Raw genomic sequence first — 70,620 nt, 5'->3', positions numbered from 1 at the left:
GGATGCATCCCTGCGGCAGCTGTGTTGCCCCCTCTTCAGGCTCAATCCCGTCCCGTGGAAGGGGGCAGGTGGGCAAGTGCCCCGGGCAGAGTTGGAAGCCCCCTGCTGCCAGCCATCGGGCAGGGTGTCAGCAGCCCTGTCCCTGCCCCCTCTGGCTTAAGCAGAGCACAATCAAAATCCTGGTTGCTGGACACACCCAGGGGGCCAGATCCTTTGTTTCTGATCCTCCAGAGAAAACAAGACAAAATAAAAACCGGCACGTGTGTGTGGTCACCACGGGCCCAGCACCCAGAGGTAGGCTCCGGCCTGCTGTGTAGACTGTGGACACTGGTGCCGGCACCCGTCCAACCTGAACCAAGGCCCTGGCTGCGTTTCCATCCTCAGAAGCAGGAAGGCCTCACGTCAGCAGGAGCTGTGGTCATGGGAAGGGGGTGGCAGCGGTAGTGGCTGTGGGTTTGGTGGAAACGATGAAGTGCTTTGTGGGCCACAAGGGGCAGGGCAGTGCGTGGCCTTCCAGGGAAAGAAGGACGCCAGTCCAGTGGCCCCTTCTGCGGCTGCTTTAAGTGAATTCACAGCCCTACTCAGCCTGTGCAGCCCATTTTACAGATGGGGAAAACGAGGTGCAGAGACAGTAAGTAACTTGGGAATGGCAGAGCTGGGATTTGAGCCCAAAGCGCTGGAAGTGGCTGTAAGAGGCAGGAAGACCCCCAACCTGAGTATCCTGGGGGCCGCCGTGCTCCCTGACCAAGAGGGAGGAAGGCTGGCAAGACCCAGGAGAGCAGGGCGCTCAGGGCCACCAGCCAGCCCTCTATATCCCTGGCCCTGCCTCCCACCCCACATGCTCCTCCTGGCTGGGCTCTGTGCCCCCTCCTCCAGGAATCCGGGCGGGCCACCCTCGACTAGGCGGCAGCTCATCCTGAGCTCTGACAAACCCCTTCGATCTGGCCTCTCTCTCATGCTAATGACTGTCAACATGAAACAGAGGCTGTGAAGGGGAAGAAAATTACTCCCTGAAAAGGAATTGACTGATCCCCATCATTTCTCAAGGAATCACTGACCTGTGAATATTTCATTACCCAAAATGCTGCACCATCCATACAAAGCAGCCGCCCACAGCCAGGAGCTCGGCGGGGTCTGGGTGGACATGGACACCGGGGGCCGGCCTGGGCGTGAGTCTGGGGCCCGGGAGGCGCCGGGCTCAGCGCTCTGCCCGGCTCTTGCACCTCCAGGCTGTGACCTAGATCCACTTCCTCACCCGAGACCCCAGGGCTCATCCTAAGCACCGAAAAAGATGGGGGCCCAAGGACGGGACTTGAAGTCATCGAAGCTGCTCTGGGTCTGGGGAGTGGTGACAGCCGACACTCCTTGCCCTGTGTGCCTGGAGTAGCCACCCGGCATCTCCCGAACGTCCCAGCTCCAGATCTGGAGTCCAGTTTCCCGCCAGCGTCCCTCCCAAGCCTCACAGCTGCCTCACTCGGGCCTCACTCAGAAGTTCTTTCCCAGGCTTGGACGAGTCTGGGTCTAGATGTTTCTAGAAGTTCATGCTGCCCTGCTCTCCAGGGCTATGGCCCGGGAGATGGTGGGAGAAGGGGGGCAGTGCTAACGCTACAGACCCAATGTCAAGATGGCGTCGAGCCGGGGGAGGGGAAAGGAGCGTGTACCCCGCAGCAGGGCTGTGGTTCAAATCCTGCCTCTGCCCTTTGGCTGCTGGACACCTTCCTCAGGCTTTTAACCTCTCTGGACTATCGCTTCCTAGTCCCAAAACAAGGCTAACAACCAGGGCTACCTGGTAGATGGCTGAGGGTGAAATAAGACACAAAATCTAAACACAGTGCCCGACGTGAACAAGGAGTCAGCCACCTGGAAGCAATTATTCATGGGAGACTCTGTTCTGGATGCTCAGACTCAGGTCCCCACGGGTGATCCTGGCACCCTCCGAGGGCCTACCAAGGCTGGGCCAGGGCAGCTAAGGTTGAACTCCAGAGAATAGGAAAGGCTGGGACCACCCTTCTTGGCATTAAATCGGCTCCTGAGTTTGTAAGATCATGGTGGGTGGAGGAGGACAATCTGGGGCTTTTCCCAGGAATGTCAAGGGGCTGGAAAAGGATTCACCCAAGAAACAGTAACAATAAACCCCATGCTGCCCTGAGCTTTGGGTGGGTGGGGCCCAAACACCCAGCCTGAAGCCACCAACCGATGACAGGTCATCCTGAAGCTTAAGATGCCAAAAGAGACCCTCTAGGGGCTCACGGCTCCCGCAGCCCCCGGAGAGAGACCCCAGCCGGCTGCTGGGGCATGTGATGGCTCTGTTATTATTGCTGGGGTTACACTGGGGATAGTGTTTCCAAATTAGCAAATGCCAGGGAGGAGGTGTAGACATCCATCTGGGGATTAGTAGAGCACGGGGGGCAGCATCCCCTGGCACTGTCCAGCTGTAGGGAGCCAGGATGCTTGGTTGGTAGGGGATATGGGAGGGGAGGAGGAAGCAGACCCCAGCCCAGGCCCCGACACCCTCCTGGTGGCTACACGGAGGCTACATGGAGGGCTAGTTCAGTCTGAAGATGGGAGGAGTTGTCCTGGGGGAGGTAGGGGATTGGACAAGAGGACAAGGGCTTGGACGGCAGTAAGAGGGACTTAGGCTGGCTGCACGGAGAAGCTCGAGGCAGCCAGGCGTGTGAGACACTGGGAAGTGTGCCTTGGGGGAGTCTATGGAAAATTCCTCCTGCAGGACCACACACTAGCCTCCTTCCCTGCTGGCCACCTGCCTGGAAGCTGGACACCCCAATGCACTCCAGCGGGCTGGGCGTGGCCTGTGTGCTCACTTGAGCCTTCTCCCACTTTGCTGGATCCCCAACTCCAGCTCCCTCCTGGGATGCTGACAAAGGGCCCTGCAGCCCTCCGGGACAGGCCAGTCCCACAGGGTAATAGGGCAGGCTGGCTGCCGTCTGGCACTGCACTGAGCTTCCATTACGCATCTTCGTAGGCCAGGGCTAGTGGACAGAGATGGGCAGCCAGCCCCCTCCTTACCGGGATGGACGGGCATTGCACGCAGACTGTCTGTACCCGTGTTAGGGATTCACATTATGTCCTGGGGGTGGAAAACAGGGTGCATTTATTTGGGGGCAGACAAGGAGGGGCTCTCGGAAGCCTGGTGTCACCTAAAACAGAGGTGGCCAGGACCAGCCCGTATGGTCAGGATAAAGAAGTCTGCAGCACGGTGGGAAGCAGCGGGCACCCCGTCTGCTGGACATAATTTGCAGTAGCAGCTGTACACCAGGGACACCGAGGCACAAGGTCTGCAGACGGACAGAATGAACTGCTGTGGCTCCACACACCTGGGTATCAAGGACACAAGCCAGGGGGTTAGGGGTGGGGGTAGAGGGGGGGATGTGAGGGAGGGAGAAGCCTGGGGGGGGGCAGGGAGAGGAGGCAGTGGGGCCCAGCTGTTCCAAGGCAGGAAGTGGTTCAGAACTTGGGGGGGGGGATCTGAGCAGGGGGATGGGTTAAGGAAGAAATGATGCCTGCTGGGCCTGGCTCTCTCCACTGGGCCACACGGCACCAACCCCAGCTTGCTCCATCTGCACCCCCATAGCCCGAGGTCGGCTCCCCCAGCCCGATGGCAGTGCCTCGATGACACCCTTGAGTCAGGTGCACCGCCTGGGACGGGAGGCAGCTGGTCCTCCTGACCTCACACCCCTGGGGTGGCCAGGCCAGCTGAGGGCTGTGGGGCTGGGGAGGTCCAGAGCCACCACTGAATTCAGGACAGCTGGCCACCTCCTGGGGCAGGACCGGGCCCCACAGGAGCCTGGGGCAACAGAGACCCACCTCCCCGTCCTCACTTCCCATCAATCCCCCACCTGCCCGGCGTTCTCAGCCAGCCCCCAACCTTCCAGAGCACAGGTGAGGGCAGAGAAGAGCCCCGGAGAGGGATGGACTCTCCGAGTAGCTGTGGGACTTTGGGCACATCACTCCCACGGAGTCTCAGTGTCCCCGTCTGCAGAGTGGGGAGAACAAAGGCTCACTTCCCATGTGGCCGCCCGCCCCCCCCCCCCCCCCAGGGAGACCTGTCCCTGCAAAGTGCCTGGCCACTGCCACCCCCTTGCGGCCCCGCTCGTTCCTCTGCTCGGCTGGGCACCTGGACACTCAGGACAAAAATACAGCCTTGACGGGGAGTGGGGGCGGCAACCGTGAGGTCACCCCGCACGGGTCTGGATCTGCTCCTCACGCCGCCCCCACATAGGGAGGCCTTGCTCTCCCAGTAACGCAGACAAGGAAACTGGGGTGAGCAGACTGGGAGCAGCAGAGCCCTGGGAGGGCTCAGGGGGACATGGAGATAGACAAGACATGCACCCCAGGGAGAGTAACAAGACTGGGGCACTGGAAGCCCACCAGGGGCACCACCCCAGAGGGACGGGCAGTCGGAAAAGGCTGGTGGGCAGAGGTGGGACTTGGAGTCACGGAAAGTTGGGGGAGGGTCTTCCTGGCAGAGAGCACAGGCACCAGGAGGGGAGAGGGGAGGCGAGAACAAGCGGAGCTGACGCAGAAATGGCGATGCAGAGGGGCGGGGAAGCTGGGAGTTCGCACCCACCAGCCCCTGAATCTGGGGCAGCTTCTCCCAAACATCTGGTGGGCTACAGCTGGTCTCAGCTGGAAGTCTGGGGGTGCCCACAGGGTTCGGGGTGGCGGGCCATGGGACTGTGGGGACTCCAGACCCAGAGGGCTCTGTCCCTGCAGGGTCCCACTGGGCCTGGACACCCCCGGGGAGACTCCTCCCAGGCACCCCCATTTCAGCCACGCTGAAGCTGAGCAGCCACTGATTCTGTCCAGCAAATACGGATGCTGCCTCCAGATAAATCAAGGTGCTGTGCCAGCCGCTGGTCAGTGAGGAGATGGCCCAGGAAGCTGCAGGAGTGGGGCACTGGCCAGTGATAGTGGCCCACGATGGCGGGGAAGTGACTTTCTTAGGGGTGGCCAAGGCACAGAGGGCACTTTCCAGCTGGGCAGGGGACCACCGCCAACTTGGGAGGGAGGGCCTGCACCCCTGCACAGGGCGGCAGGCTGCACACAAGGGACAGGGTGAGGCCTGTCATGAGAAGGCGCTACCGCCAGACAGAGAGGCCGAGGGACCCCGGAAGGAGATGGAGGGGGAGGAAGGGGAAGGAAAAGTGTGACATCCGAGCCAGAGACAGAGAGGGATTGAGAGTGCGCCAGAGCAGAGGTGAGGCAGGGAGGACTGTAGAAGGAGCAGCGGAAACTATCCAGTAACGAGAGGAGAGGCGGAAAGGGCAGAGGTGCTGGGGGCTCATCCCAACCGCTTCTGAGCAAGACAACAGGTCCCATTTCTGGACTTTGCCTCGTTCTCCCGTTATTTATTTGGTGTGTTTACCGCCCCACGTCTGCAGCCCCCGGCGTGCTCAGGGATGCTCCTGGCCCTTCTCCAGTGACAGTGCCTGGGGTTGGGTGCGCCTGCCATCCAACACGCAGCACGCCCCTGCTCACTCCCAGAAGTGCAGGGCAGGGCATCTGCCCCTGTCCCGAGTCTGTAAGCAGCTCACCCTTCCTGCCTTGCCCTGGTCCCGGCTGTGCCCCGCCCTGCCCTGGAGTCCCTCCCATGCGCAGAACCGTGGATCCACCGGATCCTGGAGCAGGCTTGATGGGGTGTTGGGCACCGTGGGTGAGAGAAGGGACAGAAGCAGCAGCCACCCACTGTCACCCCCTTTCCCTGTGGTCAGGGAGGAGAAGGGGATGGGCCTTCTAGAATGTGTTGAAGGGACTTCATGCCTAACTGAAAGAATTCCAAATCCCCTCATCTGGGAAATCGTCTTTCTCCTGGAGAAGCCCATTTTCAGAGCTGCTGGGGGTGACAGTGGGTGTGAGCCCAGCTAAGCTCCCTGAAAGGGGTTGGGGGCTCCAGAATGACAGAGGTGGCTCAAGCTGACAGGCTCTTGGGAATCACTGTGGACCAGCGCTTCTAAGAGCCCAGAGAGGCAGAGGGGCTTGCCCGAGGACACACAGCAGTTATCAGCAAGAATGCCAGGTGCCCAAATTGCCCTTCCAGCGCTCTTTTCCTTCTGCTTCTTCTCAGTCTTTACTTGTTGCACACACGTTATAGACACAGGAAAAGAAAACAGAAAAGGAAAAGAATCACCTGCAATCCCAGAACCTTAACCCCAGCACGCGGTTTTCCCACCTCTCCACCCTGTCTTTGGCGATGGGCCTACACATTCTTGCCTACTTGGGACTGTGGATGTTGACTTTTAGCTCCTGCCGTGGCAGCCCTGCCCTCTTCCACCACGCCCCTGCCCTCGGCAAGGACTCTTCCAGCTGGGCCCAATCTTCTGTGCTGTTGCCTCCGTGAAGCAGTCAACTTCACCCTCCAATGACCACCGCAGACCCCACTGGCCTCGCTCCAGCTCCCACAGCAGCCAGGGAGAAGGAGTTAAAATGAGGCCTACACTGAACTGTGCCTCTCCACCACCTAAAACCTCTTAACGATCTCATTTTCCTCTCTGAAGAAAATGCGTATTTTTGCCCTCGGCCCCCAGGGCCCTGCTGGTCACCACCCTGCTCCCCTTTCCAACTCTGCCTTGTGCACCTGACTCCAGCTGCTGGGGACTTTTTTTCAGTTCTTTGGACATGCCAAGGTCCCTCTGCCTCAGGGCCTCCGTACATGCCGTTCCCTGTGCCCACAATGCTGTTCCCCTCAGTCTCTCCACACCCAGCTTCTGCTAGTGCTTCAGTTTACAAGTCACCCCCTTGGAGATGTCCTCTATGACCACGCCGTCTCAAGTCCGTCCCACCGTTAACCTCTATCTCAGGACCCTGTTTTCACAGCACTGAGGCTGACTTGTAAATATTTTCTCAGTTTCTTGTCTATTGTCTCTGTGCTCCAGGAGATTGCAAGTCCATGAGGGCAGGGACCACATATACCTTGTTCTCAGCTGCATACTCAGTGCCATCACGATGCCTGGCACACAGCAGGTGCTCAATAAATGAATGAATCAGTAATCAGATGGGTGGAGGGGACAGTAGGTAGAGGAAGTCCGTCACTTGCATTGAAGGACTCAGGACCTGAGCGAGGAGGCGGACTAGGGCAGGGGCAAAGGGAAAGGACGCTGCAGTATCCAGAGCACTGGGGACGATGAGATCGGAGTCGCTGGCACCTGTCCCCTCGGCCTGCCCTTGCCTTGATGAAGATAGGGGAGCCTGTGGGAGGGGGCACTGAGAAGGGGAGGCTTCATACTGCTCAGTTGGCAAGCGGCAGAGCCTCTCCCACATCTTCCTTGGAGCAAGCACCCGTGTCACCTGTGTACTGTGTCACCTGTGTGCAGGCGTACACACACGTACTCATGCACAGGGTCCCCCTCCTGTCCTCCCAGGCGCAGGGTGTCCTGTTCCCCAGCGCTCTGTGGCCCTTGGCCTTGGAGTTTGTGGAAGAGTGAGGGTGCCGTGCCTGGCTCACAGAGGGCCAGGTCAGGGAGGCGGCAGTGGGCAGATGAGAAATAGCCTCCCTGCCAGATACTTGGAGCTCTGCCCACTGCACCCCTGAATAGTAGCAGCCAGTGCCAGAGCATTAGGGAAAAGCAGCCAGCGGGTGCCCTGTGGTTCCTGCCCCTCCCCAGGGTTCTCTGCCTTTCTGAGGTTTTATTCTGAATACCCAGCCTACAAAGTGGAGGTGTGGCTGCCACAGAGCAACTCAGGACCCACCCTATGCCCACAAACCCTGATGGTTCCCCCAACCACCCCCGAACCCCTCAGCAATAGTCTCCTCCCTCCTCCTCGGGCAACCCCAACTCAGCAGAGAAGCTGGCACTGCCCACTCCCAGGCTGGAGGCAAATGGGCAGGGAGGTTCAGGGCAGCAGGCTCCCAGCTCCATCAGACGGCCACCTCGGAGCAAAGCCAGCATGAAATATTCATGCAGGAAATGGTGCAATTTTGTCTGCATTCAGCCAACTTCATGTATATTTCAGAGTATTATGAAATGATAATGTTGTCCAACAGAGGCAGTGAGATCAGGAGGCCGGAGCATGGGGGGGCAGGAAAATTCTCTGGGTGGAGACGGAGTCGGGGGGAGGACACCCCCAGACCCTTGTCCCTTGGGAGCACAGAGATGAGGACAACCAAATCTCTGAACAGGGAGATGAAGAGAATGGGGGTGGAGGGGATGCACCAGCTCCCAGATGGGGGCAGCAAGGGATGGCCCATGGGCTGTGGGAGCCCCTGAGGGCTCCAGATCCAGGAAGGAGACAGCCCACTCTCCACCTTTCTGGGCAAAGGCTCCCCAGGCACCCTCCTGACCCGAGAACTCCCCGCTTGCCTCTCCCCTCTGCTGACCACAGGGAGCTTGGGTTTCAGGCCAAGGCCTTGGTGCCCGATTCAGAATTGGCTTTCTCCAGGCACAGGGTAGCTGGCACCTCTGGGGTGGCTCAAGCCGGTCCTGCCAAAGAGGCCCCAAATGAAGCCCCTCTGGGTTTGTATCACTCAGGGGGCCTCCCCTGTCTGGGCAGGACATCAGAGCCAGGCCTAGCCCTCCTGGCCCTGGGTCTGATTTGGCTGATGCTCTGGGCCTGGCCTGCTCGGGAGCTGCGTGTGCAGTGTCTCAGGAGGGAGGGCACGCCTGGCTTGCTTTCTGGCTCTGAGACATCTCCTGGGATCTCAGATGAGCTCTGGGCTGCAGAGATCACCCAGTGAGAGGAGAAAGTGTTCCCTGGCCTCTGGACACCCAGATGTCTGTCTCCTGGGCCAGGGTTCAAGTTCGAGGTACCATCGTGGCTGCCTCAAGCCTCCATTCTTCATCCACCCAGACTGCCAACCCTGGCTTCTCTGGGCCAGTCTCCCCAGGTCCCACACCAGAGGAAGAGCCCTGGCTGGGAGGCTCCCCTTCTTAAGGGACAGAGACCCCAGAGGACTGGCAGCCCCAAGTCTTGCCAAGTTGGGGGTGACTGGGCTTCCCTGGCTCCCTCCCCTTTCTCCACTTCTACAGTTGGGCAGGCCTATGGTATCACGGTCCCTGGACCAGGGGCTGACAAGCTAGAGACTGTAGGGCAAATCTGGCCCTCTGCTTGTTTATGTAAATAAAGTTTTATGGGAACCCAGCCCCACCCATTCACCTGCACAGTTGATGGCTGCTTTCCTGCTGCAGCAGCAGAGCTAAGGAGCTGAGACAGAGCCTGCATGGCTCACCAGGCCTAACCTATGTACAGCCCGGCCCTTCATGGAGCAGGTTTGCTGACCCTGAGCTAGACAACAGGACTGGGATGCTGGAATCCTCCAGCTTCTGTGGACGGGAGCTGGCTCAGCCGTGGGAGTCTGAGAGAACACGGAGACTCTGTGCCCTTGGCTGGTGGCATCTGCCTCCACTGTGGTCACTGCGTGAGAATGACTTTCATCCCTGGTGAACCACAGAGCCACACCGTCTGGTCTGCAGCCTCTACAGCAAGGGTGGTGGCCCCTCCCCCAAAGCCAGCCTGGGCCAGGGGGCAGGGAGGGGGCTGAAGGGCATGAGTCCCTGTGAGCCCCCAAGTACCTGGGGAGACCGCCTCTTCTTTCTCTCTCTCGTGTCCTGTATGTCCTCGCTCTCTCGGTGTCTCACCCCACACCCCCAGGCTGCCTGTCCTATCTCTCTCTCGCTTCTTCTGCCCCGGGCTGGCCGGGGCTGGGGCCCGTCAGTACCTGGGCACGGTCCACTCTGCAGCTGGCCCTTGTGGCTTGAGGGTCAACCGACTCCTGGCAGAGAGCCTTTCTGCTGGCCCTCGGCTGACAGCTGTCCCTTCCTCTGTCACCAGGTCTGTCCCTTCTCCTTTCCAGGCTCCAAGAGGCCACCAAATGCCCACTTGCCAGTTCCACAAACACCGACAGCAATGTTTCTGCCTGTGAGGCCCGAGGAATACTTGCATCAGGAACCCCTGAAGGGACCTGTTAAGAACGCAGATGCCTGGCTCCACCTGGGGGGATGAACCAGAGTGAGAACTGGCCGGTGCCATTTAATAATGTCCCCAAGGGTCTCGGCCTGGTGGAGTGTGAGGACCCAGTGGGTGAGGCTGTGCCAGGGCCAGGTCTCCAGGAGTCCTTAAGAGCTCAGACACGCTGGGCCCTGAGCACGCCCTGCTCCCTAGCCCCAGAGAGCCATCTCTCAGGGGAGGGCATTATGTGGCAAGGCAGAGGCGGGGTGGGGGGAGGCGGTCCCTCCCATGCAGTTGTCACAGGTCCAGACTGCCCACCTTCACCACCCCATGCAGCTGTGGTGACCCAGGGCACCCCCCAGCCCTGGCTGTCCCGCTCCCAACGGCTTTAACCATCATTGCTGTTTATGACAATCACATGACTGGGGAGGCAGTACAAACGGGTGACTCTGAGCTCGGGGCGGGGGGCGGGGTCGGAGCTACCTCTGCTACATGCAGTACAGACAGTGGCTGCATTTGGAGAGAGGGTCTTTAAAGAGGTGATGAAGGTTAAATGAGGTCATACGGGTGGGCCCTAAGCCAACATGACTGGTGTCCTTACCAGAAGAGAAGATGAGGACGCAGACACTCACGGACGGACAACCGTGCGAGGACACAGGGAGAAGACAGCGTCTACACACCCAGGAGACAGGCCTCAGGCGGAACCACCCTGCTGACGCCCTGATCTCGAATGTCCAGCCTCCAGACTGTGAGTCAATAAATTTCTGTTGTCTAGGCTGCCTGTTTTGTGGCAAATTAAAACGGCCACTTACCAGAGGACCCCAGGCAGGTGCCTTGTGCCCTGATTTCCCTCTACTGTAGAATGGGATAACAACGGGCTATGGTGAGATTGAGCGAGTTAACAGATGTTAAGAGCTTCGACCAGGTTGGCTCGAGGGGCACCGCACACGTTGCTATTACTGTCACCACCCTTCACATTTCCCAGGCCAGCCCCTGGGGAGCTGGGCCCCGCCTGTAGCTCTCACACTCACTTGCCCCAAACACCCCCAACTGGAGCCCCACGACAGCCAGAAGGAGAGGGAGCAGGGCACCCTCCCTCCCAGCAACCCCTGTACCCAGGCCTGGGGCCCACTGTTTCCTGGCAGGAGATCAGGATGTAAGTGAATAGATGGCCCCAGGGCTGGGCAGGGGTTGGGGGATTCCAGGGCAGGGGCCCAGCCACAGGCATGGACACCGCCTCTGCGATTACTTAGTTTAGGTGGGAAGGGGTCTGGGCAGGCGTGGCCCAGGGTATGCAGGGGTCCTCTCCTCTAGCATTCCTGGCTGATGGGCTCCGGGTCCTACTCAGGCTCCCAGGGCTGGGCACCCAGCCATCTAGGGCAGACTGTCGGCACGGGCAGCTCTGACAGTGGAAGGCTCTCCGCCCTGTAGACAGTGGCTGTGTGGCACGTGCTGAGTTTGTACCCGCCCCACCCCGGGGAGGGGGGATGTGGGCAGATCTGCACGGGACGCAGGCACGGAGCAGTGGTAGCCCCAGCCCACTGCCAGCTGGGGCCGCTGAGAGCAAGCAGGCTGGATCCTGCCTTTGAGGGGCTGAAAGAGCCTCTTCTCAAACATTGGTCCAACCATCCCCTGAGGGCAGATTGTGGGTGATTTGCTGCAGGCAAAATGAACATGCTGAGAAACAGAGAAAGGGTTCAGGTGCAGGCCCTGTTCCCCCTTCTCCAGTGCCGGCTGACAGCTGTCCCATTGCTCAAGTTCAGCACCAAGTGCCAGAGGAAGAAAGATGCCCAGGAAGTAGAGGGCAGACCCAGGGAGAAGGCATCCTCCACCACCCAGCCCCATGTGTCCCGCCGGATGGGCCTGTGGGACAGGTGGGGGTCTCTTCTTGTCACTGCTGGGGGACAAGCCTGGCACCCCCTCAGGGCCCGGGGTGTGGCCTGGACAGCTGCAGCCTAAGGGTGCGCTGAATCGAGCCTTGCTCTGTGCCCAACGACAAGGATCTTTGGCGGGGGACAAAGGAAGGGACAGCAGGGAAGCACAGGGTTAAGTCTGGGGACACTGCTTGAGCACCTGCTGTATGCAGGCCACATCCAGCTCACAGCTGGGCACCAGGGTACCACCCTAGCTGCAGAGGCCACATGGGAGCAAAAGGGTCATCTCTGCAGCAGGTGGGCAGTGGGAGATGGTGTGAGTCAGGGTGTAAGACGCAGATGGCTATGCTGGGGGCCAGGGCAGCTCCTGGGTCAATGTCCAGCACCACTTGGGCGAGCTCACCTGGGGGTGCCAGGACATCCGCTGAGAAAAGACCCACAGGCAGACGCCGCGTGGACAGAGGGTCCAGGAGCAAAGCTGCCCCCAGGCAGCTCCTCATCACCTACTCTGCAGGTGTGACGGAAACGAACCACCGGGCCCGCCTCAGGCCCGGACCTCTGAGACCCAACCCTGTGCAGCCACGTCATCCCATGGACAAGCTCGAGGGAAAGGCTGGGCTCCAGACACTCACGGCAGCAGGCTCCCAGGGCCCTTTTCCTGGTTGTCCCTATAGTCTCACAACAAAATCCCTTCGGGAAAATTCCAGCCTTGTCTCCGCTGACCCAGGGAATTGGCTGCATCTGGGTCAGGGGGGCTGGGCTGTCAGTGTGTACCGGCCACCGGGGTGTTGGCAGGAGCTGTGTGTCCCACACAGAGAGGGGCCCCAGGAAGGAAGCGGCAGGGCCCTGCTCCCCAGACCCTCCCCACCAGCCCCAGACTCTGGCCCACCTGGGCCAACATCTTCTAACACGACTGCCTTCCAGTGTCCGAAGGCCATGGACATGACCCCCAGCCTCTGCTCTCGGCTGGCCTGGACACCCCCTGGCCCTCAGCACCTGCTCAAAATGGGGCCAGCAGGGAGCCCAAGACTCTGCGATCACATGCCTGAGGTTGGTTCTACCATGACGGGAGGACTGGGCTGGGGAGGGATGCCAGGGGCTCCTCCAGGGGTGGGTGGAGGAAGACGGGGAGGGAGGGAAGCATGGTGGGGGTGAGCCAGCAGGAGAGGAGAGCGGCAATGGAGTCTAGCGAGGCAGGGTGACCAGCTGCTCCAGAGTCACCTGGCACAGAGGGCCAGGCCAGGCTGCTCTCACCGGCAGTCCAGCTCTGGTTTGGCACCTGCCCTTCCCCCTCTGCTCCCAGGCTTGGACCACTCACCGCAGGGAGCTTGGCAGGGGCCCAGGGACGGAGCTGGGGCCAGCTGTGGCCGAGAGAAGTGCGTGGCCACAACTACCCTTGGAGTGGACTGCAATGACCAGCCCTGACCACCTGCACTGACATGGAGACAAAGGGCAGTGCATCCCACAACTGCATCCCAGACCCACAGCTGCTCCTCCCTTGCCCACTGTGCCTGATGTTCATGTCGACCTGAAAATACTGTGGCAGGGGCTGAGCGCGGGATGGGAAGGGCACAGATCCAGGTGGCTGGGCTCAGAACCTAACCCAAGCTCAGGGAGGTTCAGGCTGAGCGGTGGGGAACCCACCATGTGGAGTCAACTGGGTGCCCAGAGCTGTCAGACTGACGGTGGAGGCTGAGGCATCAAAGCACTTCCCCTAGGCCTCCGTCTGCCCGGCTGTCTAGTGGGGCTAAGATCCCTCCTTGCGCCCCCTCCCACTTGGCCTGTATCCAGGTGTTGGGATGAGGGGACGCTGGGGGAGGGAGGGTGGTAGATCGCTGCCTGAGAAATGCCTGTGAAGGCTGAGCTGTGATACTGCAGAAACACAAGAGCCTCAGGGCCACAGCCTAAGGGGAGAGACCCATCCGGCTGTCCCTGCTGCCCTCCATCTCCTTCCTCCTGACCCCTACTCCCCTTAGGAAAAGACAGCCAGACCTGGGGCACCTGTTGGGGAAAAGAGGCAGTGGCTCTGGACCCCAGTACTCCTATATACTCCCCTCCCCTCCCTGGGATGGAACAAGCTCCACGGACGAGGGGGCCTGGCAAGGGCCCCCGAAAAAGGCCTGAGTGGCTGCATGGGGGCCTCTGGGTCTGACCCACCTGCCCAGCCTACGCCACTCCCCACCTGACCCCCCGGCCCAAGAGCAGGGGGCCACAGGGAGCAGGCAGGAGGGGTGAGGAGGGGTCCAGGGAGTGAAGGTGGGAGGAGGGGTGGGGCTTGCGGTCTGTACTCATTTTGGCAAAGTGGCCGGGGCCAGGCGAGCCTCCCCGGGCCAGGTCAGACTCAGCCCCTGTGCCCGGGGGCACACACTCTGCGCACGCCCTCCTCCGCACTGCTGCAGGCGGGCTTCTGGGGGACAAGAAAACAGATGGACAAATCAGCTGATGGGATGAGACACCCCCTGCCTTCCAGCCCCCGGAGCTCATCTGGGGCCCAGCTGCCATGCGCCACAGCCTGGGGGTGCAAGACACTTGGACCCACACTCTTATGCTCACACATGCATGTGTGACACTCACACCCACTCGTGCTCACATACATTCACATGGGTACACACACACACTTGCACCCTCACCCCCCAGGCTGGTCGCATTCCCACCTCCCTTATGGGACAGCCAAGAAATGGTGCAGAGGCTTCAGGGGAGGGGTACGTGTGTGTGTTTTCACACACGTGTGAGCATTCCTGCAACCCCACTTAGTGGCGCCGCCCCCATGCCCTCTCTGAAGTGCGGATGAAACGGAGAACAGATCTGCTCGGCCCCCCGGCCTGGGGAGGGTGGTGGGCTGGGCTGGGCTGGGCTGGGCTGACTTTCTAGGCGCTGTGCTGTGCGTGAGTGATAAGTGAGCATCTAGCTCCTGCTCTGGGGGATTCTCCTGGGATCTGTGGCGAGTAGATAAAGCTGGGGATTAGGGAGCAGATACAGCTACAGGCCCAGAGCAAAGCTCATGCGTGATGCTCTCCAGACAACACGAGAGGCGGGTGGCCTGGAGCCAGGGCAAAGCCCCGGCTTTCCTGGCACTTGTGAGGGGTAGATGCCGGGGCCACGTCGGCACCTGAATCAGCACAGAGGCTGAGCAGGTGGGTGTGCAGTGGGCACACAGACCTTGGGCTGCGGGGATCAGAGCTGGATGGACCCTCCATGGATCTCTGGGCAGGCCAAGGCCTAGGTTCTAACCTCTGGGTGAACAGCAGTAACCAGAGTCTGCCGCTGTCTCTCCTGTCCAAGCACTTACCCTGGAGCCGGGCCTGGGCTCCCCAGTCACCCCCACCCCGTCCCATCTGCTACTCCTCTTGCAGATAACTCTCTCAGGAGGACAACGGGAGACTCACGGAGCAGTCAGAGGGGCAGGAGTTGAGATTCACTCTTGAGCTGGGCACTGAATAAGACGCCTATCTGGCCCTGGTCCTCCAGGAAATTACAGCTTAGTCAGATGTACAGGCCCTTCTGCAGAGAATCTGAAGCTGTGGGAGGATGGAGGATACAGCCAGGCAGTGATGAGGTCACTCATCACTGGAGCACTTGGGGGGCTCCCTGGAGGAGGTGGCTCTGCCGGAGCCTTGATGGATGTGTAGGAGGGAGCTGAGGAAGGGTCAAGATAGGGGCCAGCAGAGGTCAAGTCACGGAGGCAAGATGTACAGATATTGGTGCTCCTGGAGCCCAGGTGCAGGGTCAGGTTGGGGGAAGACACCGAGGACCTTCCCTTGATGCCAACGAACCCCCCGACAGAAGCCTGAGAGAGGCCTAGAAACCCCGCACAGCTCTGGCACGCACCCCAATCCTGTCTCACTGGTCTTTACAGACCAGCCTCATCTATTTTGGACACCGAGAGTCTCCCTGGGCACGTGGGGGACAAAGGGCTTTCTCCCCAAAGGTTGAGCTTTGGTCTGAACCCCTCCCCTGCCTTTGCTCTTCCTGTGTGGCCCCTCCCCCACCAGCACACTCTGGGGGACCAGGGCCTCCTGGAGGGCAGGCAGCGGCCACAACATCAAAACCAACTGTCTAAGGAGACCTTGCCACCATCACAGAGAGCCCTTCAGGGGCAGAGATGGGAAGAAATTCCCGGGAGTAGGCAGATCAGAAAAGAGCTCCCGGCCATCCTCCCCAGCTGCCCCGCTAAGCACCAGGAGCTGGAGAAGGAGGACAACCCTGGGTTGCCGTTCCCGCCCCCTGTAACCTCCGGTCCCATTAAGCCAGCTGCAGCAGCCCAGCCTCACCGCGCAGAGCCTGGCATAATGGAGCGTTAGAACAGAATTGAATTTCCCTTTAATTACAATGGCCCACAGATACTGTTTAATTTGTAATCGGGGGGTTAATGCGGTTTTCCCCTCTTGCAGTTGTGGGGTTGCCTGCGCACACGTGTTCTCACCCACATGGCTGCGCTGGGCCGCCCCCCAGGGCGCTGACCGTGAGTGTCCCACCTCCCCCGACCTCCGCCCGCCTCCGGCCAAGCCCACCGCACACGAGACGTCTGTGTGGCCGTCACATGTCGTACGGCGCACACATGCATGAACCGTCCTAATAGGCAGACAGGAGCATAATTTTTCCTCTAATTACATATTCAGCACTTCTGAGAAAATGAGATTTTAGTAATTCAATTGGACTGAGAAGCAGGGCTATAATAAAATGAAATTTGTAACAATCGTGCAGTTAAATTAGTTAAATGGAGAGGAAGGAGCTGTGGAAAACCGACCCCTCGATCTCCTCAGGACTAATCAGACATTTGAACGGAGTTGTGCTAACAGAGCCCTGGCATGAGGCGGGTGGTACGGGTGGGAACGCAGAGTCAGGCCTGGTGGGCGAGGCCGGGGTCTGCAGGGGGTGGAGGGCGACAGGCAGGCAGGCAGGCAGGCCGAGAGCAGGCCGGGGAGGATCTGTGTGAGGCAGCACAGGAAAGAGGAGCAGAGAACAGAGGAGATGAAGGTGGCCGGGATGGAAAAACCCAGCCATGTTTTCTGGATCTGGTGGTTCTCAAACTGCAGTGTTTCAGAGCATCCCTGGTGCCACCCGGAGCAGGAGGAAGTCGCCAAGGGGATGGAGGTTTGTGCAAGAGAGCTTGAGGGGACATTCCTGAGCAAGTGGTGAGGGCTGCCTGGGGGAGAGTCACAGCTGGGGGCTGAAACTGCGGGGTGCCCATGCTACTCCAACCCCATAACGAGAAGCTCAAGCTGGGAGGGAAAAGCAACGTCCCCTCCTGCCCAGCCCAGTGCATGGCCGCCTCTCCCCTTACCCCTGCGCCTCTCTGGCCCTACGGTCCCTCCTTGGGGCCTGTGCACACGCCTGCTGAACCGAGTTTCAGAGGCACTGCTGAGCCTCTGTGTTAGACACAGAGCTGCAGCCTGTCACTAAACTCTGCGAGGGGACAGCAGCAGGCCCAGGTGGGGCCTTTTGGGGGGAAAGAGGCCACCCGGCCCTGCCCTCTCGGCCAGAGCTGGCCACGGACCCTCAGTGCCTTGGGTGTCAAGACAAGGTGTCGACGCCCAGTGTTGGGGGAACCCCAGATCCCAGAAACAAGGGTCTGAGTCTGCTCCACAAGCTGGGGCACGGTTCTGAGAGGGGCCTGGAGAGGCCCGGGGGCATCCTGCACAGCCTCTTTCTCACTCTGAGCTGGGCCTCCTCTGTCTTCAGGGGTACCATCGTCCAGGAGAACATCCTTCTGGGAAGACCCAGGCAAGATAACAAGTCACTGGAACCCCAGAGCTGGGGGGAAGGATTTGAAAAGGAAGAAGGTGCCCTGCCCAACACCCCCAAGGGGCCTGGGCACCTTCCCTGCCGGTGCCCGTGTACTGCTGGGTTCAAGGCTGTCTGGGTGGGGGAAGGCCCAGATGGAGGCCCCTGATGGTCAGCCGGTGCTGGTCTGTTTCCTGCCCAGCCAAATGCAAAAGGCTTGCAGACAGGGTGCCCCACTTTCACCAGGTCTGCTGCCAGGGGCCACCCTATACAGAACCTGTTTCTCTGCGCTCAGCTCCTCCTTGCCCAGGTGCTGTGGGCGGCTCTGGGCCAGATGGAGTCCAGACAAGCCTGCTGCAGCTCACCCTGCCCAGGCCTCCTCGGAGCCTTTGCCAAAGCCCGACCCTTTTGCTGAGCCAGGTAAACAGTCTGGGGCCGCACCGAGGGGGCCCGGCTCCGAGGGTGGGTGGGACCTGCCCCCTGCCCTGCTGCCTGAGCACATTCTAGAACGTCAGCAGAAGTGGCTTTCTGTCCGCCTCTGCTGGCAGGGCCCACCCTGGCCATCACCCTGGCAGCTGGGATGGAGGCAGAGGGGAAATCAGTACAAAAGCTGGAGGTGTTGGCGTCAGGTTCCGGGGAGGTGAGATGAGGTGAGGGAAAGAAGCTCCGGGAGGGGTGGGCTTCGCTGCCATCCTCACCTGGGCAGGGGCTGCAGGTGGACAGGCCCTGGGGCAGGATGTCAAAGCTATGTCTGGGGGGGCGGTAGGGAGACAGCCCCAGGCCGAGCTCCTTATGGGGCCGTTCCACTTCACCCTCAAATTCCTCCGAGACACAGGTGCTGGCCTGCCCCTGATCCACAGACAGAAGTGAGCAGCCGGGGAGCCTGCCCTCTGGGCGAAGGAGGGCAGGGCTCCCCCCGCCTGGTCAGATCCCCTCCAGGGGGTGGGCACCATTTCACCCCTTCAGTCTGGGGAAGGGAGGTGCTGCAGAATTAACGTCTTGGGCATGGCCACCTTTGCCAAGGAAACTAGCACCACTGGAGGCCTAGCCTGCAGGGCCGGGGATCAAAACACAGACAGCAGGCTCTCCTCGCTAAGGGATGGGAGCCCGTGGTGGGGCAGCGGTCGGGCCAGAGTGAGCCGGGTAGGCAGGGTGAGCCCGAAGCTCTCTTGTCCCCCTCCTCCCGGCATCAGTCTCACCCAAGGGACCTAATGTCTCACGTCTCACTCATCTTCCACTCTTGGCGCCAGGAACAAAATGCACATCATCTGCTAAAGGAAAGACCTGCCACACCTTAATCTTCCTAGAACCAGGATGAATTATGCCTGTGACATGGGCCCCAGAGCAAAACAGCCAAACCGAGGGGGAGGGGAGGGGGGAGGGGGGAGGGGTGGGAGGGGGGAGTAGGGAGGGGTGGGAGTGGGGGAGAAGGATTGGGGGGGAGGGGTGGCATGCACTTTCCGCCCTCCAGAGCCTTCTGCACCCAGCCCCCCGGGTGGGCTTCCACCTCCCAGGCTGCAGCAAGCCGATCAAATATTTATCCTTGTTTCATTTTCCAAAAGGGGAATGAAGAGAAAGCAATAGAAAGAGAGAGAGGAGAAAAAAAATCCAAGTTTCTCATTTGAAAGTTAATTAGTCTATTTAGGTCTAATTAAGAGCCCCCAACACAATGCAGCTCACAGATGAACTGCTGGTCTCCTCATTTCCTCTGGTTCTCATTTCAGACCAAGCGTGGGGAAGCCTGCAGGGGTGCAGGTTCTCACACGGGCACGGGTGGGGTCCCCTCCCTCCTGGGGGGCAGGCAGGAGGCCCACCGAGGCAGAACCCAGGCAAGCAGGGATTCCTCCACAGCAGGCCTTCCCAGGGCGTGCTCAGGAAAGCAGGCCAGGGCAGGTGCCAGGGGAGCCCGCTACATGGTGCTCCAGTGGAGGTTCCGACTCCGGAGCCACAGACCCAGCAAAGCAGCAGCGGGAATGGCTGGAGGGGCTGATTTCTGAACCAAGATCAAAAGAATTAAGTAGGCTTAGCTCTGAGCCGAGGATGGAGGGGAGTCCTTGAGCCACCCACGGGGAGACGAGGCTGTGGAAGGGGTGGGGGGATGCAGGATGGTCCGGAGGGAAGGCAGAGCCTGGTGACGTTGAACACCCTGGCACTGCAGTCCAGGGGGAGGAAGCCCAGCCCCCAAGAGTGTGCACCAGAGCCAGTGAATTGGGGCTTGGCCCTCACCGGCCAGAGGGAAGTCCCGGGCCGCTCGGAGCCCATCACCCCTCCTGCCAGGGCTGCCCCAAGCCAGGTCTGGCTGGGGAGTCAAAACAAAGGGAAATCGCCAAGAAAGTTTTCGAATAATGGAAATTCTGCCTCTGCAGAATTTCTCTGTGGCCACATTACTGTTTACATGTATGAAAAGTTACTGCATTGTACGCCTTATAGTGGGCGAGTATTATGACATGCAAGTTATACCTCAACAAAACTGTGAAAAATCGTAAGGGGAAGGGACTGGAATCCCTGGCTTCTGGGAACCTGGAAACACCCTCAAAATAGTGACCATGTGGACACCAAGGGAGCCAAGCTTGGAGGGGGACTCTACTGGCAGGGTCCCAGTTCCTGACTATGGCTACCTGGGCAAGATGGGCACATCACCCCCCCACCCATTTTCTTATCCTCCCTGTGCCTCAGTTTTTCTCTTCTGTAAAACGGGCTCACAACCTACATTTTGGGGCTGCTGGGAAACTCACAAGAGCAGTGCCAGGCACAAGGCAATGCAGTGCTGGCTCTCTCCCGCCCCCGCCCTCTCTGGGGTCTCTACCGAGCACCCTGTAGGGCAGCACTGATCTGGAGGGGTGCGTGTGCCCACGCGCTGCACTGCACCTGGGTCTGGTGGTGACACACGGTCTTCTGACCTCTCACCCTCTCCCCCGCTGGCACCCTCACCCCGAGCCTGCTCACAGCCCAGGGTCTGCCTGCAACCCCAGGGGGAGGGCCCCTTGGTGGTGCCTCTGTTTCCCTAGCACAGCTGTCCGTCTCTTGCCTGGATTTCTTGCTCTAGACTCTCCCAATCAGCTCTGGGGCCTCCTCAAGCCCAGTTCCACCCGGGCCACCAGAGCAGAGCCAGAGGTGCCAGAGCAGCCTTGGGAAGCTGCCTCTCTTGGATGCTGGATCCTCTATTCCAGTCCCCGGCCCAGGGACAGCACAGAGCCCACCAAAGGCTCTAGCAATTTCCAAGGAGGAAGGAGGAGGAAAATGCATAGGTAACAGCTCTCCGACTGGAGAAGGGTGGGGGGGGGTTCCTGGCTGGATGTAAGTCACAGGGTCGGTTGGGTGGTGGTGGTCAGTGCTTTATTTTTGGGAGCTGGAAAACAGCAGAGCTGGCATTGGGAGACTCAGGAAGCCCCAAAGGCTCTGGACGCCCAGGCCCTCTGTGACATCCAGCTCTGAGAGGCACTGACCTGTCCCAGGCACCCTAGCACCCACTGGCCCCCGAGGAACTGCAAAGGGAGGGAACATTTGGCCAGGCAGGGCCTCCAATGTACGCTTTCAATTCTAAATTAAAATAAATCCCATCATTAACTTGTGAATACCACAGTTACACTACCTTTGCTCAAGCATGGGTTTAAATTGTTAACTCGCTAAATGGAAATATTTAAGATAAACTACACATTTTGTGACCTTATTTTAGCAATTCCTTTTCTGGATTTAATATATCTGGAGCTTTAAACAACAGAAGAGGCCACATCCACCAGGGCTGACCCTACCCTAGGCCTGGGGCTGGCCACTTGGGCCGCACCATGTCATCTATCCCCCCACTGGATGCAATGCTATCCCCACGGACCCAGGACGAAACTGAGGCCCGGGAAGGAGAAGGGCCAGGGTCACTGAGCAGGGGAGAGGTAGGCCTAGCTCGCTCACTCCTTCCACACCTTGCCAGTTTCCACTTGCCCGCCATGACCAGTGCACTGACAGAGGGCAGAGCAGAGCACAGACGTGCCCAGGGAGGCCAGGCTTCTGGACAACCAGGGCTCTACGGGAGGCTCTGCCTGCCTTCAGCCCCGGGGACGGGGACAGTGAAGGTGGTCCAGCAGGGACAGCCTGCACCTCCTCTGCCAGCCTGGCCTGCACGCTGGTTCGTCCTCCCGGCTGCCTTGTCCTAGCGCCCAGCCAGGCCTGGGGCACGCAGGCTGTGTGTTGGCTCATGCATCTGGGGCTGACACTCTAGCCTGAGGAGAGACTCCGTCTCTACCCACAGTCCCAAATGCTTAACCACACTGCGGAGGTTTCAGACGTACACGTGTCACCCTTGGAAACCACGCACGGGCTCCCACCAGGCTACCTGCTAGGCCCCGGAGACCCCTGAAACGGCCACCCCGGCCCTGCCGCGCTGCCGGAACCGTGGGAAATCTGGCGTCACTTTCTCCTTGGGATGTGAGCCCGGAGGAGCTTCACTCTGCACGCGGGGTGGAAGCAGCAGTCACCACTGGCTCTCAGACGTCAGGGATGGACATTCACATTCACTCGAGCCCAAGCACTTGCTCGCGGGGCACCCGTGGCCTGGCTTTCATCCGAAGAAACCAGAGGGTCTGGGTTTTTCTTTACGCAGGCCCTAGGCAGGGGCGAGGCTCAGACGAATTGGGAAAGTCAGGGGCCACCCCTCTTTGTCCAAGGGCTCCTCCTCCCAAACTTACCCACTATCACGTGTGCGCAGGCAGTGGGAGAGCCTCTCCCACAAGGCCCCTGGAAGGGCAGCTGGGGAGGACTCTGCAGGTCACACTCAGCCCAGGACCAGAAAGCCACTGCTTCCACTGTCTACAAGCCCTCTGAGGGCAGCGCCTGCACCTCCCTGCTGTGAGAGCCCTGCTCCGGTCCCCACGGAACAGCGGCGGCCAGACACAAAGGGCCCCGTCCTGTATGATTCTGTTCATGTGAAACGTCCAGAACAGGGAAATCCAGAGACACAGGGCAGATTAGGGGTTGTCAGGGGCTGGAGGGAAGGGCAGCGAGTGCTTAATGCATATGGAGTTTCTTCTGGGAGGAAATGACAAAGTTCTGGAACCAGATAGTGGTGATGGTTGCACAGCTTTGTGAATATACTAAAAACCACGGAACTGTACACTTCATGAGGGTACATTTTATGCCATGTGAATTATACCGCAATTAAAAAAGGAACCACAGATATGAACTACACAGTTAGAAAAAAGGAAAGAAAGAATGAAAGAAAGAAAGAAAGAAGGAAAGAAAAAGAAAGGAGGGAGAGAGGGAGGGACGGAAGGAGGAAGGAAGAAGTGGGTGGTGGAATAAAAGAGCCAAGTTTCCCTGCCATCCCCCTCGCCCCTGAGCATTCCCGCCCTTTGAGCCTCTAAGCCCCACAGAGGCTGTGACAGAAGACCTGCCCCATCTTTGTCACTTGTGGCCGCTCAGCCATTTGCCAGCTGGCTGCTCACGTGGCTGGGCCTGGAGGGGTTGCCCGGCTGGGGGTGTTGGAAAGGGCGGTGGGTAAAACAGAAAACAGACCCTTTGCTCCCCGAGGCTGCCCGTGGAGGGAGGGCAGATCTCAATCACATAGTGAATGTTTACTGAGCATCTTCATGTACCCGGCACTGTCCTAGGTGCTTGGGAAACACAGTGAACACAACAGCCCTTCCCCTGGTAGAGGCAAACAAACAAGTAAAATGTGAAGTATGTCAGAAATCCACGAATGTTACGAAGAAAAATATAGCAAAGGGGATGCGAGAGAGAAAGATGAGGAGGGGTGACTGCACTTCTAAATGGCTTAATAACAATCAAGAAGGGTCTCATGAGAGAGAACAAAGTCTTGGCGGAAATGAGAAGGCATGTCAGGCGAGTGTCTGGGGACGGGCACTCCCCGCGAAAGACACAAGAACAAAGGCCAGGAGGCTGGAACTGCCTGGGGAGAAACACACATCCTCCTGTTCAGGTAGGCAACGCAGCCCCAGCCCATTTCAGGTAACCTCTGCCTCACTCCCTTCCCAATGTGTTTTCCCCACCAGGCTCCATGCCTGGAATCGACCTGGCCTCCTTGTCTGTGAGGCCCTCCCAGGTGGTACAGAGGTGACCTGTGACCTTTCCGTCCCTCCTGGGATGCTCCGATCCCCTCACCTTCCACCCAGGAGGCTGCCTGCCCCCAGCCCCTGGCATGCACCTTCCTGGCCAGGTGTTTGTGACAGTGGCTTGGGGACACCGGGGCTGGGGCACGTGGGACCACTGCTTCCTCTGGAGCCAGGGGGCTGTCTTCCCATCTACCTTGCAAATGCACCCTGGAGCGCGTTTATTCTGGGGATGGTAGGACAGGAGGGACTGTCTCGGGCTGCAGCCGGGCTCAGACCGGATGTGAAGGGAGGACATGAGGTGAAGGTGCTAAGTGTCCAGAAGGGCACAGCCAGATGTTCACATCTGTCTGGGGCACTTGCCCTGGTCTGGCCCAACAGACCTGAAAGGAGGCTGGAGGAGAGGGCAGGACCCAAGGGTCCTCTGCTGGGGCATGCAGCCTGCCCTGGCACCCACAGGAGGACTCTTGTGCCGGTGAGGGAGGAGGGAAGACTTTCTCCACCAAGGAGCCAGGGCCTGGGGGCTCATGAGGGCTGAGATCACGTGGTTAAGGCCACGGCCACCAGAGCAACCCACTCACCCCACATCAGTGCCAACCCTAAACCAGAAACCACCAATTCCACAGGGACCCTCCTTCCCCATGACCCATCTGTTAGCATGTCTGGGGCACACCTCTTCTGCAAAATCTTCCTGTTCACCCCACCTTATCCCCACTGCCTGCTGGGTCAGGCCCCATCATCTCTTGCCCAAGCCTTGGTCCTGGCTGTTGCCTAGTCTGTAGTCTCCTTTCCATCCCAGACTCATCTTCCTTACATATAGAGCTGATCATGTCACTGCCCTGCTCAAAGACCTTCCGTGGCTCCCTATTACCTACTGAAAAAAGTCCAAATTTCTCAGCCTAGACTCGGAACCATTCCCATCGTCATTCTCACCCTCACGCTCCAGGCAGTCCAGGAACCGGCCCTGAACGCACTCAACTCTCTGTCTCTCCATATAAACTGCTGGCTCCCTTTGGGATGGTCCTGCCCACAGACTCACCTATTGCAGGTCCCAGCCCCATTGAAACCCAGGGAAGAGCCTAGCTCCTCTCAGCCTCCTTTCCAGATGCCCCAGTTGGAACTCACCTCATTCCTTCCAGACCTGCGCTGTCCACTAGGGCAGACACCAGCCACATGTGGCTACTGAGCATTTGAAATCTGGCTGGTCCGATGCGCAACGAGCCGTGAATGAAAAATACACAGTGGGGGCTTCCCTAGTGGTGCAGTGGTTGAGAATCCACCTGCCAATGCAGGGGACACGGGTTCGAGCCCTGGTCTGGGAAGATCCCACATGCCGCGGAGCAACTGGGCCCATGAGCCACAACTACTGAGCCTGCGCGTCTGGAGCCTATGCTCCGCAACAAGAGAGGCCGCGATAGTGAGAGGCCCGCACACCGCGATGAAGAGTGGCTCCCGCTTGCCGCAACTAGAGAAAGCCCTCGCACAGAAACGAAGACCCAACACAGCCAAAAATAAAAATAAATAAATTACTTAATTAAAAAAAAAGAAAAATACGCAGTGAATTTTGAAAATTTAGCATGAAAAAAGAAGGCCAAAAATCTCCATCATATTTCTTTTTTTTTTAGAACGGATCATTTTATTTTATTTTATGGCCGCTCGGCATGTGGGATCTTAGTTCCCCGACCAGGGATCAAACCCGCATCCCCTGCATTGGAAGTGCGGAATCTTAACCACTGGACCGCCAGAGAAGTCCCTCCATCATATTTAGATTGATTAAATGTTGCAATGAAAATATTTTGGATTGGGTGAAATAAAATATATCATTACAACGAATTTCACCTGTGTCTTTTCATGCTGGTCAATGTGGCTGCTAGAAAACGCAGCATCACGTAGGGCTCCCATTGTACCTCTATGGGCAGCGCTGCTCTGTGCTGGAGCGACCTCCAGACCAGCAAACTTTTCCAGCAAATATTTTGAGCTTTGCAGGCCATGCGGTCTCTGTTGCACCCACTCAACTCTGCCGCTGTGGCGTGAAAGCTGCCACAGGCAGCACGTGAACAAACGAACGTGGCCGTGTTCCAACAAAACATTTTTTTATAAAAACAGACAGTAGGATGGATTTGGCCCAAGGATTCCTGCTCGAGATCACTGGTTTCCAGACTGTTGAAGAGGGCTACTTAGTAAAATGTATTTTAAAAAGAAGGGTGGTGGAGGATTTGAATTGGCAACCTTTTATTTTACCAAATAAGGACATTGAAAACATGAACAGTGGGTATCACCGTCACTTAACTAAAACAGTTATTTTACACACAAAAGTCAATAGATTGATCTTTATGAGAAAAGTTACTACACTTAGATTCCTAGTTATCCCACTTTGCCAGGGGTAGGTGAAGACTTTGTCAAGGACACAGCCTGTTTGTAGACAGGCACTGGGGGCCAGTGGGGGCTCTGAGACCTGTAGCCACGAGAGGGATCTGAAGGCCACCCCATCCACATCCCCTGAAATACATCAAGTTCTGGAGCAGTGTGACTCCCCCAGACCCCCCACTCCACGCTGATTCAGACGCAGGAGGTTCAGAGAGCCCGGGGGTCTGCGTTTCTAGCTGGCTCTCTGTGCTGCTGGTCCGCAGACCAGGCTTTGAGCAGCGAGGCCTAGAGCTGACTTCCTGTGATGATGGAAAAGTTCTGGATCTGCCCGGCATGTTAATCACAATACTCCGTGAGCACTGAGCCCTGGAAACGCGGCTAGTCTGAGTGGAGATGTGCCGTACGTGTAAAGTCTACACCAGATTTTAAAGACTTAGTACAAAAACAAGAATGCAAACTACCTCATTAATTATTTCATATTGATCATATGTGATGGGTTGATATTTGGGATACATTGGGTTTAAAAAAATGTATTATTGAAATTCATCTGTTTCTTTTCACTTCTTTTAAGTGGCTACTAGAAAATGTAAACTTTCCTGCTGGCTGACACTATATTTTTATCGGACAGCATTGCTCTAGAGCCTCTGAAGTAGAGGACCAGTCAGCCTCTGTTGCATTCCTCTGATGACGGGGAACTTACCACCTCACGTAACAACCAATGCTAAAGCTGGGAGATGCCAGTTACAAATGTTCTTAGCGATTTTTCTCTAAACCCACTGCCTGTTCCCACCCTCTGCTCCTGTCCAGGGGGGGAGGGTCTGTTCTCCCTTATGTGCCAACCTGCTGACCTCAGCCGAGATCCGGGTTGAATCCCCCAGATACCTTTAGCTGATCCTCCTAATCACCCTTCTTTGAACACACCATGGTTTGGCAGCAACTTCCCCCCCAAAATACGACATTTGGGATGGAAAAAACCCACACATTCGTTCTCCATTTCGAACCCCACTTCCTGGTCTGGGCAGCCCTGACCTGGTCCTGTTTACTTGCTCACCGATGAGGGAATGAGGCCCAGGAGGAGAACGGCAGGTCAGGCAGAGCTGCAATCAGAACTTGAATGTTCCTGATTCTTAATCCAGGCCTTTCCCCACCGTGCCTCACCCTGCAGCTCAAGACAGATTAAGTTTCACACCACCCACCTTCTATGGGGACGGTTTCTGCGGGTGTCTTCTTGGGACCCCTCCCCACACCTGTATCAAGCTCTGCACGCACCACACACACAAGCTGAATTGCCCCGAGCTCTCTTCCGGCTTCTCAACACACACAACCCCACACATACACACACACAACACACAACCCACATGCACACAATATACAACCTCACTGACACATGTGCTCTTGCACACAAACACTCATACACACACTCGGCCCCCTTAGCACAGCACGGACACAGGTGACATTTGTCTAAGTGCGACTGCGCTCTGGGAGCCGTGATCTGGGCACAGGGTCCTCCCGGGAAGGATGTGGGCACGAGTCCCAGCAGAACACAGCCTGACTCCTGGCGCTGCTGCCTCTGCCTTCCTGGCTCAGCTTAAGTGCTCTAGGCCCTCCTGGGGGGCCCTGCTGCCCCACCACAGCCCCCACTCCGTGTCCTCCACGTCCACCTCTGTCTGTCACCCTTCTTATCTGCCTTTCTGTGGATCCGTCCCCTCCCTTCCGGACTGGAACAAGAGCTCCGTGAAGGCAGGGAGGACGCCCGGCCGGGTGACATGCAGGGGGCCCTGGCACTGCTGCTGGATGGTACTTTGGCTCAACCCCCAGCGTCCTGCCATTTGTTGATTGTACCCTCGCTCTGCAGATGAGCCCCAAAGGCCCCAAGAGACCAGAGTGTGCTCTAGGCCACAGGGCCGGTTGCTGAGGGGCCAGGACAGGCAGCGTCTGCCTCCACCCATCCCCCTCCTGGGGTGACACTGTGGGCCCCGCGGCCGCTCTGAGGCTGGTGTGGGACAGCCCCTCTCAGGACCACCTGGTGTGGGTAACCTTGGGCGTCTGCGTGGGACCAGCCCTGCACTGGCTTGGGGAGCAGGACAAAGCAGCCTCCTTCCTGCCTGGGGGGCTCCGGGGGCCAGGCCTCTCCCGCGAGCCCACCCGGGCTCCCCACTGCCCCTGCGGACAAGCTCCCCACGTCCCCCAGACGCGGAGCTGACTCACCACACCCGGGCGTACCCGAGCCGCCCGCTGGAGTGATTAAGAGGCTGGACGCCATGCCTGGGTGGGTGGTGATGGGGTAGGTACAGGCTGGGGGGAGCAAGCAGGGGCTTCTGCAGCCCGAAAAGCCCACTGGAAGGGAAGGAAAGGTGATGTAAAACCCCAGCTTAGACGCCTGGACACAGAAGTTCCGGCCGGGAAGGGAAGGCGTTGGCTGGCTCCCCTCTCAGACAACCCGGCTGGGCTCTGGACGTGCCCTCACAGCCACGGGGGGAGAGACGTGTGCTGCTCTTAGAACCAGTTTACTTTGGTTGAGTTGGGCCTGTGAGCCCCAGGAAGCGGAGCACAGGGGGCTCTTATTCCCAACTCTACACCCAGGGCCCGCTGCAGAGCCTGGCACAAACAGCCACTCCATAAATAATTGTGGCTGCTGACCTCCTTCGCCTCTCCTTCTCTGTCGACTCCCTGAGCGGCTCAAAGATCCCAGGGGGATGAAGACCGGGCCTGCCCGCTGGAGCCCCTGGCTGGGGGGTGTACGGGTGGCGGGGACAGGACTAGCCTCCACTGCCTCTCAGAGGCTGCCGGCCCGTCTCTGTTGCGGCTGGTGGGGACCCCACTGTGGCAGGTGGGCTGGCACCAGAGTCACGCAGGGCTCCCCGGAGCAGCCGAGGCCTCCGGCCCAAGCCCAAGTCCCAGCCCCACCCGGTCTCCTTCCAGAACTGGACTCGCTCCCCCTGGGGGTCCTGGACACCAAGGACCACGCTCAGCTGTGCTGGTGACACAAAAGGCCTGTGATCCCATGGAGATGCAATTTGTAACGCACGCGCAGCCCCTGATGGGACCACGTAACAGTCTGGCCAGTGGGTTGGCAGGCCATGGAGGGGGCCGGAGGGGGCTGCACGGGCTGGCCAGAGTCTGGGGGATGAGAAGGGGCTGGAATCCCCTGGGAGGAAGTCGGGGCGAAGGGGAAAACAGAAAATGAATACAAGAGAGGCGAGAGAGTAGGCCGGGGGAAGGGGAGGAGAGGGCGGCAGAGGCCCAGCAGCAGGGAATATTCTAGGGGCAACCACTGACATGAAGGGAGAAGAGAAAGGCTGAGGACTTGGGGGAGGCACGGAGAGAGGTGCTAGAGGAGAGGCAGGAGGAGGGACAGCAATGTGCGGCCTCAATGGAGCCCCCAGCGGTCCGGGGTGGTGGCAAAGCCCCGCCCTCGGGGAGTAAGGGAGCCCCTTCTGCAGGCCCGCGGTGCGCTGCTGCTTCAGGCACCTGGGTGGGACTCAGCCCCGGTCACAGGCAGGCCCCCAGCTGCCGACCTCCCTCCTGACATCTGCGTGCCTGTGGGACCACTGCCTTTGGCCCGGGTTCCAGTTGGGTGCCAGGTGCCACCCCAGAGCTGGCTAGAGGCCCTGCCAGCCTCCCGCCCTCCCCCAGGAACCTGGTACTCTGCTCTAGCCGCCTGCGGGTGGCCATCCCCAGGACCGAGGACAGGAGACAGAGGGCACTTGGGCTGGGACCTCAGCCTCGCCTCCTCCAAGGATGGCGGCGTTTTGCGACCCCCAAGTTGTGTGGCTCAGTGCCTGCCCGCTGGTCTGGCAGGCTGTGGGCACCTGGCCGTGCCAGGGGGAGAGGACAGGCCGCAGGCACGGTCTGCCCGGCTGCAGCGTTCTTTCCTGCCCTCTGCTGCCCTCCCAGCACACCAACTGGCTTCGCCCACGCCCGCCATGCCAGCTCCTCTGCCCCCGTGAAGCCCGTACCCAGCCCCATGCACCCACATCTCTGGGGCAGGGAGGCCCCACAGCAGAGCTGGGGGTCTGAGGCTGCTCAGCTCTGCCCAGCCTTCACGCTCTGCTGGGTCTGAACATCCTGCACTAGGCGACCCTCCGTCCACGCCCCGGGCTGGACCCCCCCTCGGCCACCACTCCTTGCCACGCTTATCGCCCATCCAGCTAGACACAGCTCCTTGCTCCTCGCTCTCCAGAGAAACCCACTCACCCCAAGGAGAAAGATACGATAGGCCAGGACCCTGGGGTTTCGGAGGCAGCCTGCTTCCACTTTCCCCAACTGGAGGCTGCAGCTGACTTACTTCTGTTCTGTGCATGGCGAGGAAAGTGGCTGGAGGGTCCTTGTTCCTCACTAGATGTGTGATGCTGGGGTCCGGCTGCCTGGGCTCGAACCCAGGCTCTGCCCATCAGGGGCTTTATTGTTTATTTATTTTTGGCTGCGCCCCGCAGCATGTGGGATCTTAGTTCCCTGACTAGGGATCAAACCTGTGCCCCCTGCATCGGAAGCTCGGAGTCTTAACCGCTGGAGCGCCAGGGAAGTCCCTCGTCGGGGGCTTTACGAGTTAGACGTTACCTAACCTCTCTGTGCCGCAGTTTCCTCAACGACAAAACGTGCACGTGCACTCAGCAGATTCAGGAACCAACACGAGCTGCCAAAGAGCAAAAACTGAGGGGGAACCCGTAGAAATAACCGAGTTACTTCAGCAACCAAACGACACCAGAGTAAGTTGGTTTCACCCTAAGTATGAGTGTCTCAAGCCATGGGCAGCTAGAACAGCGCTATCTCTGGTCCCCAAGGATTCCCTGGGGGGGCGGGGGGCGAGGGCTCCCTGACCAGGTGGCTCAATTTAGAATGAGCATCATGGGACCTCAACTACTGGTTTAGTTAAATTCTCCAGTTCATAGGATAATTTTTAGCATGTGGCTCCGGCCACTGGAACAGACCTCAGTAGCATGTAATTCTGAAGATGCAGGTGAAGCTGCTGTTTTGGGCCTGCCCCTGCCCCCTGGCTGGGGCGCACTCACAGGCGCGTTATGTCACCAGAAACTTGTGTGTCTCAGACGGGGTTCCCAGAATCACAACACGATGACATGCCAACAGCCCAGGAACACACACAAGATGCCCAGGCGTGTCAACAAGGTGTAAGAAGCAGTGCTACCTTTGCTATGGTAATTAATCCTCATTAAAAATTCCTGTGACTAGCACCATTGCTACCCGAAAGAGAATGATTATTAATAAGAGCAGAGCTTCCTAACAAATCTCAAAACAGACCCTAGAATTCCCTGGCCTCCCCGAGGAGCCTCTGGGTTCCACACCCTGAAGGAATGCTTTTTGCTACCAACTCCAAGGAACAATCTGTCTCACATCAGGAAGCTGGGTGGAAACACCACATCCTCCACGGAAACTTCCGGTTTCGGGCAATGTTTATGCCAATGACTACTGAGGCCATCTGTGATTTCACCTTGATTAAGAACATAAAGATGATAAGATGGACAGAACTCTAAACACAGCCCTCGGGAAGGCCCCCAGTGCTCCCATCCTCCCGGGTCTGGTCCCGCTCCGACCTGCTGGCAACCTGCCAGCACAGCCCCTCCTCTCTGTCACCAATACTCCTTTTTAGAAAACTTAGGGCACTTACATCTCTGTCTTCCCCCGAGGGATTTCCCAGCTTCCCAGCTGGATGTGGTGATAAGATTCTCTTTTATAGGACACTGCAGCTTAATAATAAGTAATTACCGTGACAAAAAAATCCCATTTTGTGGGCGTGGGGGTTTTTCTTCCCACTCTCTGCAACTTTCTTCTACTGGAGCCCAGACTAGGGCCTCTCAGGGAGTCTTGCTGATATTCTGGATTTCCAGATTAGGTACTTCTTGCTCTGACAGGTGATCAGTATCGGCTCCACCCCTCGCTGGCCGCAATGCACCAGGACAACAGCCTCTCTGTGGCCCATCCTTGGATCCCTAGCAGGGACCAGATGTGGGGGACCACGGCTCTGGGCTGCCCTGGAGGGGGCCGAGGTACTCACAGAGGGCCAGAGCCCCCAGGCGGCCAGCTGGGCAGGTGGGGAAACCAAGGCCAGGCCTCGTGGGGCACAACCTGAGTGAGGCCCGGGGGCAACTCGGGTTCTGAACAAATACCAGAGCCCAAACCGCAGCTGGATTTCTCCTGGTGTCGGGTGACCTGAAGTCATGCCTCGGATGGTTAGAACTCTGAAAAATACCAGCACGGCTGAGAGGCTGGGAGGAGGAACGCCTGACAACAAGCTCCTCTAATGAATTATAGAGCTGCTGCGTCTCAGAGGGGACCCGGCCCCATGCTCAGCACACTTGGGGTCCAGCCCATGCAGCGGGGAAAGGTTGATGCTTTAATAGAGAGAACGGAATTCTCTTGGTGGAGGTTTTATTTTCTAATTTCCAGTTCGAAAGACTCTCTGTTTCAAAAGCTTGCCTGTTTAAACCCTGCATCTTAATGCGCCGAAAACCACGTCTCTTGTCTTGCTTGATTTCACGTCTTTTGCTCCTGCTCCTGTTATCAAACGTGTGTTGAGACTGAATACACAGCCTACATATGGCACCAAGGCTCACTCATGCGGAAGACCTGCAAGCCCTCGGTGGGAGCCTGCAGGGGAGGCAAGCTCTGACTCTGGAGGCTGGGCCGGAGCCGCCCTGAGCCCCACTTCCAGGGGATGTGGGAGGCTGTCTCACTTCAAAGGTGGTTTGGGACAAGTGGGGTCTTGAACTAAATGTCATTATTTGTTTGGTATTGGTCCTGGACCACCAGAGCTGCGTGTGCGCCTATAAAAACGAGTCTCCACAAATAGCCAGGAAATGGCTGGCTAGATCTTTTCCAGTCTGCTGAGACACACGGCCATCTCCTGCAGAACAGCTGCGAAGGAAACTGGGTGTTCATAGCTTGGCCCAAGGTGCACACTCTGGCTTTCCCACAAACAATTCTACCCATAGTTGATGCCCATTTTGGATGGGTCTGGCTCGGTTGTGGTCTTTTTGCCATCCCGCTGCCCCTACAGAAAGCTCCAAATGCCACCAGTAGAGGACGCATCCACTCAGCACTGGAGGAATTGGGTACCTTGCCCGCCCCCCCCCCCCCCGGTCTTTTTGATGCATTTATCCCAACTATGAGCACTGGTCTGACTCCATCAAGATAACGCCAAATGTCTGGCATTTTTCCGAGGCTTGCCGCTACTTCATCTTCACTTGACCCTCCCATTCAACCTGGGGGCATGGTGCTTTTGCCCTGTTTCTCAGAGGAAGAGCCTGAGAATCAGAGAGATGAACTGACTTGCCTAACACAGCCAATAAGCCGTGGATTAGTCTCCAATTCTACACTTTACCTATGGAAGCCTCTTCCTGCAGCCCAGAGCATTCTTGCTCTGGCTGAATGGGGCAGGGGGTGGGGCAGATCCTGGCTACTTTGAGTGGTGGGCCCCATGACCACCTGGGAGCTTGTTAGAAATTCAGATTCACAGGCCCCACCTCAGAGATTCCCCAAGGGATTCCTGCGCTCATGGAAGTTTGGGAGGCACTGGGAGGCTGACCTGTGAGGTCCACCCTGATCGTCTGCGACTCAATGACGATGGGGAATTTTGTGAGTCGGCCCTGGCCTGGAATTGGATGCCCGCTGCCTGTGGGTATGGGGGCCCTCTCAGCGGCTCTTGTTGTCACTGGGCTGTGTCCAGGACTGCTCAGACATCACAGGTGGTCCTAGGGAAGGTGCGACCAAGGACCAAGGGCTCCGGGTTGCAGGCTGCTTCCGGCCACCCTCTGCTCCTGACCATGCAGTCAGTCCCCTGTCCCTTCCTCTGCAGTTGCTGACATTTGTCAATTCCTGCTGCGTGGATCTGTGTAAGGGGCCGACCCAGGCGCCCAGCAGCCTGGGGACTCAGAGCTGCCCTGGCTCAGCCGAGGACCCCATCTTTGTCCGCTGTGTCCCCAGCTCCTGCTGAGCCACCTCCGATGGCTCTCTCTTTCTTGGCTCCCTGGAGAGCCCAAAGGGGCACAAAAGGACAAGAACCCACCATCCAAAGGCCCAGCTCCACCTGGACCGCTCCTTGTCTCCAAGCAACACACACTTCTGCCATCCTCCCTTCAAACATACCCATGGGGGAGGTGATGGAGGAACATGTTCACTTAGGCTTGGCCTGACCCTGACCGTCAGCCTTGGGGTGGCACCCCCTGCCCTCTGCCTCCCATCTCCACATCCAGCCCAGGGTGCAGACCTGGTTCTATGGGAGTCCCCACGCACTCCCCCACCCCCGCCCCCGGGTCAGGCAGGCCCCGGGATGGCCAGCCTGAAGCTCTCCCGGCTTCACTGTCTTCCCCCTTCAAGCCCCAGGCCTCCCCAAGCAGTCACCCCGACCCTGCAGGTCCAAGCAGAGATTGAGGATGCTAAAGATAAAGGCAGCCCCACAGCGCCGCAGAGGAGGGCAGGTCGTAAGGTGTGGGTAGCCAGGGTGGGTGAGGCAAAGTACTGCAGCCCCCCAGCTGGCTCTGGCCAAGCTGGCACTGGGAACTGCAGCCCTGAGAGGCCATGGGGCCTGGGGGAGGCGAGGGAGTCCCCCCTCTGTCCCCAATGCAATGTCCCCACTGATTCCGCATTGGGTGGGATCACAGGACCCCCGCCCTCCACACCACGGCCAGCAGGCAGGCGGCAGCTGATTTTCTGCGCGCACCTCCCCGTGGACAGCCCTGAGGATTTGGGGGCTCAGAGTCGCTTGGCTTCCTGCACCCCCCCTTGCCAGCCCGAGCTTCCTGCGCAGCCCCGCAGACTGCAAAACTCTGGCCCAGCCCCCTCCCCAGTCGGAGCTCCAGGGGCCTCCCTCGTCAGCCCCATCAGGCGGGTGGCCCGCCTTCCCCGAGGCCGGCGCGCGGTCCCCGCTGCAGTAGAGCTCCGCGCCCGCGCCGCCGCCTCCGCGCGGCCCCCAGGCTTTCCCGACCGGCCAGAGAGGGGCCCCGCTCCTCGCCCCCGCGGCCCGGCACGAAGTTCCCCAAAGTGACCAGGGCGCCGAGAACCCCCGCCCCCTCCCCTCCGGCTTCCCCCGAGACTCCGCCCGCCGCCCCCTCCCGCGCCTTCGGAAAAGTTGCGAGCTACACCCCAAACTCCAGCCCCCGGCCCCGCGCCGCGCGCGCCGCAGGCGACCCCGCGCTCGGCCGCCGCGCAGGGGCGCAGTTTCCCCCCTCGGGCCCCGGCGCCATGACGCGGGGAGCGCAGCCGGGCCCCCGCGGCGGCGCGGAGGCGGCCAAGTGCGGGTGTGGGTGGCGGCGCGGGGCGCACGTGCGCCGGCGGGGGGCCGGGGGCCGCTTACCTGTTGGAGGTAGAGGAAGGCGGGCGGGCAGGGCACGGAGTGCGGGAGCATGCTGCCGGAGTTGGACAGCAGGAGGCAGCCCGAGTTCGCCATGGAGCACAGCATGGGGCGGCAGGGGGGCGCCCGGCGGCCGAGGAAGCTCTGCGCTCGCTGCGCGGCTCGTACCCTCCGCGCGTCCCTCGGTGTGTGCGCGCGCCCTGCCTCCCGGGCGCCCTCTCGGTCTCCTCCTCCTCCTCTTCCTCCTCCGGCCCTCCCCTCCCCCTCGTGGCGCTCTTTAAGACGGAGGCATGGAAGGAAAGCGGCACGCCTCTGCCGGGTGCTCCCCTGCCCGGGCGGGGACGCTGGAGAGAGCGCGCGCGAGAATATGGCAAAGGGAGGCTATATGCGCGAGAGAATGGATGAGGGGAGCAGAGGAGAGGGAGTCCGTCACTTTGGAGCCACCGGAGCCCTGTCTGCAAAGAGTGGTGCGTGTGCGTGTGTGAGTGTGCGCGTGTGTAGCGGTGGGAGGGGGAGTCCCTGGCGTACTCCAACATCAAACAGCCCGGCGCGGAGGGAAGAGAATCCGGAACGACAGCACAACAGCGGATCCCACACTTAACCCCTCGCCCGCCGGCGCCCGCGCGGCCAGTCCTCGCACCCTCCCACTGGCCTCCGCTCCCCTCCTCCTCCCCGCATCCAGCGGCCACTCCCGAGTTTGGGGTCTGTGGAATCTCCTTTTGCCCCCGCTCTGTCCACCGGCCGCTGCGGAGAGAAGAAGCCGCTCTGCTGGCTCTGCGGCCCGACCGGAAGGCGCTTCGTCCTGCTTGGCGTTCAGAGAAGCGCCTCTTCTAAGGGAGGCCGGCTCAGTGGCAGGGATGTCGGTGATGTAATGAGGGCATCTACGCAGAGGCTTCCTCGCTAGAGAACGCTTCTCCTGCTGCCCCAGGCTTGGAAGCCCAACTGGAGCCCCTGGGAGCCTCTCCCACCCTCCCGCTGTCCCCCAGGCCCCATTTACACCCCAGGCCTGCCCCAGGCACATGGACTTGTGGACCCTAAATATACAGGGGAGGGGGGCAAGGGGCACTGGCCACAGCCGCGTCCTCCCCTCCGCATACCCAAACAAACACACCGGACTTGGTGTGCACACATCAATGGAGCCGGAGTGCACAGTCGGACCCCTGACCCCAGTCAGCGCCTGACAGAGGTCTTGACTGTCCATACACCACCACTGTGACAGGAGCGTGTGTGTACACACATGCGTAAGTCTGCAGCTTCACCAGGCACACACCCACACACCCAGGGGCCTGTCACGTGTCCACACTTGCCAGATGCCCCCTGACCAAGCCCAGTTTACCAGGACAAGCCACAGGTGAGCGTGGCTGTGAGAGAGACAGTCTGCATCTCACTGCTGTTAGAGACAGCAGGGGGACATACCCAAACTCTCGCCCCAACTTATGCATGCTTCCTTCCTTATGCAAATCCCAGACACCTATTACCAATTCTGGACTCAGCTGTCCTACCTAAAAGGCACCTGTAATTCCTGTGCTCTCACTGTGGAGAGCAAGCCCCACTCTGGAGGAAAGCAGTGCTGGGACTGCCTGGCAGTGGGAAGACCACTGGCTTGGGAGTAAGGTGGAAGCAGCTTCACTTGCTGTGTGATCTTAGGAAAGTTGCTTGTTCTCTCTGGGCTTTGGTTTCTGCACCCAACCTGAAAGTTTGGGTGGATGATGTCTGAGATGTAGCACTTGCTGCAGGATGTGTCCATGAGGGCCATTTAGGAAGAAGCAGCAAGGGGTGGGGACTGCGGATGGGCTGCCTCCAAGCAGTTTGGGAACAAGCTCAGCTTGAACAAGGCTGGCAGGTGTGTGCCCCTTGGATACCCCTCTCTGAGGCACCGCCTGTCCCTCGAACGAAACACCTCCTGTTCATCTTCTTCTAAGAAGGAAAGGGGGCTGTGCAACATCTGACAGGGAGGCAGACAGAAGAAGAGATGAGGGTCAAAGGAGAGATGGCAGTGGGGAGAGCTGACCCATTATGTTAGGTAGCCATCCTTGCCTGACCTTTTTTTTGGAATCCCTCACCGTGCTGACCCCAGGGGTGGCGCTGGCACAGAGTGGGGATGGGGGCAGTTGGCTATGGACTTGCAGAGACCACCCCTGCCTTCAGGCTGGACAGGTTATTAACTTAGCATCCCAGAAGAGGTGCCCCTACAGCCTACGACAGTAACAGGGTGGCCCAGTGCTGAGGCCTGGGGCATCTGTGGCAGGAGCACCCGACTGGGTACAGCATTTGCCAGCAGAGACCTTGCTCTTCTGTGGAGGGTGGCACCCCAGAGTGGCCCCGGCCACAGACCCCGGGGCAGCTCTGCAGGCCGCTTGTGTCTGGAGTCGTGCTGCTCTGCCCTCCTGTTTCAGAAGCCTTCCATCTCCTTCTGTCCTCTCCTAGCACCTGTCAGTTGTCACTCAGGAATCTGGGCAGCCATGTAGCATTCACCCTCAGCCCTGGGCTCCAAGTCCACCCTGCCTGTGACCCGTTCACTAGCTAATTCACTGTTGTTACAGAGCATCTACTGAGATCAACGCTTTATCCTTCCCATAAGAGGACTTGGGAGTGTATCCTAGACAGTGCCTAACACACAGGAGACACCCTTTGAGTTGACTCCCATGCTTTTTCTTATTGTGAATCCACTGCAGACACTGCACCAGATGCTAGAGCTGTAGAAAGAAAATTCTTTGTACTGGAGAGAGCACACCGTCTGGTGGGGAAACCAAGCCAGCAAACCAAGGCTGCAACCTACTGTGCTGAGAGCTGTGATAGCCCAGGATAGTGGGAGCTCAGACCTGGGGTGAGCTTAGACCTGGCGTGTGGTCAGGGAAGCTTTCGTGGAGGGACTCCTGAGCTCAGTTATTGACCCTTAGAAAACCAGGGTGGCGGCTAATGCCAGCCTCGGTTTCGGTATTGCTTCCAGCAGCCTCGCACCTGGTCATCAGTGGGCATCTCAGCGTAGCCACCTGCCTTCAAGCCTCACCTCCAAAGATTGTCAGGCCTGGAGAGCATGTCTAAACACCCGTCTCCATCAGCCACCTAATCACACTCGGGCTCCAGCAAGAGTGAGAACAGCAAAACAGAATAGAAAGAAAACCTCCAGAAAAAGGATTTGAACAACATGTGTGTTTGGCTTATTTCTCAGGACGGGGCTGCGTGCCCATGGCCTCCTGCGCTGTGTCCTGGACTTGTGACTTTCACTAGGAGCCAATGACTAAATGGCAAATTGAAGAGGCCTCGGTGCACTGGGTGGGGGGGGGTGCCTTTTGGGGGAGATAAGGCCATGGAACAGCTAAATAGACCCCCCCACCCCCGATCACTTCTCGGTCTCCCCTTCAAGAGTTGAAGTGTCAGGAGGGCAGGGAGCTTGCTAGCTGGTTCACAGCCTCATGCCAATGCCTGGAGTAGCTCCTGGCAGGGATGAGTCTGGTTGCCCCTGTTCCCACCCCTACCCCCAGCCCGAGGCTTGGCTCATCCCAAAGGTGAGTCGACTATAGCTGCTGGAGGACCTAGGAAGCACAGGCACTGAGAGGGCTGGGCCAGGCTGCTGCAGAAAGATCAGTGCCCCTGGGCTGTATGTCTGGATCGTGTCAGGACCATCCCTTGTCTGTGGTCTGGAGGAGAAAGGGGAAGAATGCTCTGCGTCCCTCCAAGTGCTCCTGGGAGCCCCCCAGTGGCACGGACCACGTCTAATGTGATTGTTTCTGAGTCTGTGCCATCCTCACCCAGAACCTCCAGTGCCTGGTGCAGAGGCAACACGTTAGGCTGTGGGGTACCACGCTCTTCACATCCCCTGGACTCCTTGCAGCCCTCCGGAGCCCCTGGTGTCTCCCGGGCCAGGGTGGGCGGCCCTGAGTGGGAGGGGGATGCCCGGGCGCCCAGTGCTCAGCTGCCCCCGCTTCTGGGGCGAAGGGAGGATGCGAGCTGGGAAGAGCTGTCAATCTGGTGCTAATATTCACTACTTAAAAAAAGAGCCAAGGAAAAAAATACCCTATTCGCCCTGAATCTGAGAAGGGCCTTGTTAGGGAGGCAGGAACTGAGCTGTAATTATTTCTGTGCTCCTGGGCACCACTATAAATATCAGGCAAGGAGGCACCTCAAAAGGTCCAGATGGTTCCAAGGCTTTGGAGATCTCCTGGCTCCTTCCTGCCCCCACCCTGTGTCACCTTCCCTGGAGGAGGCCCTATTGGGGGTGCAGGCGTTGCCCCCTCTCCTGCACCCACTCTGGGCAAGCCTGCCTGCGAGATCCAGGCCCACAGCCTTACACTCTCAGTCTCTCTGCTGTCCACCTCTGTGAAATGGGGACACGGGGTCTCCCTGGGAGAGCATGTGCCAAAGTGTTTTAAATGGTCTGTGTTTTTAACAAAGGTGGCGGTTCGGTGGCCAAATGATTCGGGAAAGTGTTGCCTAACTCAACACCACCTCCAATCCTTTGGGAATTCCAAGGCTGCACCTTGGCAGATTCCAGCAAGAAACAGGAAGCCCTGCAGTGCCTTTAGGGGAGGATAGGTTGGGGGTTAAGTTACTCCTGGGCCTCTGCCTCTTTCCCCTTCTGAGCGCCCAGGCTGGCATCCTCAGGCTTCACCCACACAGGGAGAGCAGCGTGGAACTTGGCAAAGGCTTCCCAAGACAAGGAGTGAGCTCACCGTCTCCGGTGGCAGCCGGGCCATAATCTACAAAGACAGTGTGCTCTGTGCTTCCAGCGGAGCCAGAGCTCTCTGCCCCAGTGGTGGGGTGTTTGGCACAGGCTTGGGCATGAGCGCTGGGGGACCAAGGAGTCGGCAGCAGCAGAATTGTACACGGCACCTCCACGGTGGAGTCGGCGAGGGTGGCCATGGCTCAGGGGGCAGAGGGTGTGCGTAAGGGGGCATGGGGTGACCCAAGAAGCATCTTTTTTGTGAGCCAACCAGATGCCCACATCACCAACTGAACACTCTCCCAGGGGAATTCATGCCCCATTTCCACAGATAAGGGAACAGGAATAGAGTTAGGGGCCAGTTCCAAGCTCGGGGCTGCTCGGGGCGCCTCCAACAGACACCACTGGGGAAATGTCAGGCTGAGCACAAGAAGACGCTCTTAAGTCATCGTGTAAAATGTAGGAACCCCCCAGATTCCCTGAAGGCGGTGGCTTCCCTAACTTGGGCGTGGGGACCGTTTCTGCTTCATCCTGGTGTGTCCTATTCTCCCAGAAGGGCAGGGGAGTTGCCAGAGAAGCCCCTGCAAGGACAGGATGGGAGTGCGCTGCCCGGGCTGACCAGGCCACGCTGGAGGCATCCAGCAGAGGGCCCACTCACACCAGCCAGAGCCTCCCCTTTGAGGTCAGTCCTATAAGGAGGGGCCACTGGGGGTGCTCCCCACCCCTGGGCCCCTCTGCATCCCTGAGCCACCAAGTGCCACCAAGTGCTTTCCCAACACAGAGGGAAAGTCAGTCCCAGCCCAGGCTGCCGTGGCCAGCACCCACCGTCCAGCTCAGCAGGGACACCCCTACCCACTGGTCCTGTCCCCTTGGCCCCAGCAGAGACTGCAGCAAAAGTAAAAATCAGCCTGCAAAGGAAGTTTATTTATCTGTTTAATTAAGAGGCGTTTGCCAGCCACATTCGGGTCCATCCGTCTCAATTACAACCATGTCCCGGCAAAATTAAACATAATAAATATACGGAGACTGAAAGCAAAGGGCACACTCGAGATATATGGGCAAAGCCAGAAGTTGCACAGGGTTGCAGTTATAAGCACATCTTTCTTTGGCAAGTTCCTCTCCCCTCGGGGCCTGGGAGCCAGAGGAATGCTCTCAGAGAAGGGCTGTGGGTGCCATTCCTCCCTGCTTTTTCCACTCAGCACTGTTGCCAAGCTTTATTTATTTTAAATGAGCCCCCAGGACTTCTCCCTTCTGCTCTTCTGGAGAGGGGGGAGAGCTCAGCACAGAGCAAAAGAACATCTGAAATCAGCCAGCGCTGTGATGTTCCACCTCGGGGTTGGTGGGTAAGAGGCCTCGGCAGCTACAGCCCTGGAAAGCTCTTTGCAAGCTTCTGCTGCATCTGGGCCACGAGCTCCTGGCAAGGAGGCTGCCTGGGCTGAGACAGACTCGGAGAAACAGATCTGTGCTCTTTGGTGTGGCTCAGCCACCATTCAGGATGCTGGCCCCAGAACCCACAGAAGCCAGAGGAGGGAGAAGGGCAGAGTATTTTTTAAAGTCTCAAGAGCCTGACTGTCTGCTTAAACTTCTCGGGAATGAGAGTGTACAAAGGGAAAAAGTGGTGATTTATTATCATTATTGATTGCTAACTGTAACAATACCTTACACTGGCTCAGTGCTTTCCTAACCTTTTCATCTCATTTGATCTTCACATTGTAGATGAGGAAGGTAGAATGATGCCCACTCGGTTTATGATGACACTTGCGGGATCACAGAGGAGGCCCAAGGTCACACAACTAGGGAGAGGCAGAGTTCAGGCTGGAAAACAAGCCTCCTGGTTCACAAACTCACACGAGCCTTTAGATTCCCTTCCACGACTGTGCTTGGCTCATGTGCTCCGCTAAGCATCCTCATCACTAGTCTTTGGCTTTCTCTCCTATCAGGATCAACCCCAAACCAAATCTGTTAATGTAATCGTCATTTGCAGTAGCTTGGGCATTTACTGATCACACTGCCTCTCAGTCTGCACGGCAATTATCTTGAATTTCCTCTCTCTCATTAGGCAGGAGGTCATGAGAACTCCGTAGGGTTGCTGAACTCTATGATGAAGCCAAGGAGAGAAGTTGCCGTTGGATGGAGGAAGCCCTTCTGCAGGGTTCCTAGCTGGTCTGCCATGAGATGCTCAATTTCCTGGATCGTCATCTCACACTCTGAGCCTGGCCCACCACCTGAGCTCTCCAGTCCCACCTAAATCTGGGCGTATCTACTTGGCTCCCTGTGCCAACACTGAGAGTGTCCACAGAAAAGAAAGGGTCCTGAGAGGCACAGGAAGTCTGTATATTTGCTTGGAGAGGAAGATGCCTCACCAATGAAATGCCCTTGGATGGCAGAGCCCCCAGTGCAGACATGACTGACGACAGCCTCTGCTCACACTAAGGCAGGGCTCATGTTACAGGTTTATCACCAGCAGAGGCTGTGGGACCAGAGAAACCTACATAACTCACAGCTCCATGCAGCCCCCCCGGGGTGGCCCACCTGAGCGCTAAAGTTGCCCTCGGCGCCCCTACCTGCTGCCTTTCAGCACCAGGGACAGCGCCAGCATCGTGTTTCTCTCTGGTCACTACCCCCGCAGCAGCGAAACACAGACCCTGGAAGGGAGAGGCACACTCACAGGCAGAGGCAATGGAGTTGGAGGGGACATGGGGATCATCGTGTCCAGCGCTCTGCCTTCTAGCTGGCAGTCACTGAAGCTTTCAGGGACTGGTACTTTTTTTCTTTTTTTCTTGAAGTACTCCACGGAGGGAGACCTGGACATCTCTCTGGGGAGCTCGTTCAGATCTTTATCACCTTAGCTGTCAAGAAATTCTGCCTTGTGTCTCACACAAACCTTTTCCACCTTAATTTTATTCAAAGGGGAAAAGCCTTGAAGGAATTCCAAGGGGGAGCTTGGACCAGTCAGCTGAAGCCACTGTCACCTCCTCTAACGCCCAAGAGGGACTGGGAATCACCCACCAGAACTTGTAGAACAAGGCTGTGTGCTCCAAGGAAGAGACCCAACAACAGCCCCGCATGCTTCAGGGTGTCGGGAGGGGAAGCCTATACACTTGACATTTGGGGATCTCCCGTTGTTGCGACCAGCATGAACTTGTATCAAGTTCAATTAGAATTGAACTGAAGACACAAAGCATCGAGGGTCCCTAAGCAGAGAGCCATGGAAAGGGGTCAAGGCGTGTTCTTTCATCCATAGTGGATGGGTCCGAGCTGCCTAGGATAGAGGCAGCAAGGGCCCATTCCGTGCTCCCTGCCTCTTCAGAGACAGCAATTGAAGTAGTTGGACTCTGCACTTTGCCATCAGTTAAAATAAATCTTACTTAACAGAGAAACCAGTGCCCCTTCCTTCAGCCTTGGTTGAGGAGAGGCAACAAAGGGACAGACCCAGGAAGCCCTGTAGAGAGGGAGTGACGATCAGGGGATAGTCTGGGCCCAAGGACTGTGAAAGTCAGGTCCTCCAAACTCTGAACAAATCTGAAAGATTCTGGGTCAAACATCTGCTTATAGCTTCAACCAGTTAAAAAGCAACCTCAAGGCTGCAAGGAGCAGAATGTGAGGGGGCTGGCACCGGCTCTTCCTCTGCCCCTTCCTGCCCCATAAAGCCAAAGAAGTATCTCATTAAAAGCTCATTAGGAGCCTGAGGCCACAAAGGCCCAGAGAGGCAGTGCTGTCCTGGCAAAGTGCCTGGCCTTGGGGAGGTAGGTGCATTGTGTCAGGTGGCCAGTGCCAAGCTGCAGACAGGAATAGAGAGAGGGAACATGGAGGTGGCTGGTGCTGGGAGGTGGGCATTGGGTGCAGGAGGCTCTTCCAATGAAGTTTCATGGGAGCTGAGCTTGTCCCAGGACTCATAGGGGTGGTGACATGCCTGTCTGCCAGGAAGCAGAAGAACAGAATTTACCTGCAGACTCTCTTCCCCTTACCCGCAGGGTGACAGAGGCCAAATATGTGCTCTTTCTCAGGCTTTGAGGAGGTGAGCCAGGGTGAGGAGGGAGGGGAAGGTAGGACCCTGGCTAGCATCAGCCCTGCCTGGCAGCTCAAAACACACCAGGAAAGATTCATGAATTGGTGCCCACTGGAGGATAGTGCAGCAGAGAAAGGGGCCTTGGATGCTGCTTGCTTCTTTAGATTCCCTAAAGTTTGCCAAGAGAAGGGAAGTGGGACATCTCTGGTGGAGCTGAGGGGGTCTTAGACGTGAGGCTATTCTGGGGCCCCTACCCTTGCTGGCTTCCCATCCTTCCACTGCCTCTCACTCCTGGAGGGGGAAGCCTTCCTCCTTCCTGATCTACTCTAGCAGTGGGGTCCAGTGCTGCTTTGGCATCGACACAACTGTAAAGTTCCAAGGCATGAGGTTTCTGAGAATTCACTGGCAAGGATGTTTGGGGGAAGTTGGCAGCCAGCTGAGGGCCCTGTGCTGCTCTTAGCAGCTCCCAGCCTTTCCTCCCGCTGAGAGTTGCTGCATTAGGATGGGTTGTGGGGGGGGGGGGAGCCGTCTGTTCCTTTTCTTACTTCCCTAGGATGCTGTGACTTTTGATTCCTGCTTGATTAATATACAGCCAACAGAGACTGTATTTAAGGCAGCTTTAATTCTCTCAGGTCACCAAACTCGGAGCAGCAAAGCTACAAGCAGCCAGCCCTGCAGTAGATCAAACACTGGGACCTTCAAATCGCTCCGTGGCCCAATTTCTCATCGCTGCTGCCGCCTGATAACCCTCCCAGCCTGGAGCCAATATCTCCCTCTTCCAGGGGTGGGGACAGGGACTGGACGTGGAGGTCCATGGCTGCAGCCCTCCTGGAAGCCGGGAAGGAGAGCTGGAAGCACTCAGCACTTCAACCCGGCAAGAGCGAGCCCTTCAGCACCAGGGACAGCTCTGAACCCCGCCTCCCCCCGGGGCGTCCAGTACTGCTTACACCCCTGCCTTCCTGAGCCAAACGCAGATGGGTGGGTGTAAAGGACCTCACTGCTTGGCTGCAGGCGGCCAGTGGCTAGCCCTGCTGATGACCACCTTTCACCAAAACATCCACCCCAGCCAAATAAATCTCACCCTGCAAGTTCTCACCCACACAGTCTACCTTTAAGGCTTCCTCTAGATCCAGCTTTCTTTCTTTCTTCTTCTTTTTTTAATAGTGTAAGGTGTTTTGTTTAATTAATTTATTTTTATATTTTATTTTATTGTTTTGGCTGCGTTGGGTCTTCGTTGTTGCGCGCGGGCTTTCTCTAGTTGCGGCGAGCAGGGGCTATTCTTCGTTGCGGGGCGCGTACTTCTCATTGCGGTGGCTTCTCTTTGTTGCGGAGCACGGGCTCTAGGCACACGGGCTTCAGTAGTTGTGGCTCGCAGGCTCTAGAGCGCAGGCTCAGTAGTTGTGGTGCACGGGCTTAGTTGCTCCACAGCATGTGGGATCTTCGAACCCGTGTCCCATGCATTGGCAGGCGGATTCCTAACCACTGCGCCACCAGGGAAGTCCTAGATCCAGCTTTCTTATTCTCTGACCACCTCCCCAGAGAGAAGCAGGCTGTTCTTAATTAGGACTACCTAGCCCATCTCCCTGCTGGTCCCCAGTGCCTGGAGCTTCTGCGGGCCCAACAGTTTCCCTTCTGGCTCTACCTCATGCCCTCCCAACTTGTGTCATTAGCATCTCCTGAAAGGCAGGCTAATTTCTCTGCTTAGCACCTGGGTGTTCACTTGTTTGGTGGGGGTCAGGGGGGAATCCTGTGTGGCTGCCATCTCCTCCAAAACGTCTTTTATAGACCTGGTCTGTGCTGCGATTTGGGGAGGCACACGGAGCAGTGCAATGCTGGAAGATTACACTCGGAAGCTGGGCTTGTAAATTACCTCCCAGTGGGGGCAGGGAATGTGCTTGTTCACGGAGAACCCAGTGCGCACAGCCATTCTCATTGAAGAGCAGGGTCTTCCCGGATCAGACTCTGATCAATCCTTGCTGCCACCAATACACCACATATTTGGAAGAAATGTTTGCATCGAAGTTGAGGAAGCCCCAGACTTGCCTTCTCATGCTCACCCCACTGCTGTTTTATCAGGATTTTTCTCTAGACCTAGCCCCCATTGGATTTATTCCCCCTACTCCGCCTCTATCCACTTAAAAATATCGTCTATAGATTTTCAAATCATTGCTACACTTTCTAAGAGAAGGATGCAGTGGTTAAAAATTAACAGCAAATTTATAGGAATTCTATACGGCAATTACAGAATTATAATGAAGTGGCTGCCACTGGGCCAAGTGTGGGTAATTGGAAATCCACGCTGGGAGACTAGAATCTTTACTGTATTGGAATTGTATTTTTGAGAGTAAATGCTGTAGAGAGGGTCAATGGAGCCTTAAGCTGGCCACGTTCTCTGGAGGAAAGAGTGGCTGGCTCACTGGCTGTTCGGGGGCAGTTTAAAAAGAGGATCCCTTAAGCTGGCACACAGGAAGGTAGGTAGGAGTTCTGGGCTAGGGGGGCAGCCCTGATGCCTCCCAGTTTGATCTGGGGAAGGCAGGTGAGAGTATGAAGGAAGTTGTGACCAGCAGAGGGAAAGGGATCATTGAGATGGAGATGGATAGAAGGCAGCACTGGAGAAACCCGGTGTTCTATCTGTCTGGTGGGCTAATTCTCCTCAAAGAAAATTGGTAAAAAATAATCAGATGGATCACTTTCTCATGAAGACATCAACTTTGCCCAATTGCACATGGTGCAGCCCTTATTCCCGTACTTGCTATGGCAGAAATGGACTTGGGCTACTTTCTCCTCTTTGCGTCTCTTTAAGATCCCAGGCACCCAGATGGTCCAAGGTGGGTTGTAATAAGGAAGCTCTGATTCTGAGAAAGGGAGTTCTACCAGGAATTTAGGTACAAATTGCCTCCTGGTTCTTCAAGAGTCTTCTCTAGACCTGGTGCTGTCCAACACAGGAGCCATTAGCCTCTGTTGGTGCAAAATACAAGCCAGATTTTGAAGACGTGGTACGATAGAAAGGATGAAAAATAATTTGTGTATACAATTACACATTGAAATGATACTTTGGATATATTGGCTTAAATAAAGTATATTGTTAAAATTAATCTCACAGGTTTCTTTTTACTTTTTAAATGTGGCTACTGGAAAGTTACACGTGGACACGTGGTTTGCACTATAGTTCCACCAGGTGACACTGGTCTTGAGCAGGGGCACGATGTCTTTGCACTCAGCCCCCGCACCATCCACTCATTGCCTGCAACAGTGCCTGGCCCATGGCGGGATGCCCGCTGGGTCTCTTCTTGTGGTAGTGTCCAGAGAACACAAGTCTGCACTGGCAGAAAGCACACACTGATCCCCCCTACCCCAAACACAGACGTCCAGCAACAGGGTCTGCTCCATTTAAATCTCTTTGTGTTGCTCGGCTTCCATTTATTCCGTCCTGATGTCTGGGACTGGGTCTTGTCATTATGCCCTGCAAGTGCAGCTGTACAAGCCCAGAGGCCAATGGTGGTGGTAGTGGGCTGGCTTTTCTTCTTATTCTCCCCTCCTGCCCAGGACAGGACAAGGAAACTAGCACTCCAAGACTTCTCAGCTTTGGAGCTTAGCTCGTGGCTGGTGCTTCTGCCTCCTGACCTGCACTGGGAAAAAGCATCTCAGCAGCCAACTCCCATGCGGCTGAACTTGTTTGTATTTGGCTCCTGGGTGAGCATATTGATTTTCCTTTCCAGTGTATTGTGAGAGGCTTCGGAAATTCCATTCCAGTGATACAGGGCAGGGCAATAATTATCATCATCATCAAGTGCTTTGGACAGATCAGATCTCAGGCACCTAGATTACCCTCAGCTTCATTCTATGCCCCAGCCTCCTTGAAGGCAGGGAGAAAGATGCATATCATTCTTCCCATGTCATCAGATGAAGAAGATGAAACACAGAGAGCAGAGGAGTGTCCAGGGTGGAGAGGGGAACCAAAGGCTTGGAGTCACCCCCTCCTACCTGGGGAACAGAAGCAGAGCTGAGCTTCTGGGAAGACTGTAGTCCCAGGTCTCCTGCTTTCCACCACACACGTGGCCTCAGCATTTGCAGAACCCTCCACCAGCAGGAAGTGGTACACACTCAGGCTTGGGAGTCACCCCAACCTGGAAGCAAGCCCATTTCTGCCCTGACCAGCCACGAAACTCGAAGCGAGTACTTCAACATCTTGAGCTGTACTTTCTGCATCTATAAGAATGGGACACAATACCTCCCCCAAGCACTGTGGGATTCAAAGACATTCTGTATACAAAGGAGCTGGCACACGGTAGATGCTCAATAAATCATGTTAATTAATTCAACAGATATCTATTGAGTGCCTCCAAATGCTGGGCTTTTGTTCTGGATCCCTTGTCTCTGCAGCGGCCAAGTGAGACATCCAGTGAAGTTGCCTTTCTCTCCACCTCAACGGACCGAATTTGCCCTGATCACCTCCCGAGCCTTGGGACAGGAAGAATCGTTAACTCTCAATTATATATGTAAATGGAATGGAACATTCCTCTGATAATTCAGAAAGAGCAGAGAGTCCACAACTAATTCTTATTTGAATTTGAAATGCATTCTGCTTATTTTTGCACTGGATTTACCTTCCTAATTACTGTTTGTTCTGGCTTATGCTCAAACTTGTTTACATTCTCAGAGCTCACATTGGTTGGTGGTGAGAAGTGTGTCCCAGAATTATGCTGGGACCACCAGGCAGAAACCAGTCACAGACTATCCCCCAGGGTGGAATAACACCTACTGAAAATGGAGCAGTGGGCACTGGGGGCTCCTTCCTGGTTTCTGCCAAGAGGGATGATGGAGGACACCTTAATTTCTGCTTCAAGTCTTCTGCACATGTGGGTGGCTGGGCATGGTGACGCAGAGGCCTGGGGGCCATACTGAATCCCATGACCTGTGTTTTCTCTCCTGGGGACGTAGAATAGAGATGAAATGCTCCTCCACTTACAGCTCTCCTTTGGGAATGTCCACATTTTGTCCTCTGTCTCTGTCTGGGCTTCTCTCTCTGTGTGTCTTCCCCTTCATGTCTTCCTGTCTCTGTGTGTGTGTCTCTCCATCACTCTCCACACCTTCTTCTACTGGTGCTATTTTGAGCACTCTTCTCCCCAAGGCAAACCAGGAAACAGATATTTCTTTCAATAGACATAACTTCCATGCAGCTGGAAGTGGGGGGACCCGTCTTCCCTTTAGAATCGTGAGCTTTGGTGGCCAAGGGGGTTGTAACTAAATGGACACCCCTTTTTATGGCCACCCCACCTCCCCTTCAGGGCAGGGAGAAAAAGAGAAAACACAATGAGTCCATCATTTCGTGCTATCGCTCTTCCGCCTACCCCTCCCCCTGCCCCACATAGAGTTCCAGGCATGGAAGAGGGGTCCTGCACCTACACGAGGCAACCAAGACAACATGCAACCATAACCTTGGCACCTGCTTCTGATTTTCTCAGCCTGCCGAGTGATTTCACCATCTGAAGGTCTTGTTCTGTGTCAGGAGAGTGTGGGAATGGGCTGTCATCTCACAAGTGCTATGAGGGCAACGCTCGGTCATTCTCTATGCTGGACCAGACCAAAAGGCAAACTCCCTGAGGGATGGTTGCTTCCTGAAAGCCCTCTGCCCTGGTCATGCCAGCCTCCTCTCCATCCACACAGGCCCAGGTGCACCAGGCAGGAGGTTGACTCAGACGCCTTTGCAGCTCTCAAGGGCCCAGTGCTAAGGCTGCAGTGAAACACTGACATTTGTGTTCTGCACGCCAGCTCGCAAAGTGCGTTCCCATACGTCACTTCAATGTGCCTCTCACATCCCTGAGAGACGGACGGGCACAGCGGGGGGAGACTGAGGCTCAGAAAAATGAGACACCCCCGCCTCCATGCATTGTCCAGGCCTCAGGCCACTCTGCTATGATTTTTAGGGATGCCAGAAAGCCCCTCCATACCTATAAGCTTTCCGAGGCTGAATATTGTACATTTTCCAGTGGTAAGAAGCAAACCCACTCCCACAAAGATGCTGAGAACACGAAGTCTAGAGTTCACTCGTGAGACTGTTAACTGAGAGCTGGGTCTCAGGGAGAGCAGGAGGAGGCCTGAAAACACTGGCCAGGAGCAGAGCCAGCGGGGGCTGTCCCCGTGGAGTGAAACTGCACAGAGAAGGAGGCCACCAAGGTAATGGGGTGGGGTCCGGCTGGCTCACCCTATCTTCTCTGGAGACACAGGGTGGCCAGGAGCTGTCAGAAAAGGAAACTAGTGGTCCCCTCTGCAGCCAGGCCCCTTTGGGGGGGTCTCTGCTAGGCACCATCCCTGGAAGCTGGTGGGAAGCAGGCCATGCCTCTCAGCTGGGCTTCGGCCTCCTCTGCCACACCCTCTATCTCACCTCGTCCTATAGCTCTCACGCATTCAGCCCTCCCCCAGCAGGTGTGGGAACGAGAATCAGGGCAAGGTCCCGACTCCTCTGCTCTCCACCCCACTGTGATGAGCGGCAGATCTTGGGGTTCTCTCCAGGGAGGGAGATTAGCCCAGGTGAGAGTCAAGGAAGAGGTCAAGGCCAGACATCTGTAGCTCTGAACCCAATAGTAGACCTTGAGATGTCCATGACCTCTATGGTGAGAACAGGTGACCTAGAACAGCCTGGTTTGGTCCCAGTTCTGAAAGTAATTAGATGTTCTTAAGTAAGTCTCTAAAGCTTCAATTAAAATTAAATACAAGTAAAACTCCAGTTCCTCCATTGCACCATAGTTCAAGTGCACAGTGGTCACATGCAACTAGTGGCTTCTGTGTTGAATGCCGACATAAAACATGTCCATGGTTGCAGAAAGTTCTATTGGATGGTCCTGTTCTAAAGCTTTCCTTATCTCAGTTTCCTTATCTGTAAAACGGGAAGAAAAGTACCCTAACTATTGTCCAAGGCTCGGTGAGATAGCAGATGGCCAAAGCGCAGTGTACCAATTGTAAACAAAGTGGCCTCATGGTTTGTACCCAAGCTGCTGGTCTGCTGGGAATGGAGAGAGGCATGGGAAGGCCCTTGGAGAGTGGCAAGCCCACAAGACACATGCTGTTTGCCATGGCCAATCCCAGTGGGTCAAAGGATGAGGTTGCAGGGGAAATTCAAAGCCCTCTCATCAACTGGCAGATGTGGTGGGTACCAGTCATGTCACTCATGCTATCTCCCCGTCTAACAGCAAATATAAGGAAACGAAGAAATAAACCCCACAGACAGAGCCACACGACAGGGATTGTCTCCACCCAGAGCCGAGAGGGTAAGAGGTGCCCCTGGGAGGGCGACCATGTGGGAGGAGAGTCCGGTGGCTCCACACATCTGGCTCTTCTCTGTACCAGAGGCGGGGCTGTGGGAGGGATGCCGCGGCAGGAGGGGCCATGAGGTTTCACAGGGCACGTTCCCAGGGAGTCACTGAAGCCAAGAAAGCTTTGTGGGGCTGGCAGAAACCCACACATCAACTCAATATAAAAAACAAAAGGGAATGTTGCACAGAGAGCAAACCTTTGCTGGGGAAGGGGACAACACCTGCCCTAAGAAACTGACCTGGTGGATGCATCTGAGACCCCTGAGCCCCCACCTAACACAGGGACAAGTCCCAGAGGTCCCTTCCTCAGGCCATATCGGGGCGGGGGGGGGGGCAAGCAAAGGAAGCCATGCATCCTTGGGAGTCTCTGGAAGTGGGCAGCTGGGCCAGCCACGTCCTGATGCCCCCAGGATGAGCCCATCCCTCCTCGCCAGTTCTCCGTTGTCCTCAGCTCCTTCTCCATCCATTCCCACACACGTCTGTTTTCCACAAGACCCCTCTTCCCTCTCTTTGTTCTTTTAAAACATCACCTTCTCTTTCCACAAAACAAAAACAGAAAGTGACATGTATTGATAAAACTGTTGTGACCCAAGTCAGCTGTAAGCTGAGCAGCAGAGGTGGCCCAAGTGCTGCCCTAACGAGGAGCTCTTCCTTCCCACGCAGGGGTGTTCTCACCTGTTGTCCAAGTTGGAACAGATCTGCCCTTTGGGGCTCCAAAGTTAATGGGCTGAGAGAGGGAATTCTGGACACTTTTATAGGGAATGTGGGGGAGGCGGGTGGAGTGAGAGAGATGGAAAGAGGGAAATCGGGGGATGTCTTGCTTCCTGCAGTGCGAGTGATGGCAAACTCTGCTGGAATACAGAAAGCCAAGCTTCCTACCAGAAGGACAAGTGGGATTTTCAGGGGATTGTGGGCTGAACAAGGAGCCCAGGCTCCCCCAAGCCGCTGTCCCTGGTCCTGAACGTGCCTGCTGGCGAGCGGACGCTTCTCCCAACCCTGGCGGGGCACTGGTGATCTCTGTGCATACTCTCAAGAGATTTTCCCTCATTTCTCTCTCCCCCTCCCTCCCTCTCTCTCCCCCTCCCTCCCTCTCTCTCCCTCCCTCTCTCTCTCTCTCTCTCTCTCTATCTCTCTCATTCTTTTGGTATTTTCCAGGACGCATACAATGTATCTGCAAGTCTCACAGTTTTTACAACTATAAACCCCTCCCACCCCTTGGAGACACTGGAGGTGGAAGCCCTGCCCTCCATGCCCCGCAGTGCTGTGCTCATCTCTCTGCCTCCTCACCCCTGCCCACATGCTTCCTTTCCCCCACACTTTCCCGACTCCACCCGAGGCTGGGCGAGACTGACGAAGAGCCCGGGGCAGACTTGGGCAAACTTCCTTAAAAGTTGCCTTCAACTTTCAGACCTCCTCTTTCTACACCTCCTTCCCTGCAGCAGACGACCCAAGTGCTTGGCTTATGCCACCTCCTCTCTAGAGCATCTGTCTCATCCTCCTCCTCCTGCCTGCTTCACTGGGAGCTGTCACAATCCTGGGGTGATGACACATGTCTCAGTAATATCAGCAGTCATTACTGGGAGAATACCCTAGGTCCCCTGGGTGCTCTTGGAGGTACTGACAAGGCTTCCTTGGCATGAGGGGTTGAGGGGGCCAGAGCCCAGATGGGGGAGGATTCCGGAGTGGGAAGCACAAACCCTAGGGTGCATCTGAGAGGGACTGTGCTCCCTTCCGCTGTGTAATCTACAGGCATCTCCTGTCCCAGCAAAAGGGGGGAAGCCTGGGGCTCGGAGTACTATTGGGAGGAGAGGCAGCCCCAGGAAACTTCGGGGCTGCGTGCAGGGTGCCAGCCCCATCACAACAACTGCAAAACCCTTACACTGGGGCAGAGCTCTACAGCCTACAAAGCTTTCACTAATACCATCTCACATGACACTCACACCCTGCCTTGCACAGTGGTTTCTGGAGTGGTTACTCCAGTGCTACACACAGGAAGAGGGAGGCCCAGGCAGGGGACTTGCCCAAGATCCCCCAACTTAAGCCCAGGAGTCAGACACGTCTTGTGCCCCACCTCCCGCCCACCCTTCACTCCAGCCTTCTCCACAGCAGCCAGCTGTGCACGACTGTAATCTGACAGCGCCGCCCCTCAGCACATCTTTGACTTTCTGCCCTGGGGATTTTCTGCTGCTGCAGAGTGGGCACCTGCGGGAACCCACTCAGCCATTCTGACGCATGGGCGAACCTGGGGGCGTGCAAGGGTAATGGCGCATGGAGCAGTCCTCGGCCGGAGGGGGAGAGGACCTGGCAGGGAATGCTGTCTCTCCACCTCTCATGTGGACTCCTCACGTGGATTCCTCCACGGTCCCTCACAGACTCCCTCACAGACCTAAGCTCTGGCTGCCCACAGCGGCGATCAGCTCAACGACATACCCCTGGACTGGTTCTCCCTCTTTCCCATTTTATTCTCCCCAGTGCCCCTCACTCCAAAATACACTCCCTGCCTTTGAACACTTCTCCCAGGGCCTGGTGTCTGGGGGGAAACCAAGCTAAGGCAGCCCCTCAGGATGGGATTCTGGAACCGGGTGATCACCATCAGACATTGCTAGGGACCCCATTGCTGCTGTCACATAGGCTTGTGACAACCCCTGGCATGCAGGGCTGTCACAGTCACACAGACTCTCACTGGTGGAGGATTGGGAAGAGGAGAAGGTGGAATGTAGAGCGTTTGGTTATGCAGTAGCTGTGGCAATGGTAATTATAAGGGCTGTGGAGTTGGTTGGCTTTAGAAGCCTTAAAAAAAAAAAAAAAAGACAAAGACAGTCTCAGGTGAGCTGAATATCAACTCAAGGGACATTGGCCTCCATGGACGTATTTAAATAGACCTTATTTTCTAAAGCCCCAGGACTTAATTATAAGGGTAGCAGAGTTACAAAGGAGCCCGAACACACAGATGTGATACAGCTCCTTTGCCAAAATCAGAGCCCTGATAGGAAAGAGTGGGACCCAGAAATGTGAACACATATGGGGATGAGCCTGAGGGTACCGCACCCCCCTGAGTTTCCTGAACTCTCTGGGCTGGCCAAAGGAGCCCCTTCCTCTTTGCTAGAAGAAAGCTGGCTCTCCTTACCTGGAGAACAAGCGAAGACCTCACTTGAGGAGGTCTCTCACAAGATAATGCTTGTCCCATAGAAAGTTGCCCCTACTAGTGAGACTAGTAGCTAGAGTCAAGGTACAGCAGAGGCCAAGTGGGGGAACATCCCCAGCTCCAGGAGGAGATCTACAGACCCAAAGGAACAAGACCTAGCTGGTAGTGGGGAGCAGGAGCCAGAGAATATCCTGAAAGAGTTGGATCAGAATATAAGTCTGGATAGGGGAGAAATTATTGACATAAAAGTAGCTCCCCATGACTCAGGCAAGGACATCTGAGTCAATCCAATAACCAGCTTCAAGCACAGACATGCTGAGGGCTTTCAGTAAATGAGGTAGAGACACTGAAACTATTCTGGCAGCGTATTAGAGAAGGGACAGAAGGCCCAGGGTGGTGTGAACCCACCAGCTGACCATTGCCCAGGAGGGTCCAGGGGATACTCCCTTCAAAGGCAACAAGAAATGCTTTGTTGAGGGGGCACCAATGTCCATGGAAAGCTAGTAGTGGCTGCCTTCTGCAGGCCAGGTTTCATTAGGAGATACTGCCACTAACTGGGCTCCTTGGTATCAGTGAGGATGAGAAGATTCCAGAATAGCAGAGGCCAGGTGGCCATGTTTAACCATCACAGGCAAGGTGGATATAAGTACCACTACGATCAGCAAGGCTTGGTAGCAACTGGGGTGCCTCGAACTGCAGGATCTGTGGCCAATTGACCACAGTGTTCCTGGACGTGAGATGGGTGGGTAGCCAACAAGGGTGTTGCTTGATTTGTACATCCAGAAAGAAATCAAGATCTGGTGAGCAGAAGACTATTCTCAGCCATTGCAATGGAAGCTGGCTGTTCCGGGTCTTAGGTAGTTCTCAGATCAGAGCCTACTGACTGAAGGGGAAACCAGGGAGGGCTTGGCAATGACACAGCACTAAATGCAGTGATAGTCTCCCCATCCTTCCCCAGAGGTGACTGGGGTATCTACCAGAGAACCTGTACCTGGGAAAAGGGGGTATCCAGACTTTGAAGGCTGTGGAACACGTGGGCAGGGCTGACACAAGCACTAGTAAAACGGAAATGCCATCACAGTCACAAGTTAGAGGGTAGGTTATGGAAAGCCAGAGACACATGACATCCTGATCCAAGTCCATCTTACAGCGGGTCCAACGGGTTCGCAGACCCATCCTGTACTTTGTCTCTCATCTCTGAGTACATCGTTTTGGACAAATATACTTAGCATCTGGCATAATGCTCATATGGGTTCTCTGACCTGGAAGGGCCAAGTGGAAGCCCATGAGCCTTTCCCCAGCCTGGCCAAGACAGCAAATCAGAAAAAATAACAGCCCCTCCCCCCGGAAAACTATGGAGATTAGATCCACCATCAAGGACTTGAAGGAGGCAAGGGTGGAGGTCCCCATTGTATCTGTGTTCAATTCACCTATAACGACCAGATGAATCACAGTAGAGGATGGTGGACTCCCATGAACTTAACCAAGCCTCCAAACACAGACTGCAGTGCTCTATTTACTGGAACCAATCAATAGAGCCTCTATTACTTGGTACATGGTCGTTGATATGAAAAATGTGTTCTTTACAATCCCTATCAGTAAAGAGGGTTAAAAGCTCTTTGCTTTTATAAAAGAAGGATAGCAATACACATTTACTGTATTGCCACAGGGTTATAATTGCCCTCTTGCTCTTTATCAAAATGTCTGCAGGTCTTTGGTCATTTTGACATTCCAGAGAACACCATGCTCATCCACCATGTTGAGGAGATCATGTTCATCGGACCAGGTGGGCAGAAAGTGGTAAGCACCCCAAATGCCCCAGTAGGACACATGTGTGTCAGAGGGTGAGGGATGAACCCCAGGAAGGCCCAAGGCTTGCTCCATTAATGGAGTATTTAGAGTCTGGAGCATTCCGGAACATTTCCTTGACGTTTACGTAAAGGCAAGCTGTTGTGCCCTATTTCTTTTCCACCAAGAAGGGGGCACAGAAACTCAGTGGCCTCTTCGGACTTTGGAGGCAGCATATGTTAATGTCTCCAAAGGCTACCAGTTTTGAGTAGGTCCTGCAGAAAGAGCTCTGCAGCAGTTTCAAGACGTGGCACAAACCTTCCGATGGTGCTAGAACTACACTGTGGTGGTGAGGAGTCTCTGGAGAGTCTCAACCACAGACACACAGCACTGACTCCAAGGAAGTCACCTTGAAGGCCCTGTGACGGATTGGATACAATATGGGGTGCGAGAGGAGGACTGCATCACACACTTCTTGCATCCCACCTGCCTCCTCTCACCTCCTTTCTACTCCAGGCTTTGCTGTCTGTCTGCTTAGCTGAACTGCACATCTCTGTCTATCCGAGGCCACTATGCGTGTGACGCCCGCAGGGACCAGTGCAGGAACAAAGTTGGGGATGCCCCCAAGTCAACACCCCATGGCACAGTCCTCCCAGTGGGCTACAGGAGCTGGTGGTTAAAACTCTCCCCTCCCTTCCCTCCATGGACCGTTTGCAGGTGCCTTCTGCATGGCTCCTCAGGGGTCTCGGTGGACAGAGCCCCAGTGGCCCCCTTGCTCATCAACTCAACAATACACCCTGCAGTGGCTTTCCTCCTTCCCAGCTCCCCTTCCAGCCCTCTTTCCTTTGGATCACTTCCCAAAATAAACCTCCTGCACACAAGCCTTTGTCTCAAGCTTTGCTTTTGAGGGAAAAATCTAGACTAAGACAGGCAAGATTTGAAATCTGGAGTTTCTCATCCTGAGGAAAAAGAGCCACCTGACTTTTTTCTCCTCTCCAGTTTCTCTAATGGTATTAATTGTTTTCAAATATTTGTTGGGTTAAAAGTACTTCTTAATATTATAACTAGCAGGTTTTTTTTTAATTTAGAAAAGAGAGCCAAGTATGAAGATGATCACCTGTGATCAAACGATCTTAGTAGCCTTAAGTGTTGGTCATCAACAAGAAGAACATGGTCCTCCCCTGTCAAAGTGGCAGGCAGGGCTTCTCTGGTGACGCAGTGGTTAAGAATCCATCTGCCAATGCAGGGGACACGGGTTCGAGCCCTGGTCCGGGAAGATCCCACATGCTGCGGAGCGACTAAGCCCATGCGCCACAACTACTGAGCCTGCGCTCTAGAGCCCCTGAGCCACAGTTACTGAGCCCACATGCCACAACTACTGAAGCTCGCGCGCCTGGACCCCGTGCTCCGCAACAAGAGAAGCCACCTCAATGAGAGGCCCGCGCACCGCAACAAAGAGTAGCCCCCGCTCGCAGCAACTAGAGAAAGCCTGCACGCAGCCAAAAATAAAAATGAATAAAATAAATAAATTAAAATTAAGAATAGATTAAAAAAAGAAGTGGCAGGCACAGAGGTAAAACCTTTTTCCTGATGTCCCTAAGATCATTGCTGGATCTGAGACCTCAAGGACCACTCAATTCACCCCCTCCTCATGGCCTGAGGCCAGAGTCAGGGAGCTCTGGTCAGAGACGCACCAGGTGCTGCCCTTTCCTGACACTTATCTCTAGGGTGGTGTCATTGCTCCCTACATGGACCCAGTGTCCCTTGCAAGCTCAGCTGGGAAGCTTTCCGGGCCATTCTTGGTAACCGGGTTAGAGCTGGGACTCTGGGCCAATGGGCCGTGAGGTCAGCCCATGGGGCAGAGGGACCTGGGCTCTCTTGGGACGTCACACAAGACCAGGATGCTCTGGAAGAAGTCCTCTTCTCAGCTGCCTCCTGGGTCCCGCTTCCTTCCAGCCCCAGGTCCTGAGCCAGGCACCTCCTTCTAGGAGGACATCTGTCCAGGCTCAGTGCTGCCCTCTGGGGAGCATTTGCCCTCATGGAACCTTCTCCTAGGCCACCTGCAGATTCACGTGCATTCGGGGCACCCCGTGACTCCCACATATGTGCTTACTCTCTTTCTCTCCCTGCTCCCTCTCTCCTTACACATCTTCAGCTCCTTTAAATCTAGCCACTCTTGTCCCTGAATCGAGGAAATGATTATTTATTTAGTTATACAATCAATCAACATCTTGCCTCTTTCTTTTAAAACAACATGGGTTACAAGTCAGAGGCTGTGGCAGCCCCAGTGGCTGGCTAAGTGATCAGAAGGTGGTCCGTCTCTGGTCAGTTCCTGGTAGCTCTCTCTGTTCTCACCCCATCATCTCACTCCTGTCTCTTTCTTGCAGCTGCAGGGAAAGGCTTATTTACAGTCACTGCAGAAGCGCCCCTGCTAACCTCTGTTGGTATAACCGGAACCAAGTGGATAGAGTGGAGCTGAGGCACAGCCTGGCAGGCACGCTCTCTAGCTGTAGGCCCTGCCCTGCGGCTCTTAAGACGGGATTCAGGCATAGAACCAAGGCTCTCAGTCCTTTCTGCCAGCCCCGCTACCTCCATCCCATCCACATCAGCCAAGGCCATCCCAGCCAGTAGGCTGAGGTCCTGACACTTGCAAACAGAAGGGACTCCCTTGGGCTCACTGGCAGGCAGCGAGCAGGAGGGGCTGTCAGGAGGGTGAAGACGAAGAGGCAATGGCCCCCTCTCTGTTGGGGTCTCCGACCACTGGCTGACTTCCCCTCTCTTTGGACAATTTCCAGCTTCCGGCTGGTTCCCTGTGTGGTACCTTTGTCTGAGAAGACAGTCAGCTCTTGGCCTTCTCCCGGAATGTCGGTCCCACGCAAGCAAGAGTGGGGGAGCCTCAAGTGAGGGGTGCCTGTCTGATGGATGCCCCTTCCTGGTGCCTGAGCGGGAACTGCCTCAGGTCATATCCCCACGCTGGGGTATCTCAAGCTACCCTTGACCTTGCTCTGCTTCTACAAAACAGGTGAGACGTGACACTTCATCTCCCCTCAGGCTGCCCTCTCTCCACCCCTCCTCTTTCTTCTGCCCAGGCCACTCGTCCCACTGGTGGTTCCTGATGCACTGGGCATCCCTCCTGCAGGGGTCACTCTGGGATACTCCCCCCTCCCCGGGGGCAGGTCAGCGCCCTCCCTCTGTGTTTGCACCTTGCACCTCCTGCATAGAGATGGGTCTCATTCGTATTCCCAGTGTCCAGCACAAGTGGCTGCACATCATATTTGCTTGATAAAAATAAACAAAAGGAGATTGCCTGCGGAGACACAGTGAGAGGTAGAGCGTGCAGGGCTCATGTTTGCCATAAAAGGACGGCATTTCCCTGTGTGCACGGAGGGTGCTCTAGTGAACCCGGCATCAGATAGGACAGACAGACGAGGCTCCTCTCTGGCTAAGATAACCCCCAAGGCACATGGGGCAGGGGTCTTGGAGGGAGAATACTCTTTTGCTAAGTTTTATTTATTTCTCCAAATCTTTTTCAGAATTAGAAAACTTCCTCTTAACACTGCCATCCCCATTTCTCTGTGGCCTCATCTGATCTTTATCTATATGTAATTATAGTTTCTACCTAGTTATAATGTGTTCTACTTCTTCACTTAACGGTATTTCAAAGACACCTTCCCTGTATCGAGTCTTCCTTCCCATCATGTTTAAAGGCTGCATAATATCACATTGAGTCATTGCCACATAATTCACTTACTTGCTACCTGACTGCCGGACAGGTTGGATCTAGCTGGTGCGGTTTCTTCTGCTGCTATAAATATCTTGGTACTTCAAGCTTTTTTCTCCTTTTGAATTATTTCCCAAGGATATGGTCCCAGGAGCGGGATTATGGAGTCAAAGGGTCGGGATGGCTCTTGTTACATTCTGCCAGGTTGCCCTTCAAGAAGACCGGGCTGGGGTACGTGATGCGCGAGCGTCCACCTGCCCCATCACCTGCGCATCTTGTGCCTGGCTGGGGGTGTGTGGGGATGGAGAAAGGAGGTAGCATGCAGTTTGGACTTCTGGATACCATCAGGGTGCCAAGTTTTGGAGGTTACCCCATCCCTCTCCAGGTCCTGTGGTCTCCGACTGGCCCGCGTGCCCAGTGCCACAGAGCAGACAGAGGGACTTGAGGGCAGGTGGCTCTAGCAGGCAGGGCAAAATGGGAAATGAGGGTGTGCTGTCTCCTGGCAGGGGCTATGGCTTCAGCTGTTGGGGAGGGACGGGGCTGAATCAAGATGCTCATCCTAGCACGTTGCGGCCCCCACTTCTGACCCTGCCAAAGCCGGCCTCTGTCGCATCTCCCCACTCAACTGTCCAGAGCCGTGAGCAGGATTTGCCAAAACCCAGCTGCTGACAAGCCACGGCTGGAGGAAGATAAATGGAAGGGTCCTTAATCCCAACTTCTTTCCATAATTAAGTTTTGAAATCACAATTAGCTGAACCTGGTTTCAGCGGAGCAGATGGGACGGGCTCCAGGTGGAGGCCGGCCTGTGGCACCCGGGCGGGGGCTGAGGGGGATTGCCAGCCCTGCCAGTAGATCAGGAGAACTCTGCTCACTGCCCAGCCTTGGGGGTGCCTTGTTCCTAGAGTCAGACTGCCCCGGGGCGGGGGAGCATTGCTGGACGGACAACACCGGCAGCTGCAGACGCTCTGTGGTGAGTCCCCAGCTCCGGTCGGTCTCCAGTTTTGAGGCCTTGTTCCCAGCATTTACTCCCCACCCTCGGATGGGGCATCTCAAAACACCCTCACCAGAACCAGGGGCAGCTCAAGATGGTCAAGCCCTCCTCGAAATCGTTGCACAGTGCTTGCCCGGTTCTTTGTTAAACTCACATCACTCATTCCCTCATTCAGCACCTCTGTAGGGGACCCACGTTGTACTAGGCTCAGGGCTGGGCAGGGGGACACAAAACTGGTGAGGCCCTACTCTCAGGGAGCTCCCTGGCTGGGCCCAGGGGGGCCTGGACATGCAAAGCCCCCTCAAGCTCTGGATCCCTTGGACTTTTGGAGACAACCAGCCAGCATCTCTCCGTCTTGAGTCCTGCTGCGTTTGAAAATTGACACACACCAGAGGGCATGGCCCCACCGCAGGATCCTGGGCCACACCAGGGATGTGACAGGGAAGACCTCCCTCAGCCACCCCAGTTCTTCAAGGCTGGAGCAGGACTCTCTCTCCTCACCCCCTCCTCTTCCATCCATTCAGCCCCCAGCAGAGGGGGTCCATCCCCCAGGAAGCCCTGCCTGTCCCTTGCCCTATCCTGTAGCCTGGCTTCTGTTCCCAATGTCTCCTTCCTCTAGGACCCCTGCCTTTGTCACCCTGCTTTTGGAGGTCACATCTTGCCTCCTGCCCCCAGCGGACCCCTTCCTACTCTCTGTCCCACACTTGCCCACCCGCCTCTCTTCCCTCATTAGCTCCAAGGATTAGACTTCAGAGCAACTTGCTTCTTTCACAAAAATATCCTGACACCCTCTTCCTTCCCAGCCCTGCGGAACCTTGGCCAAGATTACAACCCTCACCTTCTCTGCTCTTTTGGAAGCTCAAATGTCCCCAGAAGGCCCACATTTTCAGTTGTTTATAGGGGGTTGTCAAGGGTGAGCATATGACAGGCTAGGAAGAGGAGTGGGGCCTCACCTGCCCAGGTTCCTGCCATTTTCCTGGGACCTGGACATGGATGTCACCCCAGCTACCTTCTAGACAGAAATAATAGAAAAGGGATTAAATTTCCTGTTTCTCTGGCGACCAGATTAGGGCTGTGGGAATAGCGGGGTGTGTCTCCCCCACCTCGTGCTCTCCTAGGAAGGGGAGGGGACGTGGCGGGGAGCAAAATCTCCTGGTTCAAACCCCATCAGACTTGCCCAGCCACACCAGCGTCTCTGTCTTCGTTCGTCAGTTTGGACCCTTCCCGAGCCGTGTCAAATCCCAAAATTTTTACCTGCAGCTCCAACTAGAACCCTATGTCTAGCGATTGCCAGGGTGATCAGAAAATGATGGCGGAAACCAAGGGCCGGGCCCTCCCCAGGACCCTGCAGCCAGCCGGGCATGTCCCCTCGATTGGGTCAGCTCTGCTCAGAGGCACCCTCTCCTCTTCCTCCCTGGTTTATTCATGTCCTGGTTTTGTGAGGGTCCCAAGTCCTTCCACTGCGGAGGCTCTGAGCCTTCAGGGGGATTGCTGGCCCCGAGAGCCACCTCGCACCCAAGGGATGGTATCAACCGGGTGTGGCCAACAGGTGCTGATGGGCTGGGGGTGCGATCGCTCCTCTCGTCTCTGCCCCCACCAGTTGAGACTCTGGGAACATTCGTGCCCCAGGGATGGCAGGCTGCGGGAATCACAGCCTGACTTTGTAGTTCGTGCCCCGTGCACAAGCCAGGGCATCTGCCCAGCCATTCTGTACCCGGCTTTGCCCGGGATTGGGAATTGTGGACGTGGAGGAAGCTACGACGCTGTGTGCAGGCGTTGCACGCGCATGAGCACACAAGGCGCCACCACAGACCAGACGTGCCTGTTTCTATTTCTGAAAGTGGCGCCAGCGGCTGTTGGATGGACGAGTGTCCTGAAGACCCTCCACGGAGAGGGAATGCCCACGACCCACCTGCGGGACCCCACTCAGCCCTGGCACAGCAGGTGCTCGAATTCACGGAATAAAGTGGAGTTGACTGTCCCCTCTGAAGGCCTAGGAAGGGGCTCCCTGGGGGCTGCTCCTCACCAGGGCTTTTCGAACTGTGGGTTTTAGGCCCCTGATGAAGTCGCCTCTGGTGGGGGGTGCCGGCGGCCCCTCCTACAACTTTCTCACTCACCACGGAAAATGGCTCCGCGGTCATTGTTGGAGCGAATGGACGCTGCATGATGATTTTTTAGTAAAACCAGACATGGCCCTGTAGTGTAGGTGCCTCACTTAGGGACCCCATCCCTCATTAATCAGACAAGCTCTCCCCCTGGGTGAGGAGAGAGGCCGGTCTGTGGGTCCAGGCGACCTGGAGCTCTTGGCCTTGACAAAATGAGCTGGAGGTGTCAAGGTCTCAAAAGTGATTCAGACCAAGAGAACACTGCTGCTAGCCCTCGCTGGTCGCTGGTGGGAAGGTACGAAGGGAATAAGGAAGGAGAAGCTACGTGGGAACAGCTGCATCTACCTGGGGAGAGGGCGGGAGGAACTCAGGGTGGGCGGAGCTCAGTCCCGGAGGCTGGGTCCGGCCCAGGGGAGGGTAGGTTTTCTGACTCCCAGGGGCTGCCCATTCTGAGATGCCCAGGAGAGAGGAGGCCGGAGACCCAGGGGCCCCCAGATCCCAGGCCTTAGGAAAAGAAGGCACTAAATCCTCATTATAAGGCTTTTTAAATGCACAGACAGGATATTAGCGCTTAAACAGCTTCTATTACTCCAGGGCAAACTTTAAAAACATAATATTTATAGAAAGCCTCGTTCAGCTCACCCTGTTTGCTCTTTATTTCTCCTGCAATTATGGCTAATTTGGGGATGGTTTGCTGGCATCTCTGTCTGTTGCTAGTCAATTATGAAGCCACCCGCCGGCTCCCCCAGGCTGCAGGGAGACATGAGCCTGTCTCCGAGCCCATCCCCGCTCCCTGTCCTGCCTCTTCCTGGACAGGAGCAAATGCCCAAGGTGCCCCTCCAGGTGCTCACACATCGTGGGCCAGTGCCCTTTCTCCCTGAGCCATCTGTCTGACCCTTCAGTCTGTCCTGGGAGCCCATTTTCCGAGGTCCGGCTCTGGAGGAAGAGGCGGGGTGGTGTTCGCCCCTGCAGGGCTCCCAGCCGCTGAAGCTCCTGGACCCTGGCCTTGCACATGGCTGCCCTCGTGTGTCTCTGAGCTGAGCCCAGAAATGCTGAGCCTGGGACAAGGCTGGCAGTGGGTCCTCTGTCTGCTCTGGGCTGCAGCCCCATCAATCCCGGAGCCACACTGCCCCTCTGGCCCTAGGCCTGCGACCTGTGTACAGGCGCTCTGCTCCCCTAGGGCATGCCACCACCACCGACCTCCGTCTTTCTTTTATCCATCCCACAAGTATTTGCCAAGACCCTCCTTTTCTAGGGCACAGCTAGAACACCACTCAGACACACCTGCCCACATGGGGTTCCCAGTCTGGGGGGCCATGCATGAGAAAGGAAGAATGGCAGGGCTCAGGGAAGACCAGGTGGATCCCACCTGGTGCACACGGTTGGACATCAGACGTGGGCCGGGCAGAGGTGCGTGGGGAGACCCAGCGTGAGCGCACACGCGGAGGCGGCAGGTGCAGGAAAGCATTTGGGGGCCAGAGCAAGAGCTGGTTCCAATCCTGGCTCTGCCAAGGGGAACTGTGGGACACCGGGCACAGCCTTCCAGCCTGAGCGTCCTCCCTGCCCAGTGGTACCCGCACACCCTGTAGGGGTGGGGAAGAAAGCCCTGTGGACCCTGGCTCCCAACAGCTCAGGCAGACAGCTGTGTGGGCCTCCTCCCACAGCAGTGGACCAGAGGAGGGTGCTGTGGTCACAAGCAGAGCCCAGGTGGGTGAGGAAAACAAAATGTCCTCCTATCCCAGGGTCACCCTGTCTCGCTGCTGAATATCCCTTCTCCCCCGGTTCTGGGCACGGAACATGCAAACCATCTCTGCTTCTCAACCTGCACAGTGGCGTGGTGATCCATCTTACAGAGAGCCACCTGAGGCTCGGAGAAGTTTGCTGACTCACTGGGGTCACAGAGCTGTTGAGCAACAGAGCTGGATTCCAGGCCAGGCCCCAGCATTGGGCCCTCTGCCCAGACCTTGCTCTCCCACCCCAGGCCCTCTGTCTCCCCTCCTCGATGACAGCCCTTCTCCAGGTGGAGTCACCGGGCAGACGATCCAAAGACAGAGATGCCCCCAAAGCAGGAGGGGAGTCTCTCTCACGGAGCAGGGGTGAACTTCCACACTCACCCCACCAAGGGGAACCCTGGTGGCCAGGCTGGAAGGGCCAGGGATGGCAGTCCCTCCTGCACCCAACCCCTGCTTCGCCATGGCCGGGCCCTTCACAATGAGGATGGAGACCATGGGCCCCAACTTTGTCAGTTTTAAAATGGGAGCAATGATACATCCAATGCCTCCTTGAAAAGTTGTGTCCAGGCCATGGGAAGACAGGTGGTCAACTGTGTGACCCTCAGCTCAGAGGAGTGGGGAGCCCTGCGGAGCTTCTGCTTCAGAGGGCACCCCCCTGACCAGGCCCCACTCTGCTTCTTGGAAAAAGACTCATTCATTCATTCCAGCATGCAAGGTTCCTGGAGTCCCGGGCAAGTGGTAATTATAGGGTGGGCACCAGAAACAAGAGTTGAGCGAGACCAAGCAGGGTCTTGGAGGGAGCTGCTGGTGGAGGGGAGATAGTGGTATAAATGGGTAATGACAGTGCCCTCAGATGACTGTGTGGGGGCACAGTGGAGGGAACAACACCCCACTGTGGAGTGGTCAGGGAGGGCTTCCTGGAGGTGGTGACTTCTAAGCTGCTTCTTACTTGACATGCTGCAGCCCTTCATGTCTCTGCCCACAGGCTCACCCTGAAGGGAAGGTAGGAGCCAGCTGGGTGGTGGGGAGCATGGAAGAGAGGTGTTTTAGGAGGAACAAGCCTGGGGGAGGGGGAGCTCAGCAGATGTTCCAGTTAACCTGGAAACAGCTCAGCCTGGCTGGACCACAGGGGGCATGAGAATGTGAAGGAGCTGCAGCGGGTGAGGCTGGGACTAAACAGTCCAAATGTAAAGAACCCTGTGCTCCAGGCTAAGAAAGGAGGTTAGACTTGACCTGGGCGGGTGGCGCTGGGGGCTGGGCCTGGGGGTCTGGGGAAGGGGGTGGATGAAGAGAAGCTGGCAGAGACAGAGCCTGCAGGGCCCAGCCTGTGCTGGGAAGCTGGGGTTGGCAAGAATTAAGGGTGACTCTGAGAGTTCAGGTGGGTGGGAGGACCCTCCCATGATCCGTAGGAAAAAGAAGGAAAAGCTGCTCAGAAGAGAAATGAGCAGTTTCAATGTGCTGACTCTGAGGAGTATATGGACACCAGGTGGGCATCAGGTGGACAGTGGGAAATGAGTGGGTGCCAGGTGGGGCTTGGGAGGGGTCCAGGCTGGGGTGCTGACTTGGGAGTTGGCGGTTTGAGTGCCGTCTCCCAAATTGGGGTGGGGACGTGGCTCAGAGAGGGAGATCCGGGAGAGAAGACCAAGGGAAGGGGTCTGCCTGCTGTGGCCCCCCCTTTCTACTGTGGCAAATCCCCACCTGGAAGTGAAGGCCAACCAGGGAAGATGAGAGGGGGAGACTCTCCTGATCAGGTTCCAGCCCTGTCCTAAAATAGCCTCAAAAATTCAGGAGGGGATACTCTGGCATGTCCCCCAGGCCTGGCTGGGTGAGTGGACAAGGACCGAGCCCTGGAGGGGAGGGGGTCCTGGGAGGCAAGATCCACCAAGAGAAGCCACAGCCCCAAAAGCAGCAGAGTGCCTAGGGGGCACGGGCCTCTCCTCTGCATCCAGCCAGCCACCTGGGAGCGTCTCCTGGTGGCCAGGCCCAGACCAGGAGAAATCCCACGAGGATCTGGAGGGACCCCCAGGCCACAGGAAGGACGAGGGGCCAGCACACGAATGCCAGCCTGGTGCTGCCGGGAGTCAAGATACAGAGAGGAATCCGTTCTGCTTGCTGGTTGAAGAACAGTGTCCCTGCGGCAGTGTCCCCTCAGGTTGGCCTTGAAGAACAAGGAGGAATTTGCAGAGCAGACAAAGCCTTGGGCAGCCGGGGTGTTCTCGGCAGAGCTAATGGTCTTTGCAGAAGATGGAGGCCTGGAGCATCTAGGCACACGCTGGCCCTAATTCTGCCCTGGGTGGGAATGCGGTCAGCAGGGCTCAATGGAACTCAGCTTGTGACCATAGCCGTGGGGTTGACCACAGCCATCCTGGCTCCCAGTGGCTACTGGTGGCTTCTCTGTGGCTGCCTTGGCCTCTCCTGCTGACTCCGTGCCCAGCCCACTGTCCAGTCACCCAGGTGCCCCACAGGTTCCTGCTCCCTGGCTCAGCCCCTCCCAGTGAGGCCCCAGAGTCTTTGAGAGCTTCCCTGGAGGTGGGGACCAGCTGCGGCCCTGGAGGAGGACACTGCGGGGCAGGCTACCCCTGGGCCTGGGAGAGAAGCACTTCGCTGTGGGGAAGCCCACGGCCTGGGAGGTGCTGGGGCCACTGGCCAGGCCCCAGGGAAAAGTCCTCCCCCACGAGAAAAGCACAGAATTCATGTAGATTTCCAAACCACCTCCATGGGAGCCCTGAGGCCTGTGATCACGGGAGACCCGAACTTACACTTGTGTGTGCATGCGAGCACACACACACACTCGCACACGCACAGGCACACGTCAGGCTTTCCTTCTCTCAGTTCAGCCAGACTGAACGAGAACCACTAGTCCCAGCTAATCCCCCAGTGGGGGCCCTTCCTGCCTCAGTCTCCCCACTGCCTCTTCCCAGGTCTGGCCGAGACCCCTACTCTGATCACTGCCACTGTCATTTTCTTGGCTGAGAGGCACAGGGCTAGCCAGGGAGGAGGGCGGGGGTCTTCGGGTTGGGGTTTTTCCTCTCCCCCAGGCTCCTCCCAGCTTCTGGGGTTTGGGGGCTCAGAGCTCCGGGGGTGTTGGCTCCGGCTCACATTTAGCGTCCCCACCAGTCTCTCTGGGATCCAGTTTCCGTAGCTGGTTTTGCAGCTCAGAGATGGGAGAGGGAAGAAGGGAGCGCATGAGATGTGGGGCTGGGGGCTGTACACTTGGTCTTGGGAGCCACCTGAAGTTTTCACGGGGGGATCTGAGGGAGGCTCCCCCCAAGGCCAGGCAGGGGTGGGGACAGGACAGCGCACCCCATGCAGGGCATTCTGGAGCCTCTGCCCAGCTCCACGGAGGCCACCGAGGGGAGTCTGGCCTCCTGGCAGGCAGTGCTTCCTGTCTGGGGATGCCCCTGACCCCAGCACCATGCTGGCTGGGCCTTGGGGGAGAGCTGGCGCCAGCTGGGGACAGGCGCGAGGGGGCACTTTAGGGGCCGCGGTGGGCATGCTGCTTTCTCAACATTTCAACCCCAGATCTGCCCGGAGCCGAAAAAGCAACTCGGCAGTCCACGCTTGGTACACACCCAAAAATACATCATCATTTTGGAACCGTGGTTCCTCGCAGGCTCGGGGAGGAGACCCAGTGGGACAGCGGCGGTGGCGGGCAGCAGGGTGGGGTTGGAGGCTGTGGTCCCCACGCCGGTGCTCAGTTTAGCTGGCACTTGCAGCTGCCTTAAGTGCCGCTCTGCTCTCTGCTCCTGCTGCTAGCCGGTCCTCTCCCCTCCCTGGTCTCTCTGTGTATTTCCCAGGTTGTTAGTCAGCTCAGCGCCTGCTCTGGGCTCTCCCACCCGCTGGGGTCCTGCCCGGCATTCCCCGGTCCGGTCACTCCTGCCGCCCAGCTTTCTGCTCAGAGCTGAGCATCCCATCCTGACACCCAGCACTCCCACGCAGGACCCGGGGGAGGCTCCCACGGTGTGGGAGTAGGGGAGGCAAAATCTCCCAGCCTAACAGATCTCACCATACCGGATGGGGAAGGGGAGACCTCCTCCGAGGTGAGAAGAACAGAGAGAGTGGGAGAAAAGGACCACAGTTTGTTTTCGCAAAAGGTCGCTCTTGGCTTCAGAGGTGGGAAGACGGAAGATGGTAGGAACAGAGGGGAGACCTGCCCCCGAGACCCCAGCCCCAAGTCTGGGAGCCGGTGGGGAGGGAGGAGAAGCAGCTGCGGCCGCAGAGGTACAGAGTGGCTGGCTCTGGGCGCTGGACTGAGGCCAAGCCGAGATGAGGCACTGCTGCAGCCGGGCCAGAAGTTGAGTGCAGTGTGGGGGACGGTGAGAGGGTGGCGGTGCCTGGGACCCCATGTGTGCATGTCTGTGTCCCACAGCCGTCCTGCCTCAGCGTCTTCCAGGCTGCCCTCCCCATGAGCCGCTGTGCTGCTGGGGGTGCCGCTTGCAGACATGCAGCCCTGTAGAGCGGCCAGCCTTCTGGATTCCTGCTCAGGCCTGCCCAAAGCTGGCTGGCCCAGATGGCTGGCCTCCCTGACCATTGCCTCAGGCCAGGGCTGCCTAGCGTCACCAGCCGCCTAGGGACCCAGGCCCCGCCCCAGGCCAGGTGGGAGGCAGATCCACCATCGGCCTGAAGGCAAGACCGCCCCACCCCTCACCAAGGCCATTACCCCCTCTTTGAAGGAACAAAAGAAAGAGATGAAAGGAAGCCATTCTTTCTATGGTTCTTAAGGTTTCTTCCAACGGGGGAAACTGAGGCCCAGAGGCCGGATATGGGGATGGGGGTCCTATGCGTGGAGACTGGCAGTAGGTGGCGGGCCTCCTGTCACCCTTGGGCCTGGGCTGGTGCCTTCAGGCTGGGAGAGGATGGGGACCACCTCTGATAAGCCCGGCTCTTCTCTTGCCTGGAGGGTGGCTTCTGGCCTGCTCAGGTCAGAAGGAGCCCCTCCCACCCCATTATGGCCAGCTGCGGGGGTGGGGGGCACAGGGAGGTTTCATGACTGGCCTCAGTGGGAAGCACCCTATCCATGCCCCGTCATCCCCACCCCAGGGGGACCTGGCTGAGTAGGGAGGAGGGCTGGACAGAGAAGGAGGAGGTGGGGTTCGGGGGCTGGGAGCCCCTGGCTCCCCTCCAAGCCCCAGCCTGTGCTTCCCAGGCTGGACGAGCCCAAAGGAGGCACTAGGACAGAGGCAGTGATGTCAGACTTTAAACCTCTGGGGCTGGCAAGGATGCTGATGGGTATGGGGAAGGGTTGGGGTGCAGCGGGAGGGTCTCAGAGGGCAGGGGTGTTTGTGTGCTCTTGTTGAATGCTCTGTAACTGTGTTACAAAATCCTTCACAAGCCACAAACATTGGAGCATGGAAAAGATGTTCAGAGAAGGCCTGATGCCCTAGGAACCCACTGCCTGATTTCTAGCAGGTCTGATGAGCTCTAGGGCTCCCTGGGGGTGCCAGCACTTATGAGCTGGCCCGTGCCAGGGAGCAAGCCTGGCCGGAGGCTTCGGAGGCCCTAGAGCCTGCAGACCCAGCTCTGCCAGTCACAGCTGTGCTCTGAGCCTCAATTTACTCATTTCTAACTGAGGTGACAATGCCAGCCATGCTCCTAGGCTGTTTCAGTGATTGGGTGAAATTGATCAAATGATCAGTGATCAAACAAGATGCATAAAAAGCCTGTACCCTCATACCACTTGAGGATGAGTGATGGAGAAACAGGACATCACAGTGGAGATGGGTCTCCCCGCCTCCCTGAGGCTTGAGGAAGGGCCTGGTGCCCTGTGCTTTTCAAAAGCCGCCCCCCCACACACACACCCACCCCAGGTCCCTGGGCATTCTCCCCTGGGTCCTTGCCAAGGTGTTGAGCAGCCACACTTGTCGACACAGTGCTCAGGGCTGGCACCTGGTCACATTTCCTCTGAGTGTGTCCAGAGA

Source organism: Eubalaena glacialis, chromosome 19 (genome assembly GCF_028564815.1).
Source record: "Eubalaena glacialis isolate mEubGla1 chromosome 19, mEubGla1.1.hap2.+ XY, whole genome shotgun sequence".
Lineage (NCBI taxonomy): Eukaryota > Metazoa > Chordata > Mammalia > Artiodactyla > Balaenidae > Eubalaena > Eubalaena glacialis.
Note: the sequence above shows the minus strand (reverse complement) of the source record.